At 54.4% G+C, this 60,948-nt stretch overlaps 4 protein-coding genes across 7 annotated transcripts; 2 read left to right on the plus strand and 2 right to left on the minus strand.

Annotated features, from left to right (window-relative positions):
* Positions 1 to 5,314: 5,314 nt before the first annotated feature.
* On the plus strand, positions 5,315 to 16,959 carry LMAN1L (lectin, mannose binding 1 like). Of its 2 annotated transcripts, XM_071214295.1 has the most exons (14): positions 5,315 to 5,331; positions 5,452 to 5,699; positions 7,919 to 8,073; positions 8,172 to 8,279; positions 8,363 to 8,421; positions 9,879 to 9,978; positions 10,730 to 10,850; positions 11,673 to 11,728; positions 12,425 to 12,554; positions 12,825 to 12,961; positions 13,862 to 13,929; positions 14,804 to 14,927; positions 15,549 to 15,676; positions 16,632 to 16,959. In XM_071214295.1, the coding sequence occupies exons 2-14, from the start codon at positions 5,522 to 5,524 to the stop codon at positions 16,762 to 16,764; spliced, it is 1,497 nt and encodes a 498-aa protein (XP_071070396.1). In that variant the 5' UTR covers positions 5,315 to 5,331; positions 5,452 to 5,521; the 3' UTR covers positions 16,765 to 16,959. The 2 variants fall into 2 exon arrangements, with proteins under 2 accessions (XP_071070396.1, XP_012386443.1); XM_012530989.4 differs by lacking the exon at positions 5,315 to 5,331 and having other exon boundaries at positions 5,423 to 5,699; positions 16,635 to 16,959.
* Positions 16,960 to 17,019: 60 nt separating this feature from the next.
* CPLX3 (complexin 3) lies at positions 17,020 to 22,898 on the plus strand. The gene is made up of 3 exons (XM_004473458.5): positions 17,020 to 18,023; positions 19,190 to 19,277; positions 21,768 to 22,898. Exons 1-3 carry the CDS (start codon positions 17,860 to 17,862, stop codon positions 21,990 to 21,992), a joined length of 477 nt encoding a protein of 158 aa, XP_004473515.1. The 5' UTR covers positions 17,020 to 17,859; the 3' UTR covers positions 21,993 to 22,898.
* A 4,562-nt stretch (positions 22,899 to 27,460) lies between these two features.
* Positions 27,461 to 34,373, minus strand: ULK3 (unc-51 like kinase 3). 3 transcript variants are annotated; one of them, XM_004473500.5, is made up of 16 exons: positions 34,168 to 34,373; positions 33,392 to 33,532; positions 33,188 to 33,308; positions 32,588 to 32,692; positions 31,774 to 31,917; positions 31,502 to 31,584; positions 30,837 to 30,992; positions 30,533 to 30,638; positions 30,302 to 30,342; positions 29,938 to 30,040; positions 29,752 to 29,816; positions 29,588 to 29,666; positions 29,477 to 29,517; positions 29,060 to 29,107; positions 28,784 to 28,850; positions 27,461 to 28,677 (listed from the first exon to the last, which is right to left on the minus strand). In XM_004473500.5, exons 1-16 carry the CDS (start codon positions 34,267 to 34,269, stop codon positions 28,661 to 28,663), a joined length of 1,419 nt encoding a protein of 472 aa, XP_004473557.1. In that variant the 5' UTR covers positions 34,270 to 34,373; the 3' UTR covers positions 27,461 to 28,660. The 3 variants fall into 3 exon arrangements, with proteins under 3 accessions (XP_004473557.1, XP_012386456.1, XP_058150491.1); XM_012531002.4 differs by having other exon boundaries at positions 33,392 to 33,529; positions 34,168 to 34,342; XM_058294508.2 differs by having other exon boundaries at positions 33,188 to 33,333; positions 34,168 to 34,332.
* A 961-nt stretch (positions 34,374 to 35,334) lies between these two features.
* On the minus strand, positions 35,335 to 60,700 carry SCAMP2 (secretory carrier membrane protein 2). The gene is made up of 9 exons (XM_004473459.5): positions 60,527 to 60,700; positions 46,948 to 47,016; positions 46,416 to 46,514; positions 44,416 to 44,533; positions 43,417 to 43,545; positions 42,722 to 42,881; positions 41,734 to 41,835; positions 37,143 to 37,263; positions 35,335 to 36,891 (listed from the first exon to the last, which is right to left on the minus strand). Exons 1-9 carry the CDS (start codon positions 60,581 to 60,583, stop codon positions 36,757 to 36,759), a joined length of 990 nt encoding a protein of 329 aa, XP_004473516.2. The 5' UTR covers positions 60,584 to 60,700; the 3' UTR covers positions 35,335 to 36,756.
* Positions 60,701 to 60,948: the final 248 nt, after the last annotated feature.

The following is a 60,948-nucleotide window of genomic DNA, read 5'->3' on the forward strand; positions in this document are numbered from 1 at the left end:
TGCCCAGCTGTTCAAGCCTTCAGTACGAGAAGGGCTGCAGCCAAGGATGGGGGTCCCAGGCTTGACTGGATGGGGGGGTCCTGGTTGCCCCTTTGTTCAAGAGTGAGAAAGAACAGCGGTGAGCCTGGGTCCTGCGTGGGGCCCTCTGGCCGGAGATGAGATAAACATCTCGGGCCTCCGAGGATTTGCTAACCCTAGAGAGAATGGGAGAGGAGAGGCTCTGAGCATCTAGCATTTTTTGCCCACCTACGGTGTAACAGCCTTGCCCTGTCCCCACCTGCCGCATGCCAAGCCCTGTGCCCTGCTGGACTTCGCAGGATCTGTGGATGCAGGAGGGAAGGAGGATCCATGCCCTGCCCGGGCTTCTTGCAGTGGGAGAAAGCAGTGGTCCACCCTGTAAGTGGAGCTGAGGAACTCCACAGTTGGGATGGGGGGACTTGATTTGTTCACTAAGACAGGCTGGGGGGATCCCTTGGCCAATGAGGACTCTGATCCTTCCTCTCTGTCACTTGGCTTGCTCATCGCCCTCACTGCCAGTTCCAGCCACCAGTATCTCTCTCCTAGCCCAGTGCACCAGCTCCTTTCCTCTTCCAGTCATCCTTTTTGCACACTGTCAGATGAATTGTCTAAAACCAGACCATTCATTTGACAAATACTGCTGTATGCTAGCACAAGGGTACAGCAGTGTGCAAAAGAGACCCTTGTGGATTTCACAGTTGGGAAGACAATCAGATAACCATATATAACATACAGATACTGCAAGCTGAAAAGGGCTATGAAAAAAGCATCCCTTAGGGACCTGGTCTTGTCTGTCGACTAGGGAGGGCTGCCTGGGGGAAGCAGCATTTAAGCTGAGGTCAGAAGGATGAACAGGAGGTAACAGGATAGCAGCATTCCAAGAAGAGATGGTGAGACTAGAGGGAGGGTGTGTATTCCAGAATCTCAGAGAAACCCAGTGGGAATGTTGAGTGGAGTACAGAGCAGGGGGGCAGGTTAGGGCTGGAGTGGTGAGGCTGTGGCAAGGCTTTTCTCAAATCAAGAGCCGGGGGAAGCCAGTGACATGTTTTAAACAGGAGGTACGTACTTTTGAAATAATGAGCCTGGCTGTTGATGCAGAAGGTCTGGGAACTCCATGGATGCAGAGTGACCAGTGAGAATTTGCTTAGGTGAGAGATGACAGTGGGAAGGAGCCAGACTCCATAGAGATGTGAGAGGTAAAACCAACCGGGAAAGGTGAAGGGGTGGGAGGAGCCACAGCCCAGCTTGACCTCAGCGGGACGGATGGGGAGGACAAGGCCAGAGAACCAGGCGTGCAGGTTCCCAGTCCCTGAAGAAACATGGGTTCTGCTAAGGGCATGTTGGGTTCTATGCCTGACTTTGAAACTGCCAAGAGATGCTGCTTAAGTGGTGGAACCGGGACACGAGAGAAATTTGAGTTAGGGTTTGGACTGAACCTGAGGCCAAGGGCAAGGCTGAGGTCAGTTTGGGCGCTCTTATTATTTAAAGTTCGAGAGGAGGTTGATGAGGCCAGGCAGCCCAAGACTAAGGAGGAAACCGCAGAGTGAGGTGTCCCCAGAAGGATGAGTTTCAGGGGAGGAGTCACCAGGGTCTCGGGCCCCTGAAAGGCACAGGAGATGGAGACCCGCATCTACTCGGACTTAGAGCTACCAGGAAGCCGCGGACTTGGCTGAGGCCTGTTTGGCAGGGTCTCACTAAATCCAGATCACAAGGGCTAGAGGAGGCTGGCTGTGAGCGGAGGAGGGTCAGCAATCCTTCAGAAATTTAGCTGTGGATGAAAGAGGACGAGACATTAGAGGAGATGTGGGAGGGTTTTTGAAGGTGGCAGAGACTTGAGCAAATGTGGCTGCTGAGGAATCTTGTCTGAGTCCTGAGAGAGACAGAAGACAGGGGGGGCGTGGTCCTGTGGATGGTGGAGCCTTCCAGAAGAACGGGGCTGGAATCCAGAGCAGCACGGGGGACAGGGGCCTGAGAGGGGAGAGGGACTGCCCTTCCAGCGGGACTGCAGGAGGGAGAGCTACACGGCGTGCTGGCAAATGCTTGACAGCCCAGTCCAGGGGGTGGGGGGCGCTCTAGGGTGTCGCTGGTATCCACGGTGTAAATACCCTCACCACGGTGGTCTCAGCCTGTCCCGGCTAAGTGGAGAGGGGGCGGGATGGCAACACTCGCCAGCCGGTCCCAGGTGCCTCTAGGTTCAGAACCTGCAATGGTGCCCGAGCCCATGGGGTCACAAAAGGGGCCGGCACGCTCTCAAGAGAATCAGCCCGGCGTTAGGACCAGTGGAGCGGAGGCTGACGGGGCCTGCAGCGAGGCAGGCGTGGGGCGCAGCCTGTTCCGCTTCTTTCCACCTGGAGGTGTGTGAGTCCTTCTGCCCCCACCCCCACCCTTTCATTTCTCCCTCTCTGGGCTTCCCCCACCCCACCCCTGTCTCTTTTCTCTCACCCTTCCCTTTCCTCTCCTGCTCTGAGCTGGCCGCTCACCACGCAAAGATGAGCAAGGCACAGTTCCCACCCTCAGGAGCTCACAGACAAATGGGAGAACCCGTGTAAGACTCAGCTTGGGGCCCAGAAGTGGGGTGGGGTGCTGCCCTCTGGCCAGCACCTGGTGAGGCAGAGGAGGCAGCAGGGGCGGGGCAGCGTCTCAGACACCTAGGGCACGCAGGGGCAGAGAGCAAGGGCATTCCTGGCACAGGAAGCCACTGCCCGGGTGCAGGCAGTGAGGTGTGGCAGCCGTTGAGGGCGGTCAACTGTGAGCGCTCAAGTGTGACTGAGCTAAGGTGCCGAAAGGTGAGGAAGGCTGAAGAGAAAGCAGGGCCAGCCCCCACCTGGCTTTGTCCACCCTGCTCAAGACTTGTAACTTAGTGGGAAATGACTAGGAGCAAAGGAAGGATTTGGGACAGGGAGTGTCACGATCAGGTCTGCATTTTAAAAAGTGTCCTGCGACGTTCTGGCCTGGGGTGGAGGGCTCAGAATGGAGGAAGGAGGCAGTGGGGAGGCTGTAGCCGTCCAGGGGAGAGGTGACTGGTGGTGTCCTGGGCTGGGGAAGCCGGTGGAGAGGAAGACGAACACAGCCGACGTTTCCCCAAGCACTCAACTGTCTGCCAAGCCGTTCTAAACGCTTCTCAAGCATTATCTCATGTAAACCCCCCACTCTTGGAGGTAGATACTATTATCTGCCTTTTACAGATTGGAAACAGGCTTGGAGAGATGAAGGAACCAGGTTACACAGTGAAAATGGCAAGGGCAAATTTCAGAGCTTGCTGCTTGCAGGGTGTAGGACAAGGCAGAGGAAGGGACCTGGGGGGACTCCGTTCTCTGGCATGATGGGTGGGAGGGGTACTGTGAGAGGGCAGCCCCAGGGAGGACAGGTGGGGGGCTGGAGAAGGGTTTGGTTTGGACATGCTGCGGCTGGGGCCTTTGTGGCATCTCAGCAGAGATGCCCCTGGAGAGGCAGACATTCGGGCCTGTGACTCCGGGGACAGGCTGGACATGACACTGGTGCTTGAAGCTGAGGGCATGGACAACCTTGGCCAGAAGCTCATGGACAGTGAAGAGAGATGCGAGCCCTGAGGAGAGCCGACATAGGAGGCACAGGAGGGGGTGCAGCCAGGGGTGGGAGGAAAGCAGGTGGGCACTGGGGAAGAGATGGGGGGCCTGTCTCAGTGCAGGGAAGGGGGAGCTTCAGGGTGCAGAGTCTAGGGAGGTTGAGTCTGAGAAGTGTCAAGTGGGTGCAGAGAACAGGGGTCTTCAATGGCCTGGACATAGGGGGGTAGGGGAGACGGGAGCCAGAAGGCAGCACCTCCAGGACCAGAGGAGGTGAGGAAGCAGGGGCAGGGTAGGGCCTCCTAAGGCTTGGCTGAGGGAAGCAGACTTGGCCCAGTGGTTAGGGCGTCCGTCTACCACATGGGAGGTCCAAGGTTCAAACCCCGGGCCGCCTGACCCGTGTGGAGCTGGCCCATGCGCAGTGCTGATGCGCGCAAGGAGTGCTGTGCCACGCAGGGGTGTCCCCCACGTGGAGGAGCCCACGCGCAAGGAGTGCACCCCGTAAGGAGAGCTGCCCAGCGTGAAAGAAAGTGCAGCCTGCCCAGGAATGGCCCTGAACACCCTGAGAGCTGATGCAGCCAGATGACACAACAAAAAGAGACACAGATTCCCAGGCTGCTGATAAAAATACAGGCAGACACAGAAGAACACACAGCGAATAGACACAGAGAGGAGACAACTGGGGGGGGTGGTATGAAGAGGAGATGAATGAAAGAAAGAATGAATGAATGAATAAGTAAAGGGGAGCAGGGAAAGTAGTGGAGGTTTGTTGGCCTGGTATGGAGAAATGGATTTTTTCTTTTAGCATGTCCTAAAAACTTTCATTTACAACCTAAACTTTAATCAGTTCAGTAATGAGCCTACTGGGAACTAACAAAGTACAGCAAAGTGTGAGCTATCTGGAATTCTTGGCAAATTAGTCACTCTGGAAAACCAACCTTTATTTGGATGAAAATATTTGAAATACAGAATTTCTAACCCTTTAAAGACTTTTATTATGGAAATTATCAAATATAACAGTAGAGAGAGTAGGATAGTAGGATAGTGAACATGTGTGCTCACCACGAAGCTTCCACCACTGTCAACTCAAGGCTGAACCCAGGTTGATTACGTCACACCTGGTCCCCCTAACCACCCGCATGTTTTGAAGCAAATCACAGACATTGTATCAATTCACCCATAAATCCTTAATACACTTCTCCAAAAGACAAAAGGGCTTTTTTTTTTACCTAACAACCATACCATTATTACTCTAAAAAATTTTAACAATAAATCTTTAATATCATCAAACAACCAGTGTTCAAATTTCCTCAGTTGTCTCCCTCCCGCTTTTTTTTTTTTTTTTTTTTTGCAGTTGGTTGGTTAAAATTAGGCTCCAAACAAGGTCCAAACATTCCATTTATTTGTTCTGTCTCTTAAGACGCCCTTTCCTTTCTCATGCAATTTATTGTTAAAGAAAGCGGCTTGCATGGAAGGATGAACGTTTGGGAATATGGGAGAGAAGCAGCATCACAGCTGGAGAGAAGGTGGGGGGAGGGTGGCGTGGGCATACGGCCAATCAGGATCCCCCTGTGCAGGGAGGAGGCAGGAGGTGAAGGCCAGCCTCCCCAGAAGGGAGGAGAGGCCGGCTGCTGCAGGCTGGGGCCTGTGCCTCCCTGCCGCCCCCACAGCTGCTGGGGCTGAGGGCAGGGGGGACGAAGGCCGAGCCAAGGAGCAGGGCAGAGCTCAGGCTGGTGAGGGGGACGACGGGGCAGCCCAGGTCTAGCTAGAGGTGAGAGAGGGACTGGCCTAGGTCAGGCCTGGAAGGAACAGGATGTGTTGGGGTGGGGAGAGAGGGGACGTGCCAAAAACCAGCTCCAGGCCCAGCCTGGCTCCTCCCGGCCTGGCGCAGCCCCGGGAGCCTCTCCCTGGCCTCCCAGCTCCGGATCCACCCTGAGGCCAGCAGATCAGAGCCCTTCACAATGCCGGGGGTCGGTGGCCCAGACGCCTCACTCTGCCTTCTCCTCCTCCTGCTTCTGGCCCCCCACAGCCCTGCGGGGGGCCGTGGACCTCAGCGCAGGTTTGAATACAAGCTCAGCTTCAAAGGACCAAGGCTGGCATTGCCGGGGGCTGGAATCCCCTTCTGGAGCCATCACGGAGGTGAGGGGTGGACAGTGACAGGCTGTGCCTGGAGTCCCTCAGCATGCTGGAGGGGCTGATCAGCTCTCGGCGGCTGTGACTGGGTGGGAGTGGGCCTAAGGTGCCAGCCTGTGCTGGGGGGGTGCAGCACCCTGATGGACCAGGACCCCTCCCAGGCTTGCCTCCGGCTCTACCCACCACAACTCAACCTACCCCCTGGCCTCAGTTTTCCTCCCCCACCTCTCTCCTCTGTCCTGCAGCCTCTCTCTTCTTTTGCCTCACATTGGGCCCCCTCCCCTTCCCCTGTCTCAGTCCTATGCGTGCGCACACACACACACACTCAGGCTCAGGTCCAGGCACACGAAACAAGGCAACTTGACCGGCACAGATGCCCCCTCTCCTGGCTCCTTCTGTCGGGCCTGCAGCTGTCCGTGAGAGTGGGGGTGCTAGCTGGAGGGAGGTAATCTCACGCCCGGCTGTTTTGCCAGAAAGAGTAGCAGTCCTCTCCAGTATGTGTTGGTGGCGAAGCAGGCGTCTTGACCCACAGGTCTGTGTTCAAGGCCTTACTTACAAATCTAGACCTACAGAGTCTGTCTTCTATCTGGTCTTGTTCCAGAAAGGATTTATGATGACTTCAAGGACCTAGAAAATAGAGAGAGGCTTACATTAGGAAAGAGAGGAATGAGGCTCAGGGTTAGGGTTGGGGCATGAAATGAATCCAGGGTTGGCTGATCGCCAATTTGCTGTGATGTCCAACCACCAGTCAGCGTTGGGCCATGGATTTTATTCAGACCCTCCTAACAGGCAAGGTGAAGAAAGCAAGCAGATTTATTGTGTATTTATCTACGAGATGTAAGAGGAGACACACGGCATGATTCCATGATTCCTAAGACCAGAACAAAATACTCCAAGGGGCCCCTTACAGATGACAGGCCTGGTCAGCAGGTCTTTCAGGCTGTCCTCCACAAGAGGCATAGGAGGTAAGGAAGGCACCAGAACAACGCTTTTCTCACAGCGCCAAGCCAGGCCCTGCCTCTGGTCCATGCCAAGTCTGGGTCATCGAAGTCCACGTGGGGTAGCAGAGGCACATTCTCCAAGATCACCCAAGGATACGCTCACTGTCCATTCATTCATTCATCTCCTATCTGACTCCCACCCCGTTATGCCCCTCTGTACCCAGCTCTGTCCTGGGCTCCAGGGACCCAGGGCTGAGTCAGTCTCAAGAGCCCACGGTGGGGGTATAAATCCCACTAACAAGCCACACCTAGGCAGGATGTGGAAATACAGTAGGTGGTAGGCGTCAGACACCCCATGCCTTCTGCGAGTCACTTCAGAGGCAGTGGCAGCTTCTAAGGACCCAGGGCTTCTTGTCTTGCAGCCTCTGAGCCTCCCTGCCCCCACCCTGGCCTTTGCAGAGCAAACAGGCTGGATTAGCAGCTTCCGGAAGTCCTGGCAGGGACTGGGCCCTAGGCCAGGTTCCAGGCTGGCAGGCCGGAGGGTGCGGCCCACCTCCATTTCTCTCCTCTTGTCCCCTTCTACCACGGAGGGCTCCGTCCTCCCGCTCCCACCAGTGCCAGTTCCCACACACACTCCACCCATCGCCTGCTTCTCCCGTCCTGAGGGCCCGGTCCTAGCACCTTTGCTCCCACGCTTCCCCCACCTTGGAAATGCCCCCAAGGTCTTCTCCAGCAGGAACACCCCCGCCTCCTCTGGCCACACAGGAACTTCCCTCCACGCTGCCCCACGCCTGAATCCTGAGCCAGGCGGTTCATCTCTATAAATCGCCCTGCTGGTCGTGTGGGCTCAGGCACACGAGGACGCTTCCTCCTCGTCTGAGAAATGGAGAGGATTAGACAGAAAACTCTCTTGGGTGGAAAAAGCTTGCACTTTCGAGCCAGATGTACATGAATTCAATCCACTTAGTTCTTTAATTTCCCTAGGTCTCATCCCTGAAACGGGGTTTAATAAAAACAAACCACACAGACCTGTGGCAAGGGTAAACTGAGTCTGCAGGTAAAGCGCCCAGACTGAGCCTGGCGCATCCTTGCCTTCGCCTGGCAAAGGCCTCTCTGGCCGGGCCAGACCACGGTCCCCATTTCTCCCATTGAGCCCTGCGTCTGGTCAACCGGGTCAGCCTCGCTGCCCCTCCTCCCTCCCCAGAGCCTAGCCCAGGCCCGTGAGAGAGAGTGCTGGGGGGCCGGGGCTAGGGTGGGCCCAGGCTGAGCCGCGGTGGCCCGCAGACGCCATCCCGGGCCTGGAGGAAGTGCGGCTGGCCCCATCCTTGCGGAACCGGAGCGGCGCGGTGTGGAGCCGCGCCTCTGTCCCCTTCTCCGCGTGGGAGGTGGAGATGCAGATGAGGGTGACCGGACCGGGGCGCCGCGGAGCCCAGGGCATGGTGAGCGGCCCCTGCCAAGGTCCCGCTGAGGGCGCCGGTCGGGGAGGCTGGGGGTGCGGGCGGTGGGACCTCTGAGCTGAGGGGCTGGAGACCCGCAGGCCGTGTGGTACACCCGGGACAGGGGCGCAGCAGGCTCCGCCCTGGGGGGGCTGGCCCCACGCGACGGCATCGGGATCCTCTTCGACTCCTCGGCCGAGGGTACCCAGGTGAGTGGAGCCTCGCGCCTGCCGCCCCGGCCCCGCCCCCCTCCCCGCGCCCGTGGCTCAGGCTGCGTGTCGCCCCCACGCAGAGCAGCCCTGCCATCCGCGTGCTGGCCAGCGACGGGCTCCACCCCCGCGAGCTGCTGCGGTAAGGATCGTTGGCACCCACTCTCCACTCCCAGGCCGGGCGTCTGTGTCCCGGGCCCTGACGGAGCTCAGCCCTCCTCGCCCGTGCCAGCCCGCTGGCCTCTCCCCTGAGCCGATGGCTGCCTCTTGGGACCCCGTCCCATGCAGCCTCAGCTGTGCCTCTGTGGCCTCGGGCCCGAGTTTCCTCACCTCACTGAGTCCTCAATTCATTTAACCCAAGAGCCCCAGGTCAGCAGAGGGAATAAAGCGACTGAGGCTGGGGCCCCATGCCGAGTGTTTTCACTCACAGGTTTCAACTAACCACCAACACCCTTGATAAATGGGGATTATGAGTCTTCATTTACAGGTGAGGACACTGAGGCCCAGAGAAGGAAATGACTTGCCTAAGGACACACAGCACTGTGCAGAGCTGAGATTTGAGCCCGGGCATAAGTGCCCGGCGTCCCTACCCTTCCCCTGCGCCAGCTGCCTGCCTTCTTCCCAGATGACGTGGCTTCCCACCCCTCCCGGCCCCGCTGCCTCTCAGTGGCTAGGCCAGTTTGTCCGTGTCTCTAGGCAAACAGCCCTTGGCTCCTAGCAATTACGGTAATTGCTAACGTTTAGGAGCGGTGGCGCGCTTACTGTACGCCAGGCTCAGCGCCAAGCCCTTTACCCTCATTGTCTTGGTGGACCCTCACAACGCTGTTATGAGGTAGTTTCCATTATTAACCTCATTTTACTCATGGGGAAATGGGTTTGAAAAGATGAAGTGGCCCGCCCAGGGTCACTCAGTGCAAACCCAGGGGTCTGCTCTGGAGCTGGCCGCTCCCCGGCCCGGCGCGGCCTCTGTCTTGGCCAAAGGCATCAGGGACAGATGCTCTCGGATGAGCTGCCGGCAGTGTCCTGGGTGCCCAGCAAATCTCCGGGCCTCGCGAGCTCAACATCATTCTCCCAAGTCCCCAGGGCCTGCCGCACCACCCTGTGGGGCGGGGGGCCCGGCCTCCCTGTCCTTGGCTGCTGGGATGCGTCTGCTGCAGGTTGCGCCCTTGACAGAAGGGAGAGGAGGAGCCCTACCCAGGGGCAGAGGGGAACGGGGAGCCTAGGGGCTGGGGTGGGAGCGCAGGAGGGCAGTGGGGTGAGGCCATCGGCCTGGGCTGAGGTGAGAGTAGAAACCCCACCTTTGGTCCAGGCCTCCACCCCCCATGGCGAAGGGCCCCGGGAGGCCCCTCCCTGCTTCTTCTGTAAACTCCAAGTCCCACCCTCCGCCAGGTAGGGCTTGCTTTTCTGTTCTTTCCCTTCTCTTCTGCTGAAGAAGCAGACTACAGCAGGGGAGACTCGAGCTAGGAGGCATGTCCCGTACTGTGTAGCCCTGTGGGGAGGGGATGGCACTGCAGGTCTGGGCCGAGCGGCCTCTGGCACCACCCCCACTGGCTGGGCCTTGGGTCCTGTGTGGCCCAACTGGATTCTGAGTGTCCACAGGGACAGAGCTGACCGGGTACTGGGCTCCTGCCACCGAGACTTCCGGAATCGGCCATACCCCTTCAGAGTCCGGATCACCTACTGGGGGCAGAGGCTGCGCGTGAGTCGGTCCTCCTTTTTTTTTTTAAGAATTATTTTATTATTAATTTCTCCCCACCCCCTCGTTGTTTGCACTCGCCATGTCTGTTTGTTGTGTGCTCATCTTCCTCTTTAGGAGGTGCTGGGAACTGAACCTGGGATCTCCCATGTGGGAGGGAGGTACCCAATCGCTTGAGCCACTTCTGCTCCCAGCTTTGTTGTATCTCACATTTTCCTCCTTGTGCCTCTTGTTGAGTCATCTTGTTGTACCAGCTCAACCATGCCAGCCTGTCACATCAGCTCATTGTCTTGCTTGTCTTCTTCAGGAGGTACTGGGAAACGAACCCGGGACCTCCCATGTGGTAGGCAGGAGCTCAGTAACTTGAGCCACATCTGCCCCCCCATCCCTCCTGCTTTTGTGGATCTTCCAGGTGGGGGGGTGCAGATTATGGGGGTTCTGAGTTACAGGGTCACTGTATGTGAGCGCCCAGGACCCCAACAGACTTGGGCCTGTGACATGGCATCCTTGGCACACACAGGCGAGTCCTCACACTCCTCCCCCTAGCACTGGTGCCTAGCACATCCTGGTGCGAGCTGACGGGAGCACATATGCGTGAGCCCTCTCCAGGCCGTGCTGATGCCACACCCTGTGGCTGCCCGCCCTCCTTCAGGGCCCGGGGAGGCAGTGAGTTGGGGTGGAGGCAGTGCCCCTGCAAGGGACAGGGAGAGGAGGGGCTCTAGCTCCCAAGGTCTCAGGCCCTCGGTCCCCTCAGGTATCCTTGAACAGCGGCCTCACTCCCAGTGACCCAGATGAAGTCTGCGTTGACGTGGGACCCTTGCTTTTGGCCCCTGGAGGTTTCTTTGGGATCTCAGCAGCCACCGGCACCCTGGCAGGTGGGGGTTCTGCTGGGTTGGGAAGAGGTAGTGCCAGACGCACCATCCTGAGCACAGCTTCTAAGCAGCACTGGGTGTGGGGTCACTCATTTCCTCGCTGTGTGACCTGGGCAAGTCACCATGCTCTCTAGGTCTCCGTTACCATGGGGAAGGTCATGTCTGCCTGGAAAGGCTGTTCAAAGTCTCAAATGAGATAAAACACTGTAAGTTTTTATTCTAGTGTTGGCCCCATAAACTGTCCCTAGCTGGGAGCAGTGGGGCAAGTGGAAGAGGGACCGTGCAAGGATTGTTTACGGAAATGGAGCAAGGGATGCCATGCAGTGGAGAGCCCGTGGAGGGGCCCGCAGCTGGACAGCAGGCTGCAACAAGACAGTGGGAGTCCTCAGACACCAGGACTTGATCTTAGACTCTGAGTCACAGACCATTTCTGAGGAGGAGAGTGACCTGGTCAGAGCCATGCCGGGAAGGGTGGCCACTTCCCGGTTGCTTCTACCAGTCCCAGCATGCTCTGGAGGCCTTCGGGTGTCACTAAGTCGGCTGCCACAGCTCTAGCCCGGAACATTTTGTGATGGTCCAGTTTCCCACTCGCTAGGGGCCCTCCTCTGGCCGTGTGTGGGAGTCAGTCCTCACAGCCTCACATTTGCTCGTGTGACCTTCACACCCTTCCTGGGAAGTGAGCAAGACCAGGCTTAGAGATGCTGCCCAACGTCACCCAGCTCTCTCGCCTCCCTGGAATACGATAAGGCTTGGGGCTGAGGGCTGAATGGATATAACATGGGGTGGAGGGGTCTGACTGCCCCTTCTCCACTCTGCCCCTCCCAGATGACCACGACGTCCTGTCCTTCCTGACCTTCAGCCTGAGTGAGCCAGGTCCAGAGGTGATGCCAGTCCCGGGCCCACTCTAGGGGGCAGGACTGGGGCACAGGCAGCCCAGGGACCCTTTGCATCCCCGATGTTTCCCCTCACCCCAGCCCACTCAGGCCACGGTGCCCTCAGACCTGTCATTCAAGCCCTCATCCCACCTGTTCTCTGAGCTCTGCTCAGGCCAGGCCTTGTCTTGGGCACTGCTGGAGGCCACAGGTGGCCTAGAGCCAGGTCCTGATCTCAAGCACCCACCAGGCTGGCTGGGGCCAGGCTGTTATATTACAGCCCAGAGTGAGCAACGCTGGGTGTTGAAAGGTACAGGGGGGCTGTGGGAGCACAGAGGAGGGGTTCTAACCCAGCCAGGGGGAGCAGGGAAGACTGCCTGGGGGAGGTGAGTTTGCAGGTGCAGAAGGAGTTAGCTGGGCAGAGGCACCGCATACACAGAGGCCTGAGGCCCTCGCGGGCAGGCTGGGCCTGGGTCACTGTGGGGAGGGAAGGGTGTGGGGATCAGCAGTGGAGGCCAGCTGGAGGACTGGAAGGCACAGGACCTGGGGACTGAGCTGAAGAAGAGATCGGGCTCGTCCCTGCCTGGGGTGAGCCTTTGGGTTTGGTCAAGGAGGAGAGTGGGCATGTGGGAAGCCCTATGAGCAGGTTCCTCTCACCCCCAGATCTCCCCTGTGTTTCAGGCTTAAGGTTTTGTCTTCCCCCAGGATCCCTCCCAGCCCTTCCTGGAGATGGAACAGTTCCTAGCAAGGCAGCTGGAAGGGCTGAGGGCAAGGCTGGCCCTCGGCACCAGGAGAGACGCAATTCCGAAGTCAGATTCTGAAACCCAGAAAAGGGGTACCAAGAGCTGGGGAGTGGGCAGGTGGGGCAGGGCCTTTAACCAATGGGGCAATGGGGCAGTTGTGGCCTGTGGGGGCCACAACTAAGTGGGACCCAGGTGTTCAATCCTGTCCCCACCCCACCACCCAGACACATCTTTCCAGGTGAGGGGCTTGGAGGCAAAAGCCACCCATGCCTTTCTGCCCCCCTCTGCAAGAAGCCCCCCAAAGTTGGAATCCGTTGCCCCAGCCCAACTGGCTGCCCACCCAGCTCTGCCCCACTCTGCAGGTGGTGGGCTCCTGGGCCTGGAGGAGACGCTGAGCAGACACAGCCAGATCCTGCAGGCTCTCCAGGGACTCTCCGAGCAGTTGGCCCGGGCTGGGAGGAAATGGAAGGAGCAGCTGGGGTCCCCAGGCTGGGCCAGGGTGAGTGGACCTTCTGGCATCCAAGACTCCTCCTGCAGGCTCCCTCCTTCCAAAAAGAGCAGGTCCTACACTTAGGACCTTGTCTCCCCCAGGGCCTGGAGGGCAGACCTGCAATGCTGCCCCGTGTAGGGAGGGGTGGGCCTGCTGGGCGGGGGAGCGTGGAGGAGCATCTCTGTGCCAGCAAATGTCCACAGAGCCACGCGGCTGAGCCTGGGGAGAGGAGATGCCAGGTATTTGGACTCCGGTCTGGAGGCGAATGACAGAAATAGACTGGGTGCTAATTTGCTTAGCTTCACATGCGATTTGCATACGGCTTGCTTAAGGCTCAGATGTGCCAGAAGCCTCATTTCGGCTCCACTGCCTTCCTGGCCCCTTCCCCAGGGAGTCACGCCCCACGGTGCAGGGCGCGGGAAGCCAAAGGCTCCTGTGGGCTTTGCTGGGCTGTGACAGATCCAGGTTTAATCTTGTGGCCTAAGTCCAGAGCAGCTTAGGATGGGCTGCTGGAGGGGGGACGAGGGGTGGGGGCCCAAGGCTTGGGAGTGGATTGGCCGTGGCACCCACGTTGGGTCTGGAAGCAGGAAGAGAGAGCGGACTCGGTGGGACCTCTGCCTCCTGCAGTGGTGGGGGTGAGGGTGGGGGTGGGAGGAGGGTGTACTTTTAAGAAAGCCCAGAAATAGGGGGAAACGACCTCCTTTGGGGAGAAGGGGTTGCGAGGAGGGGGATCTAGAAGACCAGATGGACAGGGGTCAGGCAAACTCCATGTGTCCCAAATGAAGAAAGCCCAGGCCATCTGGTGGGGCCTCAGGAATGAAGAGGGCTGCAGTGTCCCTGGGGCAGGTGGACCTGAGGAGAAAGGGGCTGAGTCCTGGGCCCTGAGAGAAGTGGCTGGCACTCTTGCAGGACTCGGGCAAGGTCGGCACCCTGCTCCGTGGGCAGCAGACACTACTCCAGGATCTGCAAGCAATGAGGTGAGGACACAGGGCACAGAGGAAGTCCTGGGGGAGAGGGAAGAGGTATCCCCCTCCACCAACTTGCCTCTCTGCCTGAAGTTCTTCCATTAGTCCGCTCTTCCTTTAATTATTTCTTGAGCACGCAGCACAAAGCCTGCCACATAGAGAGGGGCTGGAGGTTGCTTAGGTTGGTTGAATCATCCTGAATTTAACTGAATCAAGTTTAAAGTTCTTCAAGTCCTATTTCAAAAGCAAGTCTCCCTGGGAGGGGCCTCTCATGAAGGCATTGGCACCCCAGGGAGGATTAGTAAAGTTGAGCATTGCTTTAGTGACAGCTCCTGAAGAAGGGGACATTTTGTTGGGGGGGTGGCATTCTTGTAGGAAGGACAACCAAGATCACGTCCACTTGGAGGAGGCAGTTCCTGACTTTCTTTGGCTGTCTTCCAGCTTCCCAGCATCCTACTCTAGCCCAGGTCTCTGGAGCTACCCAGAGAGCCCTGGGAGTAGGGGAATCCCCTGATGCCATGGAGAAGGGGGGCTTCGGGCTAAATGCTATGGCTGGAGTCTAATCCACCCCCACCCCCACACACATGCATCTAGGTGCTGGGGATGGCAGAAAGGAAGATTGGAAGGGGCTAGATTCCCTGGGGGCTGGGGGTGGAAGGCAGAGCCCAGGGAAGCCTGGAGTCCAGGCAGGCAGCTTTAGGGAGACCCTTCTCTGAGAAGAAGCCATCTCAGGATCCAGTGAGAAGACTTAGAAAGAAGGGGACCTCTGGATGGGGCCTGCTCCCCACCCATGTGCTGCCCCTGGGATGGTGGGAAATGAGTAGGCAATTTGGGTGCAGCCAGAAGAGGCAATGGGTCATTTTCCTGGACTTCCCACCACCACCAGGGCAGCAGCTGCACACATGGCCTCAGGAGCCCAGGTCTTCTACCTGCCTGTGGGCACCCAGCATCATTTCTTGGAGCTGGACCAGATCCTGAGTCTCCTGCAGAAGGACCTTCGGAGCTCGGGGGTGAGAGAGGCCCATCCCTGAGGTTTGGCCTCAGCCACTCTTCTTCCAGCACTTCTTTAACCCCAAGTACCTCCTGCCTTTTACCTTCCTTTCCTGGGACCCCTGGCAGGCACACCTGTGTCTGGGTTTGTGTGTGCATAGAGACACAAACTTGAACTTCTCTCTGCCTTCTCTGCTCTCTGGAGCGTCCCAGGCTCCGCAACTCAGAGAGCCAGCAGGGTCCTGCGAAACCATTTGTTCCCACCCTCTCAGTGACCATAAGGGAAATGGAGGTGGGCTGTGTCAAATCAGAGCTCAGTGGTAAAGTCACGTCTGGCCCTGTCCCTCACCTTCACCCTGTCTTTTGCTCGCTATCTACCCCTTCCTTCTCATCCCTTGAGCCTCAGTCCCTTGACGATCTCAAGCCCCAGGCCTTCCCAGCTGTTCCACAGATGGCACCACGGGAGCTGGGGTGGCAGAGGCAGCTTTGTACTCTGCCCCCTCTCCAAGTTCCCTGGATGAGAGCCAGGGTGCCCCAAGCCTGGGCAAGGAAACTGAGCTCACACATGGCCCAGCTTCCAGGACTTCCTCCCTGCCAGCTGGGTAAGAAGCTGAGCCAGGACCTTAGATTCTCCCTTTCAGAAAGGGGCAGCCAAAGCTCCCCGCCAACCTGGTCGGTCCCCAGGAGCCTCCTCGTGCCTGCGGCCCGGCATCTTCCTGTTCTTCCTCCTCATCCAGACTGTAGGCTTCTTGTGCTACGTGCACTTCAGGTGGGCCTTCCCATGGGCAGGATTCCCCACACCTACCCAACAGCTTTGGTTCTGGGCAGGGCCATAGCCATTCCCATTGGAGAGAGGGACACTAAGGTCCAGAGAGGTCTACTAGCTTTCTTTTTGTCAGATACTACTGACCAACTGCTCACCTCAGCCCCATCTAAGTCCTGCTCTACAAAGCTCACTCTAGTTTGAGAAGCAGACAAGTCACTGAGAGTCACACCTTACGTAGACAGTGCTGTGATGACAGGAAGTTCAGGGCCTACTGGAGAGCAGGAAAAAGCACCCGACCCAGCTTGGGGAGATTCAGGGAATTTACCTGGGAGGGAGGTTTGATATGTGCCATCAAGTGGGGTTAAGAGCTCTCCAGAATAAGTAAAAGATAAATAAAAGTCTTTGATGACAAGTGAACACAGCATGAGAAAGAGGTGAAAAGCATAAAAAAGCACAGGGTTTTGGAGAAAAAGTGGTAAGTTCAGTGCTATTGGAGCCAAGGTAGAAGCAGGTTGCAAAATTGGGCAGACAATTAAAAAGCTAGGTGGGTGTTTGTTGAGTGAATGAAACATTTAGTAATGTGGGGTGTGCTAAGAACCTCAGAAATGGAACTGACAGTCCTTGTTGGTGGGATTTCAAGAAAAGAAAAATCAGGGTGCGCTAGGGGGTTCTGCAGGAGGAAGTGTGCTGAGCTTTAAAGACTGAGAAGGACAGCCTTCCAGCTAAGGAGAACAGCCAAGGCATGGAAGCAGGAATGCTTAAGAATGCAGTGGACAGGAAGGCTGGATCAACCTCAGCAGAACTTGAGAGCCAGGGAGAGGAAGTGTGGATCTGATATGGCAGTCCAAGGTGGCCAGAGAAGGTCCTAGAGCAGGGCCGTGGGGTGGTGAGTGTGGGCGGCCTGGTTTCAAGGGTCCAGAAGGGAGAGGCCTGAGTAACCTTCTCCTCTCCCTGGCAGCAGACAGGAGCTGGACAAGACCTTTCAGGACTGTTTGTTCACTGGCAGCCTTCCTCTGAGTCCTGCATCGCAAGTCCCCAGGGCTCTGGGTGCCCTGAGGAGGCAGCCACACACCTCCAGCATGCATGCATGACTCACCTCAAAGCCCAGGAGAAATGTCCACTTCTCATGTCTGGAAAGCAGGAGGCATCTGGAGGATGGAGGGCTTGCTCATTTGTGCCTTCTAAGTGCCTTCTACTCCTCTCCCTCTGGGCGCCTAACTCCTACCCACAGCTTAGCTTTTGGGTAACAAGCTCCATCTTATTAAAGGTAGATTTCCTTCTCCCCATATTTTGATATGATCATTTACCTTCCAGCTTTGCCTGAATCTCACTGAAGGCCTCCACCTCCTTTGGGTAGGTAGCCAGCAATGGGCTCCAAGTTGGCAAGGAGGCCAAGGGCTCACTTGATCTCCACAAGACCGAATTTTCCACGGGCCTTAAATTATGCTCAGGACTAGAGAAGGGGAGAGCTGAGTATAATTCCGTCCTCAAAGTCACCCAGAATAGGGAGTGATATCTCCTCATGCCTCTCCTGCCTCACCGGCATCACCGGGAACAATCTTTTCCCATTCCCTGCTGCTCCAGGGGTCAGCAGAGCAGACAGAGGAACCTGAGGATATGAGCCCTGGGATCTGTAACTGGGAATCACCCTCGGGGATCTCCCTCTCCCTTCCCAATGTCAAGTTCTTTGGTCAGCTTTGGAGGTCTTAGAAATTTGGGGGGAAGAGTGGGATGGGGCCTGGGGTTCCTGAGCTCCTTGCCCTACTGCTGCCGAGATCTCCCAGCTGAAATCCTGGCTATCAGCGACTTCCAAGAGAAGGAAGTGGCGGGAGGGCAGGAGGCAGAGTTCGAGCGCATATTGCATTAGAGCAGCCCCTTCCCTAGAGGAGACCCCACCCCCGCAGGCCCTAATCTGCGGTCGGCCGAGCCCGGCTGAGCTTGGCGTGGAAGGAAGCACGTGGGGAGCGGGCACGTGGTCCAGCCTCCTCAGCCCCGTGCATGCCCCCCGCCCCCCGCGAGGAGGGGTTGGGGGAGGTGGGGGCGGGCCCGGGCGGATGGAGGGCGGCGCTGAGCTTCGGGCGCCGGCAGGCAGCGGGAGCTGTCCGCGAGTTCGGGTGCTGAAGTAGGCGCGGACGTGCCGGTGCCCAGCGCGTGGTCCTCGGCGCTCAGTGCCCAGGCTGAAGACCATGGCGTTCATGGTGAAAACCATGGTGGGCGGACAGCTGAAGAACCTCACCGGGAGCCTGGGGGGCGGCGAGGACAAAGGCGACGGGGAAAAGTCGGCGGCAGAAGCACAGGGCATGAGCCGAGAGGAGTACGAGGAGTATCAGAAGCAACTGGTGGAAGAGAAGTGAGTAGGGTCCCTTCCTAGCCCCAAAGACCCACCTCCACCCGCCCACCCCGCCCCCAGGCTAGCCTCAGGCCCAAGCCCTCCTCCTCTCCTCTAGACGCAGTAGGAGGCTGGGAAGTGCCCTCTAAGCTGCCCGCAGCGCCATCCCATCTCAAACCTGGTTCCCGGCCCCAGCTTCTTAGTAGGATCCAGAGGGGGTAGGGGCGGGAAAGACAGGGGCTCGGGAGGAGTGGGGCATGCACATTTATGATGAAACAAGTAATCCCTTAATCTGCTCTGGTATACCAGCTACCTGGATCTTTCAATTTGTTTTCCTCCAAGCCTAGGGCTCTGAGAAAAGAGGTGCAGCCAAGGGGTGTTCCCAGTTATGGAGACAGATCCTGATATGGGACACTAATAGTGAGCCTTTTGTGTGCCAGCAGTGCTGAGGCAGAGAAGTAGCCAGAGTGGAGTTAGAGACTACACTCGGGCTAGACTACTTGGGTTCAAATCCTGGCTTTGCTTCTTATTAGCTGGGTGACTAGACAAGTTAGTTAACGTCTCTGTGCCTCAGTTTCCTCTTCTGTAAAACAGGGATGGTAACCATAATACATGCCTTTTATATTTGTTATGAAGATTAAATGGGTCAGTGTATGTAAAGAACTTAACACAGCACCTGGCCATTACAACACAGCACCATTATTATTTCACTTAATCCTCATAACAGTCTTGGGAATTGGGAAATCTTCCTCCATTTTTCAGAAGAGCGAGCTAAGTGACTTACCCAAGGACATACTGAAAGTGGTGGTGAAGCAAAACCAAGTGTGTCCCTATTACTTTCCCACACACTGCTCTCCCTGTGAGGGATGGGAAAAGACAGGCCGAATTGGAGGCCGGGAGGGACACATTAGGGTTGGGAGATAGAGCCAGGCAGATTGACAGCCGTCCCCTCCAGCTCCATCCAGCAGCAGGTGCGAGGACCATACAGGGTGTTGTGATGGGGAAGAGGCAGCAACGACTAATCACAGACCACCAGGGAAGAGAGGGCGCCCTCCTTACACACAGGCCCTGTGATGGAGGGATTGGGCCAGCAGTCAGATCACAGAGATGCCTCCCGCCACTTCCGCACAGGCCCTGCCCCTTCTCCCTGCCCTGCCGATGACTTCGCCCCCCCGGTGCCCCTGCAGGATGGAGCGGGATGCACAGTACACTCAGAGAAAGGCAGAGCGAGCCACACTGAGGAGCCACTTCCGAGACAAATACAGGCTACCGAAGGTAAGCAGGGCCTGGACTGGGGGGTGAGTCTTGGGCTTGGAGCTCTGGATTTGGGACTTCTTCCTCCTGCTCTGGGTGCTGCAGCTTTAAGCCAATAAGGCTCACAGGGTTCTTGGGTGGCTTATCATTCACTCACTCACTCATGGTTAACCAGTACCTGCCAGGGGCTCCGAGGAGAAGCCAGTTCTCCAGGAACTGACCTGTTTGTGTGTCTAGAGCCAGACCAAGTCCCTTCTCTCTTAAACCCTCCTGAGTCACGCCCAGGCAGGTGACACCTTAGAAGGTAGAGGACCTGAAGAGGTGGTGGAAGGCAGCCAAGTTTACCACAGAGGACAGTGAGTGCTCTTAGGGCTGTGAACACATGGGAGGGGGGCCAGAGAATGCAGCACACTTTGAGTGCCAGGCATTTGATCTTCCCTCCCTCACCTAATGCCCCAATAACACTGCTACATAGATATCACCAACACCTACCAATGAGGCTCAGAGAGATTAAGGGACTTGGCCTGTGAATCTTTTTTTTTTCCGATTTATTTATTTATTTATTCACTCCCCTTCCCCCGCCCCCACCCCGGTTGTCTGTTCTCTGTGTCTGTTTGCTGCATGCTCTTTATCCGCTTCTGTTGTTGTCAGTGGCACGGGAATTTGTGTTTCTTTTTGTTGCGTCATCTTGTGTGTCAGCTCTCCGTGTGTGCGGCGCCATTCTTGGGCAGGCTGCACTTTCTTTCCCACTGGGCGGCTCTCCTTACAGGGCGCACTCCTTGCACGTGGGGCTTCCCTATGCGGGGACACCCCTGCGTGGCAGGGCACTCCTTGCGCGCATCAGCACTGCACGTGGGCCAGCTCCACACAGGTCAAGGGGCCCGGAGTTTGAACCGCGCACCTCCCATGTGGTAGACGGACGCCCTAACCACTGGGCCAAGTCCGCCGCCTGACCTGTGAATCTTGAGCCCGTGCTTGCTCCAGACCCCCAGACTCTGCCTGTAGAGAGCAAGGTACTCCCTTTGTTAGCCAAGCAGCCAGGGACAATGTCACAGAAGAACCCTGCCCCCATACTGTAAGGCACCAGGAAAATGAGGCACAAGTAACTCCCAGAGTAGTGCCTATGTGCTCAAATCTCTGAGGGAGACAGAGGTACAGAGACACAGCACTCCTAACCTCAATCTTCTACTTGAAATTGGGAGATCAGATACACGGACATCACATTCATTCATTTAACAGATGTTTACAGAGCCCCTGGCTGCCTCTGTCTACCCCCAGGTCACTAGTTCTTGGAAGTTTTTCAAAGGGAAAACTGGTCCTAAAACGTTACTGAATTGTGCCCAGGTAGGAGTGGAGTTATTCCTCAAATGCCTGCATTAAGCATGTAGGAGACACAACTCCCACCACGGGGGCACTCTTAGTCCAGTAAAAGAAAGACTTGGGATGCAACTGCGTAAGACACAATGTAGAAAGAACCAGAGTCCTTCAGAGAAGGGGTAGGGAAGTACAACAGCCTTAAGGAGGTGTTGTGCAAAGAGAGCACAGATTTTAGAATCAGTGACATGGGTTCAAATTCAGCTTCCCCATTTCCTAGGTTTGTGGTCTTGGGCAAGTTACTTATTTAATGATCTGAGCTTATTTGTAAAACGGAGCTAGGAATATCTACCTCACAGTGTTTCTGTAAGAATTCAAAGCACCCAGCTCAATGTCAGGCATACAAAAGACATTTGATAAATGGTACCCACCACTATTTTTTAAAAAAGATTTATTTGTTTGTTTATTTCTCCCCCCTCCCACCACTGTGTGCTCTCTGCATCCATTCTCTGTATCTTCTTCTGTGTCTGCCTGTATTCTCATTAGACAGTTCCAGGAACCAATCCTGGGACCTTCTGGAGTGGGAGAGAGGCAATCATTCTCTTGTACCACCTCAGTTCCTTGGTCTGCTGTGTCTCTTATTGTCTCTGCTCTGTGTCTCTTTTTGTTGCGTCATTTTGCTGCACTATCTCTCGGCATCGGCCAGCACTCCTGTGCAGGGCAGCACTCTACACAGGCCAGTACTCTGTGTGGGCCAGTTTGCCACACAGGGCCAGATTGCCTTCACCAGGATGCCCTGGGTATCGAACCCTGGACCTCCTATATGGTAGACGGGAGTCCAATTGCTTGAGCCACATCCACTTCCCAGCACCCACCACTATTATTGGTTACATTCTAGACTGTAGCTGAAGGTAAATGACTATATAAATAATCAATATATGGCATAGCTGTTGAATAGGGTGACTTCTAGGTATTTTTATTTTGTCTTTACTTACTATGCTAGTCCTTCAGAATCTCAGAGGTGAAGGAAGGAGGTATAAAAGTGCAAAGTATAGAAGTGTAAGATCTCTAAGTCCAAGTGTCAAGTGCTTGATCCTGAGACGGGAGGGTGAGCTCCCTGAAATATGGAGCTTAAGAATCCAGGAGCCTGGAATCCAACCCCCTCAAAGCCACCTCATGCCCTGCTATTCCCTTCAGAACCAGACAGACGAGAGCCAGATCCAGATGGCAGGTGGAGACGTGGAGCTGCCCCGAGAGCTGGCCAAGATGATTGAGGAGGACACCGAGGAGGAGGAGGAGAGGGCCTCTGTCCTCGGGCAGCTGACCAACCTCCCTGGCTTGGACCTTGGTTCACTCAAGGACAAGGCCCAGGCCACACTGGGGGATCTCAAGCAGTCGGCTGAGAAGTGCCACATCATGTGACCACTTCTTGTGGGGTTTTCCACTGGGGTGACTGCAGGGATGGGTCCCCGTGAGGGCTAAGAGCACACGTCAACTTCCAGGGACCTACACCCCATCTTGGGCTTTGTGTCCCCGGCCCTACCTACACCCCAGAACCCTTCTCACTCATGTCTCACTCCTGTCTCTGGTTTCTCCCTCACTGCTGGGAACAAAGTCCCTATTCCTCACCCCACCCTCTGGGAGCCACACCTCTACTCAGCCTGGGGAGGCCTCCCAAGGTTGTAGAAAAAGGCCTAATCTTCTCTTGCCACAGTTCCAACTTCCTGCACATAGGAGCACCACAGAGAGACAGAGAGAGAAAGAAAGAAAAGCTCTGGCATTATATGCAGTGAGTTAAACCACAGACAATTCCTAGCACGTGCAGACATACACACCAGCCAGCTCCCCTGGGTGCCCAGCCTCTCTGGACACCAACACTCAGATATCCTCGGAGGTGGCTTTGGGTGGACACAGGCCAACAGCAAACAGGAGGCCTGAGTTCAAGTCTCCACCTTTATCATCCTTGAAAGCCACTGCTCTTTTGGACTTCATTTCATCATCTGTAAAATGGGGGAGAACAAGGTAACTTCTAAGACTCCTCTAGCTTGGCCTCTAGGAGCCAACCCAACCCCTCCTTCTCAGGCAGGGGCAGCAGCTGTCGCCACAGCCTCAAGCAGCCCGTGCCTCGACTGTGGGCTCCGGCTCTTGGGAGCTGAGCCATGCTGTGTGAGGGGCCGAGTGCCAAGGATGAAGCTGGCACTGGACAGCAGCCCAGGCAGTTCCAGGCCTTGTTTGGGCCTGGGGCCCAGCCCATTTCTGTTCTGTTCCCATAGAAGTCTCTGGATTCCATAGTCAAAATCTCTTATCTTAAATTGGTAAAAAATAAAACCTCCAAATGACATGCCTATCCTCCCACTTCTTGCTGGGGTCTTGTGAACGTCAGTCCCCCAACCCTGCTCTTGGAGGGGTATTCTCTTCCTCCTCACCCACAGCTTCATAGGAGTGAGGAGAAATCCAGCGCTGGGAGTGCCAAGCGTGAGCGCCAGAGCCCGTAAGATGTTCAAGCTCTGACCTCCCGGGGCGCTGGGGGAGGGGGCGGGGTCACCACGCTAATGGAGCGTCAGGTCCAGGTGGTCCAGCCAGGACCTGGATGAAATAGATATGGGCTTTGAGATGGACGTAGCAGTCAGCTGGTTGCAGACGTGCCCAGGGGAGGTGGGGCTCTGTGGCGTTACCGCAGGAGGGGCTGCAGCTCAACCACGGCTGTCTCTGGCACATGTGCCTATACCCCCTCCTCACCTTGGAGATGGAAGGTATAACAAAAAGAAGGCAGGGCAAATGAATCCGGCCCGGGTACTATGTGATCCTGAACAGGGAGATCCCTTTCCCTCTCTGGGCCTGTGTTTTTTCCCCTGTAAAACCAAGGTCCCAAGTCCCATCCTGCTCACCTGTTGGAGAACCCAGGAAACCCAGCAGGAGGCTCTCAGGCGGGCCACCCAGGGGCGCCCAGACAGGGAGAAGGTGCAGCGGGTCAAGCCCAGGAGTCTTCCCTCCAGCTCTGGGGCAGCTGCTGCAGAGGCACTGGTCTGTGGGGAAGCCAGCCAGGAACGCCAGGCGGAACGGCCATGTGAAGGGTCTGATTTCAAGGGCAAACTTTCCACCAGGCCTCCTTTGTAAAATAAGAACAAGGAATATAAAACCTGTCCAGTAGGTAATGTGGGGAGGGACAGGTGAAGAGGGGACAGAAAGAGAAGGTGAGGAAGCAGGAGGCTGAGGGCAGGGGGGACGCAGTCCCAGGATCTGGGCCTCATTCTCCTGAGCGTCCCCGGGAAGGGGCCTGGGCCTCTGGGCTGCTCTTAGGCTGCCCCCAGCCACTAGACAAAAATCCCTCCTGACCTTTCTGGAGCTGCAGGAGGCCCCAGGGTGAGCATGGCCTCCTCAGCTGTCAGCAGCAAGGCCCACTCCACCCTCCAGGGGCCTTCTGCCTAATGGGACTGGACAGACCCCTTCCCCTTCAGTGGTTTGCAGGGCAGAGAGGGAAAGAGGCAGGCGCGGTGGGTGATGGGGAGACCGGGGGCGTTCAGCACTGAACAAACCCTCACAGAACCTTGCTGGCTGGGGTCTGGGGTCAGGGAGTAGGAGGGGACTGTCCCACCTCTCCCCCCACCTCACAGCCTGGACACCTCAAGAAGCCCCTGGCCTGTCGGCATGGTCCCTGGAATGGGGTGGGGCCAGCTTTGGGGCCCGAGTAGAGATGGGCCAAAAGGGCAGGCTGCGGGGTCCCCAGGCTCGCCCTCCCCTCTCCCCCTCCCTCCATCAGCCCTGCTTTCTGGGTTTCTCTGTCAGTCTGTGTCCCTCTCCTCTGTTCCACCCGTCTCCCCCAGCCTCTGCCTCATCCTGGGCTGGGAAGCTATCCTGCCCCCTTGCCCCGGGTGGGAGGCAGACCTCCCCCCACCAGCCCCACTCCGCGCCCTCCGTGCCTGTCTACATCGACCACTGCTCTCTTCCCAGCCCGTTCCTACTCCTGCTTATTTGGACAAACACTTGCTCTGAGACGGGCACCCTCACCTGGTGTGATGTGAGGGCCACCCAGACTGCCCTTCTCCCAGGACCTAGTACCCTCTGTCAGGGCATCAACTCAAGGCCCTCTCCCTCCTCTTTCCTCTCCTCCTTTCACAGGAAATGGGTGAAAGGCCTGACAGATCCCCTCCCACCCTACCCCCCACTCGTTCTGGAGCAGGGAGGCGGCTGGCTGCCCCACACCCACCCCCAAGGGCTGGGCTCAGTGACACCAGGGATTTCAGGGAGGCAGGTGGCCAGCGCGGCCCCACCCGAGGAGCCTCCAGGGCCCTTCTCCTGCCTTCCGCCCACCCACAGACTGCTCAGGCCCAAATCCCCTGGCGAGGAGGGGGTGCAGAGGGAGCACAGGATTTTCCTGAGGCCAGCTGGCCCCAGGGAGGAGTTGGGGAGGGCAAGCGGGGAGTTGGGGTTGGAGTGGGGAGGATCTCCCCTCCCCCAGCAACCAGATGGTCCTCCTCAGACATGAGGCCCGGGCAGGCCCGGGGGCCATCTGGGGGGCATTCATGTGCTGAGTCCAGGCTGCTGACGTGCAGTCCTGGTGAGCCCTGGAGATTCTGCCCTCTGTTGCCACAGACCAGAGGCCAGGCTGGGGGCAGGGAGCCTCAGAGCCCCTGCCCCGTCTCTAACTCAGCGTCAGCCGGCCCGGCTGTGCTCAGAATCTGTTTGAGGCCTGGGGTAAGCAAGGGAGCCTTAAGGCTGCCTCAGGCTTATTAGGAGCTGTGCCTGTGTGTGAGCAGGTGTGTGTGAGACCGTGGGCGGCGGTGTGTCTCTGTGAGGATCTGCAGGGGGATCGCGAGCTTGCACAGGACTTGGTTTTCGTGTATGTGTCTGCACCTGTGGCCGGTGAGTGTCTGACTGTCTGTGGATTGAGTGTACAGGTATGGGTGAGTTACTCTGGGGAAAGTAGTCATTTGATGTGTTCTCTTTCCCCCTGCCCCAGTCTCAGTGTGGGTTCATCTTGCTTTCAGGGAGGGCTGGGATGGCAGACTGGCCTCTGGGGACTGGACCCCTTTTTGATGGCCTCCTGCAGGAGCCAAGTTTCTGTGTCCTTTCCCATCCCCCAGCTAGCAAAAGAAGGGGCAGGCTGAACCCAGGGACATCTGTGTCCCTCCATCTGCTCCAGAGACCCACCCACCTCTCTCAAGCTTCCAGGGCTGCCCCTTTGGGAGACAGAGAAGGCCCAGAAGGCCCAGGCTTCCCCCAGTGAAGCCCAGAACTGGCTCTGGGCTTGGGAAACTGAGTGAAGGTAGGAGGACAGGGCAGGGTGGGGCACCCCACACAGTGCAGAGAGGCCAGGGGCATCTGCTCCCCTTTGGGCACTATCAAAGTGTTGCTGGTGAGACAGGCAGGGGCTCTGAGGCTCCCTACCTGCCCCACCCACTGGCCCCTGGAGAGCCCTGGAGTGGGAGCACTCAGCTCCTCCCCCTCCAGGGCCCTCCAGCCAGCTAAGGCCCTTCTTGGCAGATGGCTTAGAGATGGACTCAGGAACGGTCTGGAGGCCAACTAAAGGCTTTGCCCGTGAAGGGTCTCTCCCCAGGACCTCCTCCACCGGCCTCAGCCTCTTGGGCCTTTCCTGCAACCTCTCCCACCCATGGGTCCCACCCACTCCACACCTAGTTGCGTAAGAATTACAGGCCCCTGTTCTCAGACAGCCAATGCAGATATTACAAGTTAAAAACTGGGTTGCGGTCTGTGGGCCAGCCCTCTATTCCATCATCCTCCATTCACTTAGTCTCCCACCCTCCATCCTGCTTCATTCCCATTCTCCCTCCCACCCAGGCTTCTCCATTCACCCACCAATTGGGTCCATTCTTTCCTTTCCTTTCATTTCACTTGTCAAGGCTTTTTGTCCAGCCAATTTCCAGAAATAATCTGAAGCACAGAGTACATTTTTTTGCCTAAATCTGAAAATAACATTTTATTCAATTCTTACTACGTGCCAGGCTTATGTGCAATACCTCATTTACTCCTTACAAAGCCCCACAAGGCATTTATTACCTCATTCTCATTTTAAGGAAGAAGCACCTGGGGTTAATCAGTGGGTCCCAAGCTTCAAGACCAGAGTGGCAGAGCCGGGATTTTAGCCGTGGCCACGGCGTCCAGCACCTGCCTCTGGGCCACTGCTCCACACTGCCTCCCCATGGCCTGGCTAAAGGCTTCAGGGAAACTGAGCTCTCTTCTAGGGTGTTTTCCTCCCTGTATCAGAAGCCCTTTAGGGGTCTGTAAGGAAGACTGAGCATCTTGGTGATGCCTGAGAAGCCTAAGGAACTGCTCCCTTGGGCAAACGGTGGCTGCCCAGGCATGCGCTCCCCTTCCAGTCCCCAGGACTGCTCCCAACAAGCACCGCTCAGGCCCAGACCATCATGCTGGCGGCAATGGGACAACTCCAGCTCGGACAGCCTAGGGAACTGGGTCTGAACACAACACATCCCAAGAGATGCCATTTCCCCCAGTCCAGCTGGGGGAAGGAGTGGGAGCCTGGGGAGCCCTCCTGGTGTGAGGGAGTGTGTAGAACGGAGCGCATGACATTTTAAAGGGCTGCAGTCCTCCACCGGTGCCTCCCCTTCTCAAGGTGCAGATAGCCAGTCTGAGATGCAGAGTGGGGAAGGGTCTTGCCTCGACTGCCAGGCCAACCCTGGTCCCCCAGATGGTGACAGAAATGACAGCTGGCCAACCTGACTCTCCCAGGTTACCTAGTGGATACCTAGGGGCCTAGCGTAAACTGACAGACGTGACTGTCTCCCTCGCTACCCCATGACCTTCCCCAGCCCTAACCTCACCGTACCCAGCTCTTCCTGGGATCCCTCCAGCCCCGGCCTGTGAACAGGGGCTCTCTCCTGTTTTCCTTAGGGCAGGAAGAGATGCACAAGTACAGAAAATAATTTAATAGAGAAACAATGAATTACATTATTCTTCACACCCAGCCTCCGGCAAGAACAGAGAACTCTTGCTCCCGGGAGGAATTTAAGGGCAGAAGGGTTAGAAGCCACCAGAACCTCTCTGCTTTTTAAAGAGAAACCCCAAAATAACTCCAAGTGTGCATATTCTTCTCCAGCTTGAAGTCACCTTGCCCTCATGCTGGAGGTTGGAGGTATTTGTAGCCCCACTGGGGAGACAGGGAAACCCGAGCCCAGAAAGGGGAAGGAGCGTGCCCAGGGTCACCTGTGGTAGTGGCAGTCTTGAATCCCCTGGACGGCAATGCCCCCAAGGCCCTCTCTGAGGCCCTCAAACCCCAGTACACATCCAGCTCTTTGGCAAGCTGGGGGGCAGGCCCTGGCAAGAAGGAAGTGGGAGGGAGGGGGCCAAAGATCCCCTCCCCTGTGCCCCCTGTACTAGGGCAGGACCAAGGCATGGGTTTCTGAAATCTGCACCTCCCCTACCAAGTATATTATTTTCATGCTTGAAGTACTATCTTAAAATTCTGAGATGGTAGGCAGGGGTCAGCTTCCAGGAAGACTGGAAGAGCTCGGCGGGGCTGAAGGGTCCCTGAGGGGTCTTGGATTGCTCCATTCCAGTGCAATGAGGGAGGTGAGTTGGAAGAAGGGCTCCTAGGAAGGACAGGGGTGGGCACAGGGTGCTGGCTGTCTACTGGCAGGGAGGAGGCAAAGCAGACTTGTCCTGCAGAGGATCCTGTGCTGCCTCCTCAGAGCAAAAATGTTAGCAGCCTTGATGCTCCTTTCCCGCAAGGTTGTGGGCTCAGATCCAGAAATTTGACAGGCTCGGGGCCCAGGAACCATCCAACAGCAATGTTTAAACTTCCGAGGTAAAGGTCACCTGAAAGAAAGGCTCTCCTCCCAGGTCCTGCCTCCCACCTCCTGGGGCCCAGGCCCAGGGCTCGCAGCACACATGGAGCAGCCTCTGCGGGGAGGAGAGCACCCGAGGGAGGCCGGGGACCCTGGGATGTGGAGGTCTCAGAGTTGCCCACCCAGGAAGCCCGCTCCCAAGGATGCTCCCCAGGGCTGCAGAGGGCCACTGAATTCCAGGGGTTGATCCACGGGCCGGCCTAGGATGAGCGTGCCTTCAACTCCAGGGTTCGGGTGGCCCACGGTCTGTCCAGTCATCCTCTGGGGTCACTGCAGGGTGCAAGCTGTGAAGGGGCAAGGAGGGAGGGTCAGTCTTGGGTCTCTGGCAAGGCTGCCCCCAGCCCTCACTCTTCCTTGGGTGGAGGGCCAGACCCCCAAAGCAGGACTTACAGCTACGGACCGACTCCGACAGGCCCTCTTTGTCCAGGCTCTCTGCTTCCCAGCGAGAGTCCCTCATCTGCGGGACACAGGCAGCACAAGGGTGGGCGGCAGCCAGAGGCAGAGCCACACCCAACAGCCACTGAGTGACCGTGGGCAGGGAGGAGAGGCCTTCAGACCAACGGGGAGAGGGAGACAGACACACACACAAGATGGACAGGGCACAGCCACAGGCAGAGAGGAGCCGAACACCCAAACCCTCATTCCACTGTGGTCCCCAAGCCTCACCTTGACCTGCTCCTTCAGGTATTCAGCTCGAGCCATGAGGTTCTGAACCTACCAAGGGAAGACACGTCTGTAGGTGTGGGAAGGGCAAGGGCCTCCCTCCAGATGCTCTCCAGAACCCTCGGCCTCATTAGAACAGCTTTTCCCAAGTCCTCGGCCTGCTCCCGCCTCCAGGAAGCCTTCCCGAGTGCACTAGCTCAGCACTTTCCTGCTGCTACATTCCCAGATGCTAACTATCCCACTGCCCTGATCTGAGCACCTCATCCCCAAAGGGGCCAAATCGGGGAGGTTTGACTCCCAGACTTGGAACACTCTGAGGGGAGAGCACTCCAGAGGGAAATCTGAGGAACTCCCCAGAAAGCAGCAGAGGAAAAGGGGAAGAGGAGGCCCATTCCCAACCCTCCCGACCCTAGTGGGCACCTCGGAGTGAAGCAGCTCCCGCCTCCGGCCTGGCGGCTCCGCTGCAAAGAGAAGGTGCATGGTGAGGGCAGGGCAGCCAGGGCCCGCGGGGGTGTGAAGGTGGGGCCTCACCTGCCAGCAGCAGCAGCAGCTCCCCCAGGCTGTGCTGGTACAGGTCCAGGGCGTCCTGCTCCCCGCCAACTTCCTCCTCCTGCAGCCACATGACACCAGGTCTTCCAGGGCTGTGACCCGGCTTCCCCCCAGCCCCTCCTGCATCTCCCCCACCAGGCACGCACCTTGGCCGTGGCAGCCGAAGCCACGTCCAGGGCAGCCAGGAGGCGCGGCTTGTCCCGGGCCATCTCTGGGATGAGAGTGCGAAGGCTCAGGGTGAGGAGAGCAGCCTGTCTTCCCATCTCGGGGAGCCTACTCCACCCTGCCTCCCCCTCAGGCTGGAGGGAGGTTGGCCAGGGGCCTGGGCCTACCTCTGAGCAGGTCTCGGGCAGAGGGCCCCTGCCTCAGCAGGGCCTGATTGGAGGAGGAGACGATGGCTTTGAGCTCCTCAGCCCGGGACACGTACTGCCCCACCTGTAGGAGGGTGAGGGGCTGAGCAGGGACTATCCCAACCTCACCTCCTAGCACCCACCTCCCCGTCCTCCCCTGGGTCTGCAGTGACTGCCCCCAGCTGCAACAACGCCAGTTGACTGAGGCTGGCCTGACCCCTTTCCAGCACTCTGTTCCAGGAGAGAAAGCTCAAGTTCTGAGGGAGCACTTTCCCAGCAGTGTCAGGAGCCCTGAGCCCCTGTCTACCCCTCCCCTACTTCCTCACAGGGTCTTTCATTCGCCCACCTTTGCTTTAATTGCCTCCTTCCGCTGGGCATCCACTTCATCTGCAAGAGTGGGGTTTATATGAGGAGTCTAGAGGGACTCCTGACCCCCTCCAAACCCTCTGGGATCCCCAAAAGCACCAAGTTCCACTTTTTCTCTCTGCTTTATCTCCACAAAACCCAGTGGAGATCTTTTGGAATGTATCCACTGCAGCTACGGCCGGCCCCAGCCCAGGCCCGGGCTGGGACTCACAGTGCAGAGCAGGCACGAAGAAGTCCAGCGCCTTGCAGTAGAGAGACAGGGCAGCCGCGGCATCCCCCTCCTGGTCCTTCTTCACAGCCTGCACCACCAGGGCGGTCTGGGGGACGGGCAGAGCACAAGTCATGCCCACCTCCCCCAACGCCGGGCCCTCCAATGCTCAACACGAGTGGGGAGGAGCAGGTCCCCCAAGTCCACCCTCTTCCCGTGTCCTCAAGTCACCTGCTCACCATGGAAGGGAGCAGATGAGACCCCCTAACCTGCCCCCACCCCACCCCATTCCCGTTGGCCTGCTCACTGCCCGCGCCAGGCTCTCCCCACTGGGCATGTGCTCCAGGTCCACCCAGGGATGGGTGAAGAAGTCCTGGAAGGCGATGCGACGGCTGGGGTCCCGCTCCAGGAGCCGCTGCAGCAGGTCCCGGCAATCCCGGGAGAGTGGGGGCCGCAGGGGGAGCTGCGGGAGGCAGGGGGACACATCACACTGGGCTCCCGCACCTCTGCCCCTGCCGAGGGCTTGGCAGGATCACCCTGAACTGGGATGCCCTGGAGGCACATGTTTGACGGGTGGAGAATCAGAGACCAGCAGGAACAGCTGTGATGGGTCACGGTGGTGGAGCCAACTGCAAGCCCGGCCTTCTTGCCCTGGGCTCCTGTCCACACCTCAGTGGGGCCATTTGCTGCCGCATAACCGTGTTTATGGGGGCTTCTCCCCCTCCCTGCAGTACGTGCCTGGGCAGGCTGGCCCTGTCTGCTTTGGCCTTCACTCAGAGCCTGTTTGGTTTTCTGTGGGGCAAGCCCTTTGCTGCCTATTGTGCCTCAATTTCCAGTCTAGAGCACGTCCCATCACCATGAAGGTGGCCTGGAGTCCACACTCTAGGCTGTGGCAGATGGGAGTGAGGTCTCCAAACTCAGGGCCTTGTCCCTCCATGCCCCCAATGGTTGCCATGGCCCTGCCAGACCCACCTCGATAACCCGGTTGCTACGGATCTTCTCTTCCAGCTCCGAGAACGACCTGGAGGCAAAGGGAGGCTGCCCGAAGAGGGCTTCTGCGGAGGGAGGCAGAGGGGTGGCTGGGAGGGTTGGGGTCAAGCTGGCCTGGCCCAATCCTGCGGAGGAGGCTGGTGCCTGTTAAAGCAGGGGCCCTGGGGAGGCAGACCTCTTCAGGAGGAGCCCAGAGGCCTTGCCTAGGGACCCAGTGCAGTCCCTGGGGTGGGGACAGGGGGCTGAGCTCTCACCGTAAAGGATGACCCCCACGGACCAGAGGTCCACGCGGGCGTCGTACTGTCGCTGACACACCATCTCAGGGGCCATGTAGAGTGGAGAGCCGCGGAGCACATGCTTCTCATCCCAGGGGGACATGTGCTGTGCAAAGCCGAAGTCTGCAGGAAAGAGGATGGGCACAGGGCTCAAACTCTAGCTGCTTCCTGGCCTTTAAAGCCTCCTCGGTGCTCCAGCTGCAGGGTTCCTCCCCACCCTCCAGACCCGCCAGGACCAAGCCTTCTTCCCAGTCTGCTCGGGCCATTTCTTTTGTGCTTAGCTTGGAATGCTCTCCTGCATCTTCCTCTGGGGATGTACATCTTGCCTTGCACATTGCCCTCAGGGAGCAACATGGATAAGCCCCGGGGGGATAGAGCCCTCCCTCACTGCTCCACCAAGCTTAGCCTATACCACATTCTCTGGCCTCTAGGCTCAAGTCAAATCGTGTCCAAGTGTTGTCAGGAGCCACAGGAGTCACAAGCACCGCCTCCCTCCCCATCCCATACCCTCCTACACTGCTAGAGATCAAACCACAGTCTGAGCCCCAATCCTGGTGAGAGCCTTAGCCCTGATCCTGGTCATAGACTGAGCCCTGACTCCCCTCAGTACACTACTGGTGTCGGGTGTGGATGGCCTGAGAAAGGTCCGATCTGGTGATAGGGCCATCCCTGGATTCCCTAGCCTATCACTGTTTGATGACTCAATAGAGGGCTCCATGAGAACCAAGTGTGCTGAGGGAGGCCTCTGCACACCCACCCTCCAAACCCCATCCCTGCTAGTCCAGACCCAGACCTGCCAATTTGAGGTGGGGCTTCTCCAAGGAGCTCAGCAGAATATTCTGGGGCTTCAGATCCAGGTGAGAGATGTTCCGTTCATGCAGGAACTGCAGGGCACTAGCTGAGGAGTGGGACCCATGCAGACAGGTCAGCGGAGCCCGGCCCACGCCTGCCTCTTGCCTCCCAGGTTGCCAGCCACCTTTCAAACCCGTACAACTCTCGTTCAGGCCCCGCTGGTTTCCTGAAGGCCTCACGTGCAAGCGCCAGGCTCCTGCCACTTCTAAGAGTTTGCCCCCTGCCCAGACTGCCCTTCCTCCTCCCCTTCACAAATCTCTCCTCCTCCCAGAGGCCTGGATGCCCCAGCGCTTTAAAAGCTTGCTCTTTTCCTTGGCAAAGCACCTGGGTGCTACCCACCCAGCCCTGGAATGTCTGACAAGGTTCTTAAATGATGTTTCGCACGTGGAAACCTGGACTCCCCACAGGTGTGGGGCTCCTTCCCCTCTGTCTCCCTCACAGCATCCTTGAGCAGGGCTGGGCACATGGGAAACACAGGGCCTAACAATCCCAGCCGGGCAGCGGGGAGGGGGGAGGGCAAACACAGGTCAGAGGCTTTTACCCAACTGCTGCATGAAGACACGAGCCACCTTCTCGGGCAGAATCCTGCGGGCATGGATGAAGCGTGACAGGTCGCCCCCGGCACAGAACTCCATGATGAGGTAGATGTTGTCGCTGTCCCACTGTGGTCGGAGGGAGAGAGACAGCCTGAAGAGGGTGTCCCTCCTCCAGGCCCTCCGGAAATGGCCCCGCCCCAGGCCCGCACCTGGAAGTCTTTGAGCTGCACGATGTGGGGGTGTCGGATGCCCTTGAGGATCTCGATTTCTGTCAGGAGGTTCTCCACGGATGCCTTGTTCAGACTTTTCTTGGCCACGCACTTTATGGCTACCACTTCGCGGGTGTCCTTCTAGGGGGACAGGAGATTTGGGGGCTCTGCCTGGAAGGGGCCTGCTTCCCTCCGTCCACTCACACAACCCCTGAATGGGCTCATGCCCTGCAGGCCAAGGAAATCCGCATTCTGGAATCCCGGCCTCCCAAGCCAACCTGTTCCCAAACTCTCTTCACCGCATTCTAGAATGCCCCCGCGAAGGCATGCCGCGCAGTCTAGAACTGCCCACTCTTCCTCCTAACTGGGTTCAGCCTTCTAGAACCCAGACCCAGCCTCCTTCCAGCCCACACAGAATCCTTCCTGTTGGAGCCTGTTTCTCATTGACACCCACTCTCCAACGCTGCAAGTGTCTCCACCGACCTCTCCAGACAAAACATGCCTGTGTAGGGACGTTTGTTGTTCCGACCTATGGGTGGCAGTCGGCTCCAACGTCTCCACTGCACAGTCAGTTTGGGGCGAGCCAAGCGGCCGGCCCCACTGCCCTCACCCTGTCTCTAACCTCTCCCAGTTTCCCCACCGAGCACTCGGATGGTTTGCTCAGGGCTTGGAGGGCCCAGGGGCCAGGTCCTGAGGGAATTCTCCTCGTGCCACCCAATCCCTGCCTTGCGCGGGGCGCCCCTGGCCAGCACGCCCGCCGCGCCCCGCACACCCACCTTGGCGTAGGCCTTGTATACCGTGGCGTACGTGCCGCTGCCCAGCCGCTCGGTCAGGATGAAGCCGTCCAGTCGCGGGGGGCACCAGCTGGGCCCCGCCATCCCGGCCGCCCCGCGCCCGCCGCCAGGTGCTTCCTGGTTCCCGGCGCTGGGTTCCGGCCCGGAGCGGGGCGCGAGGCCGGTAGGCTCCACGCTGCCCCCAGCGCCGCCCGCCGGAAGTGCAGCGCGGCGAGCCGGAGGCGGGGCGCCCCCTCCCGCAGCCGCCCGGCCGGCGTTCCCGCCTCGGGCCCCAGGATCCGCCAGCTCCCTCAGGGCCGCTTGGGGATACTGAGGCGCCCCGCGGAACACCCACTCAGGAATCTCACTTAGAGATGGCCCACGTGACGGGTAGGGAGAGGAGCGGTGGTGGGAAGGGGTGAAGAGCCCAGCTGAGGAGGTGAGGGGTGGAGAGGAGATTCAGGGAGGTCCCGCAGGTCTCCCCTACCTCAAAGACCTGCAGCTCTGAAAGGATTAATACTGGGACAAAAAGGAGCCTTTGGAAGAGGCCAAGTTGCTCTCCCTGGAGTTCTGTCATCTATTCTGCGGAGAGGCTTCCTGACCTCCTGTTGCAGACTGGTCTGGAGCCAGGTGGCAGATACAGTTTTTGTGTGGTTTTTTTTTTAAGATTTATTTATTTTTATCTCTCCCCTTCCCCCTCCCTCTCCTCCCCCCAGTTGTCTGCTCTTTGTGTCCATTCGCTGTGTGTTCTTCTGTGTCTGCTTGCATTCTTGTCAGCGGCACTGGGCATGTGTTTCTTTTTGTTGCATCATCTTGTTGTATCAGCTCTCCGTGTGTGCACCATTCTTGGGCAGGCTGCACTTTCTTTCACACTGGGCAGCTCTCCATACGGGGCGCACTCCTTGTGCATGGGGCTCCCCTATGCGGGGGACACCCCTGCACACTCCTTGTGCGCATCAGTACTGTGCCTGGGCCAGCTCCACACAGGTCAAGGAGGCCCGGGGTTTGAACTCTGGACTTCCCATGTGGTAGGCGGACGCTCTATCCCTTGAGCCAAGTCCACTTCCCTACTACAGCATCTTGACTGCCCCCTCACTTGGCACAGGAACACCTCATCTACCCCATGGGCCACCCCATCCCTCCCAAATCCACCAGACATTAGGACCAGAGTTGTCTGAAAATGTCATTTTTATTTAAGCACAAAAATTGTGACAACATATACATTTGTACATGGGGGGTGAGGGGGAGATAGCAGAAAGTTTACAAGGGCCTGGCCTCTGCCATCATTCAGTGGCTCTGGGGCTGAGTGGGCTGGAAGCCTGTGGGCAGCCTTACGGTGGGCCCCAGGTCCCACAGGCAGGCTGCCATTTTGGGGAAGTCCTCTCAGTCTACACACCACTCTGACAGGGTGCAGGCTCTAACTATGGACTCCTGGATGCCCATCACAGTGACACACCTCCTGGGGAATCCCCAGGACAAGCGTAAGGCGACCTAGACTCTACCAGGGGGACGGGGAGAACCCTGGGGATTAGCCTCAGGGTTCAAAGGAGGCTCATCAGTCCAGCCTGAAGAATGCAGTTCTGGACTGCTTGCCCTTGCCCCCCACCCCAAGGGTCACAGAAACTGGTTACTGATGGTGGGAGGTACAGGTGGGGGCCTAGAATCTGAGGCTAAGGCAAATGGTGGCTGTCCCTCATGAAGAGAGGAAATAAAAGCAAACAGAGTCAAACCAACCATACCAGGACAGTCAGATCCCACCCTCCTAGAAAACTAGCAAAGGCTTGGGCAAGACAACTTGGGGTCAGTGTGTCCTGTATTCTTCCCCTTTCCACCCCCCAAATCTCAACCAATCTCACTGCACATTCAGGAAATCAGTAAGCGGGAAGGGCCCCAGAAGGCTCCATAGGGCACAAGGTGCTGCCTATACCAGGAGGTACAGCGGGCCTGAGGGCTATGAATCTGTTTGCGAGAAGAACCGGGGATGGCCAGGCCAGAGGCTCTGGCAGCCCAGAGACCAGCCCAGAAAAGCCTGGGGAGCAGAGCTGCCCACCCACCCAGACTGCAGCTCCTCTAAAGTGGAGCCCTTGGGAGGCTGCCCCAGCCTGGGCAGGAAGGGCAGGAAGGGCAGGACTGCGGAGGCCACAGGCTGGGTCTGTGAAGTCAGATTCAGGTCAGACCTATTTGGGGAGGAGTGGAGTCCCAGGACCCTGGTGGAACTAAAGCTCCAGGTGGGGTTGGCCCAGCTGGCCAGCGGACCCAAGTGTGTGTGTTGGGGGTGGGGTGGGGAGAATATCAATCAGTCCTAGTGCTTCCAGAGAGAGAAAAGTATCCTACCAAACCATCACCAGAGAAAGAAAAACAGTTTTGAGTTTTTTTCTCTTCTCATGTGTAAAAAAAAAGTCCCTGGCCCTCCCTCCCCTCCCTTGGGTGGAAGGGGAAGCTGGCTGCCGGGGAAGGAGGAAGAGCCACAGCAAGACTCTCCTCAGGTCTGCGCTGGGCAAAACCACCATATAAGGCACCCGTGGAAAGTGCAGCCCAGAAGGCAGGTGAGAGAAGATGTGGGGGCAGAGGGAAGAGAGAATGTGGGGAGGGCTAATTCCCCTGGAAGGCTCCTCGGGCAGCGGATGAGGCAGTGCTGCGGAAGGTCCTGTTGCTGAAGATGCCCTGGGAAAACTCCTCCTGGGCCTGCTGGAAGCTGGCCCCTGTCCGGCGGTACAGGGAGTGCACCTGGGAAGAGAAGCTGGAGTGAGAGGAGCCCGGCTTCTGGGCCCACCAGAACCTAGCCATCAGGGTTGTACTCCCAAAGGGGCAGCCAGGAACCAAGCCCGCCTGGCCCCCACCCAGAACCTTGAGAAAGTCGCTGAGCCTTTGAGGGACCAGGAGGCCCAACCGCAGTGGTGAAGAACGTCCTCCAGGTGAAGGCAGGAGACAGGTTCCAGCTTCCTCTGGTTTGCTGTTGGCCCAGCCCCACCACTCACCCGCTTGAGAAGGAAGAGTGAGAGCACGGCACAGAGGGTGAAGAAGCCAGCCACCACCATCATGATGATTGACACAGCCAAGAAGTCCTTCTTCAGTGCAGACAGGGCTGCAATCCAACCACTACAAAGAGATGGAAGAGGCCAGGAGCGCACAAGTGGGAGTGGGCCCTAGAGGTCCCCAGGACAGGCTCTTCTCTGAGCCAGGGACGCTCCTTGCAGCGCAGAGCTCTGTGGGCCAGAAACCCTTGGCCCACAAGACACCAGGCTCCTGGGAAGGCTGACAGGCCCCGCCCCACCCCAGCCCATCCCCTGCTGGGGTGTCAGAGATGGATTCACATGGGAATCTTGGGGCCAAGGGGCCTGGAAGGGAGGATGTAGCTGCTGCCATCAGCAGCGTGTGGCTGCACCTAGGCCTGCTGCTTGCGGGGTGGGGCGGGGAGCATGGAAAGCCTGGCTGCTCTCTCCTGAGGGCCCGCCCTCTGAGAAGGGCACCACTGGCCAACCTGCTGCATTTATGCTGTCACTTTGGTCCCTCCCAGGGACAGCCCCTCTGCCTTCCTCCCCCAGCTCTGCCTTCAGTCAGTCATGTCACCTTCCTAAACTCCAGTGTCCTTATCTGTAAAAGGGGATAATATCTTCACTTCCTGATTTCAAAACTTAGTACAAAGCTGCAATAATCAAGACTGTGGTACTACAAGTGCTAATAATAGAATGGTATATGGAACTATATATATATATATAAAGTGTGGTATTAGCATAAGAACATAAAGACCAGTGGGATAGAACTGAGAACTCCAAAATAAACCCACACATCTATGGCCAACTGATTTTGACAGGGGTGCCAAGATCATTCAATGGGGAAAGAACAGTCTTCAATAAATGGTGCTCAGACAACTGGATATGCAAGAGAATGAAGTTGAAGTGCTACCTCACATCATATACAAAAATTAACTCAAAATGGATTAAACACCTTTAAAGAGCTAAAACTATAAAACACTTAGAAGAAAACATAGGGGGAAACCTTCATGACCTTGGATTTGGCCATGGTTTCTTAGACAGGACACAAAAAGTACAGTGACAACAAAAAGTAGATGAATTAAAAACTTTTGTACATCAAAAGACACCATTCAAGAGAGTAAAAAGACACTACACAGAATGGGAGGAAATATTTACACGTCATGTATCTAATAAGGGCCTTGTATCTAGAATATGTAAAGAATTCAACAATAAAAAGCAACCTGGGGGAGAGGATGTGGTTCAAGTGGTTGAGTGCCTGCTTCCCACATGGGAGGTCCCGGGTTCAGTCCCCGGTGCCTCCTAAAAACAAAGCAAACAATAAGCAAACAAACAAAAAAAACAACTCGGGGAGCAGATGTGGCTCAGTGGTTGAGTGCCAGCTTCCCACAGGCAAGATCCTAGGTTTAATCCCTGGCCCTGGTACCTCAAAAAAAAAAAAAGAAAAAAAGCAACTAATTAATAAATGGGCAACTCTTAAAATAAATAACTAAATATATTACAAGGTCCTGGGTTCAATCCCTGGTTCCTCCTAAAATAAATAGGCAAAAAATTTGAATAGACATTTCTCCAAAGACACAAAATGAATGGCCAAAAAGCACAGGAAAAGATGCTTAATGTCATTAGTCATTGGGGAAATGTGAATTAAACCAGAATGAGATACTAATTCATATCCACTAGTATGGCTATAAGAAAAATAAATGAGTAAGTGTTGATGACAATGTGGAGAAATGAAAACCCTTGCACATTGCTGGTGGGAATATAAAACGGTGCAGTGGCTGAGAAAAACAATCTGGTGGTCCCTTAGTAAGTTAAACACAGAATTACCATATAACTTGGCAATTCCACTCGAGGTATAAATCCTAAGGAATTAAAAACAGGTGTTAAAAAAAAAGCAAAAAATTATGCAAATGTTCATAGCAGCAGTGATCACAATAGCCAGAAAGTGGAAACAAACCAAATATCCAACAGATGAATGGACAAAACAGTGTAGAATATCCATACAAAAGAATATTATTTAGCCCTAAAAAGAAATGACATTCCAATATATGTGACAACATGGGGGAACATTGAAAACATTACACTAAGTGAAAGAAGGCAGGGCGGCGGACTTGGCCCAGTGGTTAGGGCGTCTGTCTACCACATGGGAGGTCCGTGGTTTAAACCCCGGGCCTCCTTGACCCATGTGGAGCTGGCTCATGTGCAGTGCTGATGCGCGCAAGGAGTGCTGTGCCACGTGGGGGTGTCCCCCGCGTGGTGGAGCCCCACGCGCAGGGAGTGCGCCCCATAGGGAGAGCTGCCCAGCGCGAAGGAGGGTTTGCAGCCTGCCCAGGAATGGTGCCCCACTCACGGAAAGCTGACACCACAAGATGACGCAACCATAAGAAACAGATTCCCGTGCCTCTGCCAACAACAGAGGCGGACAGAGAGGACCCAGCGGGTGGACACAGGGAGCGGACAACTGGGGTGAGGGGGGGAAGGGAGAGAAATAAATAAATATTTAAAAAAAAAAGGCAGACATAAAAAGCTACATATTGTATGAATCCATTTATATGAAATACTGAGAATAAGCAAATTCATAGAGACAGAAAGTAGTTCGGTGGGTACCAGGAACTGGGGGAAGAGAGTCAAATGGGGAGTGACTGCATAATGTTCTAGAACTAGATAGTGGTGATTGCTACATAACATTGGGAATATACTAAATGCCACTGGCTTGTATACTTTAAAATGGTTAAAATGGTAAATTTTATGTTATGTGTATTTATTACAATTAATTAATAAATAGAACTGATAACCAAAAAAGGGGGGGAGAAGGAATAATGTGAGGTGAGTTACGAAAATGGTCACAGAAGGGCTCTGAAAAGGCATCAGGAAGCTGGAGTCTGCAGAGCTCACTGAGTCCAGCCCCCACCAGTCAGGGCAGTGAGGGGCAGAGTCAGGACCAGAACCCAGGCCTTCTGATTTCTGGCCAAGGGTACACACACATCAGCAGTTATTGACCACAGTCTTTCTACCAGGATCTTGCTGAGGGTAATAAGTAATGAAACTGGGACACTGATCAAGCAGAAGAGGGCCCACATTAGAGACAGCAAGGCAAGGAGGAAAAAAGTTGGTGGAAGGTGCGTGCACTTTCTCCAAGGGCAAGGTGAGTCAGTCCTCTGCCCTCTTCTCTGGACCTGCTGGCTCTGCCAGGGGAGGAGACCAAAATAGTACAGTCCTTGCAGGCTCAGGCTTTCAGCCAAGGGCCAGCCTGACCTTTCTGCAATGCTCCCTGTGTATTGGGGCAGAAAGGAAAACATCAGCCATCAGCTTTTCTTTTTGAGACTAATTTTGAGCTAAGGACTGCAGTTTCCAGAAAACTCAAGCCGGCTTGTCTGGGGAAGGTTTGAGCCTCATCTCCTGAAGTTACAGGGTCCCTGGAAAAAGTCACAGCTCAGGGTGTGAAAGAGCCAGGGCAGTTGATTAAAAAACAAAAATAATAAAATACTCAATAGTGTTTAGTTTTTTAGTAAATCAATGAAGTCAAAATGACAACTAGTCATCTAATATATTTAATATAATAGGCACTACATACTCTACCAATTTTATCTTCAACATCTGTGCCTTATTTTGACTATAACAAATTTCAGTAAGTCAGAAAGGGGGCACTGCCTTCATCAAGGTCTAGCTCTGAGGACCCTCCCAGGGAAAATTTGAAAGTCACCTCAATGAAATCTTCATGACCACCTGAGAAAATGAGCCAGGAATAGCTGCTTTTTTTTCTCACTATAAATTTCTCTGTAACCAACTTAGAAACAGAAAGACCAGAGCAACCATCAGCAGCTGCCAAACCCAAAGTTGTCCAAGGCCTGTGGAAGTAGCGCCAGCCTCTAGGAGGGCATGGCAGGAGAGGAGGGGGCTGCAATCCAGTAAAGGACACAGGCCTGGCAGGCTAAGGATGCAGGCCAAGTTCACCCATGAGATCCCAGAAAGTGGAGAGCAAGGCAAGACAGTTAAGTGACTACTGGTGAGGACAGGAAGAGGGAGATCCTTCCTTGGCTTATAGCCAAGTTGGGCCACCCACCCCTCCCTGTGGAAGACGGGTCACCTGAGAGACCCCCTAGGAGCTAGGAAACAGGGCAAGAGAGGCTGAGCCCCACATCCAAAGTATCATTCCCTGGGAAACGGACTTGGCCCAGTGGTTAGGGCGTCCGTCTACCACATGGGAGGTCTGCGGTTCAAACCCCGGGCCTCCTTGACCCGTGTGGAGCTGGCCCATGCGCAGTGCTGATGCGCACAAGGAGTGCCCTGCCACCCAGGGGTGTCCTCCGCGTAGGGGAGCCCCACACGCAAGGAGTGCGCCCCATAAGGAGAGCCGCCCAGCGCGAAAGAAAGTGCAGCCTGCCCAGGAATGGCGCCGCCCACACTTCCCGTGCTGCTGACGACAACAGAAGCGGACCAAGAAACAAGACGCAGCAAATAGATACAGAGAACAGACAACTGGGGGAGGGTGGGAATTAAATAAATAAATAAATCCTAAAAAAAAAAAAAACCCAAAAACAAAGTATCATTCCCTCTGTGCTGCCCCAGGCCTCACCTGTCCCCAAGGCCAGGGATGCCGACCATTTGGATGATGTAGATTCCTATTTGACAAAAAAATACAAAGAAGAACACGAAGAAGCTGAAAGAGTTGTCAGACCTGTGGAAAGAGTGGGAAAGAAGTCACGACAGGGCTCGGGTCCCATTTTGCAGCTGTCCTCACTTGGTATGGGAGCTGCAGGACCAAGCTGGGAGAGGAGGTACCCTCCAGAGGACCAGCTGCAGGGTCCTCACGCATTCTGATAGGCTCAAAAGTCTAAGCCAAAGGGATAAATCTAGTAACAGAACTATAGACCTGGTGGAGGAGAAAGGTACATGGGGAGTAGGGAACACCAGTCAAAACTCTAAAGGGTTGAGCCCCTCCAGCTCTGCCCTCGAGGCCTAGAATTCCATGGGGGTTTGGATCCTGCCTACTCAATACATGGGATGGTTTGGCCGCTGCCCCACTCCTTCTCCCAGTGGCTTGCTGGGCTCCCAGCCCTGAAGGAATCAGCTCTGAGGTACAATTCCAGAACCCTGAGGGGTCTGTAAGGTGGATCCGTTAATGTGAGGAGCTGGGGAGGTGGTGGGGCAGTGTAAGTAATTGTGGAGAGTGAAGCCACTGACAGCACTTGTCAAACTCTGTGGGTGCACACTCTAGACCCTCAGAAGGGAGGACCCTAAGAAGGGTCTCCTCCCTCCTCCCAGGGACTAAAATCCACCCCCACCCCACCCACACACAGACTGGGAGCTGTGAGAGGGCAGGTAAGGCTCCTGATCCCTACGAGGACAGGGCCCCGGGTGGACCTCAGATACTATGCCAGGGCCCCAAGCAAAATGGCTCCTGATCCCTGTCTGCTCTGGCTATTGGTGGGAATGGGAAAGTGAATTTCCCCTCATTCTATTCTGCTCCGAGACTGGGATGGGGCCCCAGGATTATGAGCCTAGACCTGCTACCTGAGATACCAGCCATATACACACTCATTCCTTACCCCAGCCCCACTCACCTGAAGGCCTTATAGGTAGGTCGGTACCAACAAATGAAAGCACACGGGGTGAAGATCAGAAACCACAGGATAGAGAGGCCAAAGTCCACTCCCCTGGTGCTGTCGGTTGAGAACCAGGCCAGGCAGGCAAGCAGGTTCAGAAACAGAGTCACTGAATGCACTGAGGAGGAGAGAGATAGGGGCTTGCACTGGGGTAGCTGAAGGGCTCCCCAACATGGCAAACCACCCCCTGGCAGAGGAAAAGAGGTCCTTGCTAGGAGGGCAGCTGCAGAAATAGTAGAGGACGCTGGTTTGGATGACCTTAGGCAGGGTCACTTTCCATAGTCTGTCTGGTTTTGTGGGATCTCAAATGCGGGGGACCAAACCAGGCTCCCAAAAGGCCAGGAACTAGGAGGCAGGAGGAAAAAGGTTTGAAGTCCTCTCAGTAACTCTTTTCCCCAGCCCTGGATGCCTGGATGGCCCACGATGGAGCTGTGGAAAAGTCATCCCTGCTTACCCCTAGCTGAGGGGGGCCTGTGGGGAACGCAGGCCTACACCTGAGGGCACCTGATCCATGGTCTGGACTGTCCACCTCAGACACGGAGGATGCGGGAGTGTGCAGAAGGCGGGGACCTAGAAGCAGCAGCCAGAGGACCGACAGTGCTCTCGAGTCCCACCCCTTTCCCCCCAGAGCTCGGGGCAGGAGCAGGACTCACACATCCACAGGTAGTAGAGCATCTTGCATGTCCGCTGGTAGTCAGCAGGGATCTCGGTGGAGAAATCCTGGTAGAAACAGGGTTTGATGGGGCACCACGAGGGCAAGGGTGGCCAGTTGTTCTCTCTCACTGTGTGGAAAGAGGACAGTGACGAGTGAGAGCCCAGCTTCAGAGGCAGCGCTGAGGGGTGGGCACACTGGCCCAGTTTATGGGCCAGACCAGGCTGCCAGAGGGGCTCCAGCACCAGGGCTTGGGGGTTTCAGGGAGCATGGAGTGGGATGGGAGCAGCTCACTCCAAGATAATGGGCCCCCAAAGCACTGGGAAATACCCCAAAGCACTGGGAAACACAGAGAGCTAAATGTGTAAGTTTTTGTTTTTATTGTCTTTTTTAAAAATGATAAATAGATCACATAAAATGTTACATTAAAAAACATAAGAGGTTCCCATATCCGCCACTCCCCACCCCACCCCACTCCTCCCACATCAACATCCCCTTTCATCAGTGTGGCACATTCACTGCATTTGGTGAGTGCACCCTGGAGCAGTGCCACACCGCATGCACCACAGTTTACATTGTAGTTCACACTCTCCCCCAGTCCATCCAGTGGGTTACGGCAGGATATACAATGTCCTGGCATATGTCCATGCAATATCATTCAGGACAACTCCAAGTCCTGAAAATGCCCCATATCACTGATGATTTTTATTAACAACCAGCTGATAAGCATGACAGCAGGGATTATCGTCATGACCAAGGAATTGTGGGACCAGTCACCCCAAAGCATCAAAGGATCAAAGAATCTTAGAGGTGGGAAGGAGCTCAGAAACAAGTTACATCCACCGGGACTAAACTGCAGGTCTCCTGACTTCCAACTCGCTGCTCTTCCCCAAGACCGGCACCATTCTAAGGTGAACAAGAGCTCAGCAAGACCTCCCAGCTCCCCCGGCAACAAGCAGGCTCAGGGAAGGCACTGGGAGCCCCGCGCAGCCTTCCTCACCGTGCAAGTTGGCCACAGTGTTCTGCAACTCCCGCTCCTTGCGTTCCAGCTCGGCAGCCTTCCTGTCCAGTTCTTCCTGCTGCCGGAGCAGACCGGCCTGGGCAGCAGAGGCCACGGCCTGGAGGGAAAAGGGTGGGGGCGGGGTAGCCGGACACAAGAGACAGAGGGAAGGATCAGCCCGGGCAGGAGAGCCAGCAGCGAAGTCCCAGAGGCAGGCCCAGTCCCCAGGAGTGCCTTGGGTACCAGGGTCCACCACAGGGAGGCCAAGGAGAGCTAGCTCCCGTGGCCCTCATACCACCTCTGGCCCTCAGCCGTCACCAGGGCCCTTCTCACCCCTTCATCACTGAGCGTGGGACAGGAAAACTATCCCAAGTGGCTTTCTCCTTCCTCCCCCATACCAGAGTCCAGGCAAGGTTAGTTAGTGACCTCTCGGGGTAACAGCAAAGTGAAAAGACGTCCCAAGAGACTACCCCGAGCCTCATGTGAAGGGTCAGCAGGGGTCTATGTGTGAAGGTGAAACAGAGCAAACCTGCTGGCAGTGAGCTGGGAAGGAAGGTTCTCGCGGGCAGTCTGTACCTGGGCCTTGGGGATTTGTGTTTAAGCACGCCCCTTTACACCCTTGCCCCAACCCCAGTAGTTCCACCTGGACTGAGATGATCACCTGAGCAATGACTGGTTACACCCCAGACAGCCCCTTGGGCATGGCCCTGCCCTGCCCGGCTTTCGCCACTTGCAGAGTCCAAGCTTTATCCCCACTTCAGGCTGAGTGGGGCCCCTGGGCGAGGTAGCCAGGGCACTGGAAGTGAAGCTGAGCAGAACTAGTCCCAGGGCCGGGTGCTCGAGGCCAGGGCCCGCTCCTGTTGGGTGCTGCAGCTGTTTGGGCCAGGTTCCTCCTAAAGAATGAGTCTATGGCTCTTTTTTAGGGAGTAGACAGCAAACAGGTCATCTCATAGGATTCCAGGCCCGGCAGGTGCACACGCACATGTATACACACACACCTTCCCCCTCCCTCCAAAAGCACTTCTCCAGAGAGCTAAAGTTGCCTTCAGAGGTAAACTTCAGGCCCTGGAGACAGAAGCACGACTAGTACTGACCACACTACACTACACTGAAGGTCCCAGCCCCCTCTCCCCAGGTCTGTGGTTCAGCTGAACAGGACCCAGGTCCCTGTAGCACCCCCACCCAGATGAACCAGCAAATCTGGCACCCCTGCATCCAAGCCTCACCAACAGAGGGTTCTAGGATCACGGGAAGGGTCCAGGCACCAAGGCCCGGCCAGACCTCGGGAGCAGCCTGGGCCCCGCAAGGGGCCAAAGCCCAGCTCGGGCAGGCCCCAGGCACCTTGCCCTCACTCGTGCTCGTCTGCACTCTGCCTACCTTGGGAAGCTTTCGCATGCAGCTGTCTCTGAGAACACTATCTCCTCCTAGCAGCATCTGCCTCTCTGAGAGCTCGCTCACTGCCAGGAACCTGGTAGGCAGGAACTTGCTGGCCTGTCTAAGCAGGAGCTGCAACACACAACTCCACTGTGGGCCTCGCTCACGGGGACAGCGAGGAGCATGGGGACAGGGCAGTGAGGCAGAGCCGAGTGCCAGGCACATGGCAGACAAGAGTCACAGTATTTGGAAGGGACAAAGGAGAACAGGCAGGAATAAACGAGGTCAGGAAGGAAGAGATGCTGGGCCCAAGGAGGTTCTGGAGCGGCACGGCAAGAGCAAAGGCTCTCGAACGATACCAGGGATGCCAGCCTGCTCAGGAGAGCTTTTTTTTTTGGTGGTGGTGGTGACAGGTGGTATGGGGAAGGGAATGTCAGTTGGCAAGGCGGTCCCTCCACCTGTGAGGATTAAAGTGGCCAGCTCCAAAGAAGTCAGCAAGAGCTCTCCTCGAAGGGGAACGAGGGCCTAAGGCCTTCTGCCCATCTCCCAACCTCAGGACTCAACTACCGGCCTTGGTGCATCCCTCTCTGTAGAGGAGACGCCACAGTGTTCTCTGTTCACAGTACCTGCGGGGTTGGCTGGACTGGTTCCACTGAGGGCTGGAGAACCGCTGGCTGTGAGGGCCCGGGGAACTGCGGGACGGGAACTGTGGTCGCTGCATTTGTCTGTGTGGGACAGAGCAAAGGAGACAAGTGAGTGCCACGAGTTTGGGAGGTGGGACAAATCCACTGCAGGGTCAGATGCCCAGGAGCACCTGGTAGCTTGGGATCCGGTCTGTGAGGGGCCCTCGCTTGGGTCTGCCCTGGGCCTGCCTCTGCCGCTTTCCACCCGACAGGCCCCTGGCCCGGGCCTCCCTCCTGCACTGCCCTGCCCTCCTCAGGGCAGGCTGCCCTGCTCAGCTGGGGCCCAGATCTCAGGTCCCAGGGGGAGGATTTCAGAGAGCCTCTGGTGCCTGTCCCCGCTGCCCCCCAGCCCCGAGTTCACTCTAGGATGTTTCTTTGAGGACTGTAGCTCCTCAGAGCTGTCTCCATCTCTGCCAAGAATCGCTGCTCCCAATACCCCACCCAAAGGGCCAGAGGATGAAGAATGCTCACCCACCTCTGAGAAGGGGTTGAATTCAGCCAGGCCACCCTGAGGTGCACTGGTCAGCTGGGTCACTGAGGGGTCCTGAGAAGGCAAACAAGGGCCATTTAGACACTGGGGAGGGGAGAGAACCTTGGGAGTTGAGGGGTAGCAACACTTCTCGGCCCTTCCCCAGGCCAGCAGGTCAGCCCAGCAACACTGGCTGAAGCGAGGCTGGGGACTGTCCCTCCTAGGGCCCTGACAAGCCTCTCCTGAGGGCCCCTGAGCTCAGCTCCAGCCGCACCACAGCTGCAATCTCTTCTCCCGTTCTGAAACAGGAGAGGGTTCAGCCAAGCTGACTTCCTCGGAGAGACCCAGCGCAAGCGTGACTCTAAGTCCTGGAATGGCCCTTCGTGTTCTTGTCAGTGTCCTTCACAGCTCTAATTCATAGTCTTTTCCTCCAGGGAGTGGGGTTTGGGGAGGCAAGGAAAGAGGGGTAGTTGGATAGAGACTTATTTTACACTTAATAACTTTTCTACAGTCTTTTATTATTTTATAGAAAGCATTTATTAATTTTATTTTTAAAGGACAGTTCAAGATACTGGAACAAAATCGTGCTGTTGTCAGAGCTTTCCTCATAAAATCAGGCACACTTGCTATGAGTACAGATATATATATATGAAGGGCTCAGATAGAGAGCCAGGCAAATGTTTTTGTTTGTTTCGTTTTTGTTTTTTCTAGATTATTTCCAAAAAATGTAAAAATGCCTCAGAACACAGCCTTTCCCCGAGTTTTCAGTCCTCCTTTCCCCATCTGATCTTAGCTGGAGGCCAGCCCTTCTGCCCAGGGCCTGCATGGGCCCGCTGTCCTCTCCGAAGGCCTAGTGGCCTCCCTCTTGGCCTGTCTGCCCCTTTCCCCTCTCCTTCCCTGCCCTGGGAATGGTGCTCGGGTCCAGCTTGGCAGCAGGGCCTTGGTTCTGGAGGAACAGCCCTGAATGGCAGACGCCTGCCCCTGGCCTCTGCCAGGGCCCCAACTGTCCTTGGGGCCTGGAAGAGTGTCTGCCTATCCTCAGCACCTCACCTTCCACCCCCCTCCACTCATCCAGAGGCTCACTGTCCTCCAGGGCCAGCCTCACCTCCACCAGGAAGCCTCCTCAGACTGAACTCTTAAAATACAACATTAGCTAGACCCTCAGGGATCAACCCCTTCAATTTACAGATGAAAAACCTGACACTGGCCATGGTGAAGTAAACTGTTGGAGGTCTCAACAGGGGGGTGCCCTCTCTACTCTGAACATTTATAGAGCTGAGGATCAACACTGAATGTGTTCTCTGACTTTCTCCCATATACTGACTCTCTTCCCATCCAGACCACTAGTTCCTAGGGGGTGAAAGTATGCTCAACCCTCCCCTGGGTTGAACCCAGAGCAGGGCAGAAGCTGGAACTCACTAATCTCCTCTGCAAAAGAGACTGTGACCATGTCCTTTCTGCTGGACACCACCCCTACTCTGGAGGCTCCTGCAATTTGCACAAAGTGACAAGGGAGGCCAGTTGGGCAAAGAGAATGGCAGGGAGCCCTGAGATGATCTGTTGGCTGAACAACAGACAGTTATATTCCAGAATTACTGGGCTGGCCTCCAGCAAGGAAGATTTGGGGCTCAGTATATATTCCCCTTTCAGACTCAGCAGACACAGATCACAGCTGGGAGAGTGAGATGAAGCCAGTGAAATCAGATCACCATCCACAGAACTGGTTACTCGAGTCTGAGCCACTACAGGAGGGGACAGCAGAGGGGTGGCCCTGGTAGCAGTTTCAGGTGCTGGCAAACATACACCTGGCCAAGGAATACACGTTGAATAGGCATCTTCCTGGCCCAGAAAGAGATGTCATTTCCTTTACCAATGTCAGCCAGAAGTGAGTCTGGGATGGAGTAGGGGTGGGAGGCTGAACGCCCTGGTCCACACTGATCCCTCCTCCTTCTTCTAAAGTCTCAGGCTCAGCCCCTGGACCCCTCACTGGGCACACCATGAACAAATCCTGCCTCCACTAAAAGGCTGTAAACTCTGTAGCCAGGTGTATCTGTGCCAAATTCATATTTCTAGCTCCCTGGTGCTTGGTGAACTGCCTGATGGAGAGCACAAGCTCAGCAAATGCTTGAGAATCCAAATGATTGCATGCTGCAGGCTATCTCTACCTTCCTTTAGAGGTACTGCCCAAACGCCAGGGCACCAAGAAAGGGAGGGCATCTGTATCACACTGGCAAACCAGGAGCACACTGTCTGGAAAAGGAGCCTAGAACTCTGTGAAACATGTGAAACATTTCTCATCTGAGGAAACTTGGGCTCTTCCTCAAAGATGTGAGTAGCTTCAAAAGAAGCTGAGCGGGAAGCAGACATGGCTCAAGCATTGAGTGCCCACATCCCACATGGGAAGTCCCAGGTTTGGTTATTGGTACCTCCTGAAAAAACAAAAACAACAAACATTAAGCAAAACAAATGATAAAACCAACTCGAGGAAGCCAATGTGGCTCAGTGGCTGAGCGCCGGCTATCCACATACAAGGTCCCAGGTTCAGCCCCTGGTACCTCAAAAAAAAAAAATTAAAGAGAAGCTGAGTCCTGGTGAGAGAGGGGGGAGAAGGGGAGACTGAGGGAAGAAGCTGGCACTTACTGAGTTTCTACTATGTGCCAAGCTCACCACACACTTACAACAGTGAAGTGTTAGACACCCCCGAGTTGGCGACTACTGTCAAGCTGTCAGAAAAGACGGCTCTAAAGAGTGACATGGAAGGCTTTGGTAACAGATGATGGAGATGGTGGCACAAGTGTTTTCTATACATGCTACCACAATAAATTTAGATAAATTAAAAAGAAAAGAAAGAAAAGTAGGCTCTGCCCACCTCTCTCAACTGCTCATTGAGAGAACAAAGCCCCACTGCCTTAAAGCATCTACTGCCTGCCATGAACGAACTTCTCTTCAGTCCAGTCAGCTTCTGTGCTCCGCGGCTAAGATGAGGAGCCCTGAGCGAGCAAGGCTCCAACACACCTCCTCGTTTAATTACAACAACCCTGAGAGGGAGGTATATTTATAGTTTGCAGGTAGAAAAAAAGGCCAGTATGAGCTGGTTCTTGGGGCACACCCTTGCAAATAAGGACTACACCGACTGGCCTTGGCAGGGACACTCTGAGTCACAAAAAGGCAGTCAACAGCATCAGTCTTCTTTCCCCCTCACCAAGCACAACTGGCTCTTAAGTGGGTCAAGTACCTATTTAAAAGGATGACCAGGGCTAAATTTCACCTACAGAGAAGAAGTAACCTAAAACCTCTCTCAGTGCCTCTACTGAGTTTATACCAAAGCAGCAGCTCCTAAACTCAGTTCTTTTCATTCAGCAACAGTTACAAAATCGTGTGGGCCATGCCAAGATGAAGAGGGCCCCAGCGCTTGCCCTTCTGAATCCACGCTCTGGTAGGTCAGACAAGTGCACACACGAAGGTGAGCTGGGCACTGTGGTGAGGTGCGTGCACACTGCTGTGGAGCCGGGACCGAGTGGTGACAGCACGAGGGAAGAGACACTGAGGAGCGCCTCGAGGAAGGCAGGATTCCAAGAGGAAGAAGGTGAGCAAGGGCCCAGGGCAGTAAGGCTCATGGCAGCTCCGGGCAGGGAAACACTCCTGTCTAGCTGGGCTGTGAGGTAAGGGAGAGGAAAGTGGCAGGCAGGGTCAGGCTGGAGCTCTGCCCTCAAGGGCCATGAAAAGCACACTTGTTTCTGCGGCTGGAAATGTCTTTCCATGGGTTTCACTGGTCCTAGTTATGCTTGAGCTCACTGTTGATTTTTCCTTACTTTCCCATCCTATGCTCCACGCATGCTCCCAGTGTGGGGAGTTTATTTCAAGCCCCAAATAAATACTTACTGACTATCCTATAGCTAGAAAAAAAACAAAACAGGGTCTCTGAGGGCAAAATTCTCTCCAAGAATTAACACCAAATCTGCTCAAATTCTTCCAAACAACTAAAGAGGAGGGAACACTCCCTAACTCATTCTATGAGGCCAACAGCACCCTCAGACCAAAGCCAGAAAAAGACACCATAAGAAAAGAGAGACGAATATCCCTTATGAATATAGATGCAAAATTCCTCAACAAAATACTAGCTAACTAAATCCAACAGCACATTAAAAGAATTATACACCAAGATCAAGTAGAATTTATCCCAAGTATGCAAGGTGGTTCAACACAAGAAAATCAATTTCTATAATACATCACATTAAAAGAACAAAGGGGAAAAAACCCATGATCATCTCAATTGATGCAGAAAGGCATTTGACAAAATCCACCATCCCGTCTTGCAAAAACACTCAGAAAACTAGGAATAGAAAAAACTTCCTGAACATGATAAAGGGCATATATGAAAAACAGCTACCATCATACCTAACAGAGAAAGACAGATAGTTTCCCTCCTATGATCAGGAACAAGACAAGGATGCCCACTGTTCTCACTGTTATTCAATACTGTTCTGGAAATTCTGGCCAGAGCAATTAGGCAACAAAAAGAAATAGAAGTCATCTAAACTGGCAAGGAAGTAAAACTTTCCTGGGTTGCAGATGACATGATCCTATATATAGAAAATCCTGAAAAATCCACAACAAAGCTACTAGAACTAATAGATGAATTCAAGAAAGTGACATGGTACAAGATCGACACAAAAATAAGTAGTGTTTCTATACACTAGTAATGAGCAATCTGAAGAGAAAATCAAGAAAAAAATCCCATTTACAACAGCAACTTAATCAAATGTCTGGGAATAAATTTAAGCAAAAAAGTAAAGGACTTGTACGTGAAAAACTACAAAACATCACTAAAAGAAATCAAAGAAGACCTAAATAATTGGAAAGACATTCTGCGTTTATGGAGTGGAAGACTAAATATTGTTTTGCCATCAATTCTACCCAAAGCAATTTACAGATTCAACCCAATCCCAATAAAAATTCCAACAGCCTTCTTTGTAGAAATGGAAAAGCTGATCATTCGATTTACAATGAAGAATAAGGGGACACAAATAGCTGAAATGATCTTGAAAAAGAATGAAGCTGGACAACTCATGCCCCTGATTTTAAAACTAATTCTCATTAGGCAGCTCCAGGAACTGATCCTGGGACCTGGGACCTTCTGGAGTGAGAGAGAGGTGATTACTCTCTCGCACCACCTCAACTCCCTGTTCTGCTACATCTTCTTATTTTCTCTCCTCTGTGTCTCTTGTTGCACCATCTTGCTGCGCCAGCTCTCCCCATCAGCTAGCACTCCTGAACGGGGCGGCTTTCCCACACTGGGTGGCATTCCCATACAGGGTGGCACTCCCACGTGGGGCGACATTACTACACGGGCAGGCACTCCACATGGGCCAGCTTGCCCTTGCCAGGAGGCCCTGGGCATTGAACACTGGACCTCCTGTCTGGTAGACGGGAGCCCAACTGGTTGAGCCACATTAGTTTCCCTGGGAAGCATCTTAAAGACCTTGTATTAGGCAATGATTTCTTAGACCTTAAACAAAAGCATAGGCAACAAAATAAAAAATCGATTAATTGGGACCTCATCAAAATTAAAATCTTTTGTGCATCAAAGGAGTTCACCATGAAAGGAAAAAATAACCTGTACAATGAGAGAAAATACTTGGGAACTACGTATCTGATAAGGGTTTAGTACTCAGAATATATAAATAAATCCTACAACTCAAAACAGAAAGACAAACAACCCAATTAAAAAATGAGCAAAAGACTTGAACAGACATTTCTCCAAAGAAGATATCCAAATGGCCAAAAAGTACATGAAAAGATGCTACACAACATTACCCATTTGAGAAGTGCAAATCAAAACCACAATGAGATACTATTTCATACCCACTAGAATTGCTACTTTAAAAAAAAGGAAGTAACTAAGAGAATGTGGAGAAATAGAGACACTCATTCTTTGTTAGAGGAAATGTAAAATAGTGCAGCCACTGTGGAAGACAGGTTGGCCATTTCTCAGAAATTTAAGTATAGAATTATCATATATCCCGGCAGCCCAACTTCTAAGTATGGACCCCAAAGAATCAAAAGTAGGAACTGGAACAGATATTTTCATACGGATGTTCATAGCAGCATTCACAATTGCCAAAAGTTGTAAGCACACCAAGGGTCCATCAACAGATGAAGGGATAAACAAATTGTGGAACATACAAATAATGGAATATCATTCAGTTGTAAAAAGGAATAAAGTTCTGATACATGCAATAACATGGATGAACCTTGAAGACAACATGCTAAGTGAAATATGCCAGACACAAAAAGACAAATAACGTATGAGCTCACTGACATGAAATAATTAAAATAAGCAAATTCATAGAGTGAGAAACTAGAATACAGGTTACCAGAGACCACGGTGGGGGTAAAGAACGGGGAGTTAATGCTTAATTGGTATAGAATTTCTGTTTGGGGTGATGGAAAAGTTTTGGTAACGGATGATGGTGATAGTTACAGAACACTGTGAACATAATTAACTCTGAATTGCATATTTGAATGTAGTTGAAGGGGGAAATTTTAGGCTGCATATATGTTACTAGAATAAAAATTACAGGAAAAAAAACAGGACTGTACAACATAGTGAAACCTAATGTAAACTATGAACTCTAGTTAACAGCACATTTATAATAACACTCTTTCATCAATTATAACAAATGTACCACACTAAAGCAAAGTGTTCATAATAAGGGGGCGTGGTGGTTTAAAGCTGTTATGTACCCAGAAAAACATGATCTTAAGTCTAATCCATTCCTGTGAGTGAACTCATTGTAAGTAGGACCTTTAATGAGGTCCCTTCAGTTAAGGTTTGGCCCCCCACAATCAGGATGGGTCTTAATCTTATTTATAAGCAGAATGAAATTCAGGCAGAGGGACAGAAAGCCTGAAGGAGCAGCTAGAAGCTGGATATCTTCAGCCGGAAATTAAGAGAAGGGAGAGACCGGGATATGCAGCCATGTGCTTCGCCATCTGACAAACTAAGGACAAGTGATCGCCGGCAGCCAACCCCAGAATGCCTGAGTCTGGGGAGAAAGCATCGCTTTGATGATGCCTTGATTTGGACATTTCCCCCGTCTCAAAACTGTGAACCACACCCACTCCCCCTCCTCTCCCACTCCCATTTTTTGAAAAGAGTTTGAGAACCCACCAAAAGAGCAAGGTCAAGGGCAGGATGTGCAGAACTGTTCAGGAAATTAATTCCAAAGTACTCAGTCTCACATTTGAGGCTCTCTTGACCTGGCACTAGGACTCTCTTAAGCAGGGTCTCACCTCAGACTGAGCCTCTTGCCATCTCCCATTATCTGCTGACTTCTAAAGAAACCATTCCACACTAAGCTCTGGGTTAGGGGCACCAAGAAAAAGCCTTGCTTCCTGTTCTCAAGAGAATAGTGAGAATAAAATCGAAGCCAGGACAAGAAGCAGTAGTGCTCAATGCCATAACAGGCTAAGGGCAAATGTGACAGGACCCCAAGCTGTCTGCAGATTCAGGGAAGGCATATCTGAGGAGAGAGCTGGGTTGGATGCTGAGAGATGAGATTTAATTTTTAAAAAATTTTTTAAAGATTTATGTTATTTATTTCTCTTCCCTTCCCCCTACCCCTGGTCTGCTCTGTGTCCATTCGCTGTGTGTTCTTCAGCATCCCCTTGTATTATCAGGCAGCACCAGGAATGTGCGTCTCTTTTTGTTGCGTCATCTTGCTGCGTCAGCTCTCAGTGTGTGTGGTGCCATTCCTGGGCAGGCTGCACTTTTTTTTACACAGGGCGGCTGATAGATGAGATTTAGCAAGCAGTAAAGAGCGACACAAGAACGACCTTTGTCTGGGAAACGGACTTTGGCCCAGTGGTTAGGGCGTCCATCTACCACCTGGGAGGCCCGCGGTTCAAGCCCCGGGCCTCCTTGACCCATGTGGAGCTGGCCCATGTGCAGTGCTGATGCGCGCATGTGGAGCTGGCCCATGTGCAGTGCTGATGCGCGCAAGGAGTGCCCTGCCACGCAGGGGTGTCCCCGTGCAGGGGAGCCCCACACGCAAGGAGTGTGCCCCATAAGGAGAGCCGCCCAGTGCGAAAGAAAGTGCAGCCTGCCCAGGAATGGTGCTGCACACACGGAGATCTGACACAACAAGATGACGCAACAAAAAGAAACACAGATTCCCGTGCCGCTGACAACAGAAGTGGGCAAAGAACACGCAGCAAATAGACACAGAGAACAGACAACTGGGATGGGGGGCAGAGAAATAAATAAATAAATCTTTAAAAAAAAAGGAACGACCTTTGCAAAGACTCAGATTCTTTAAAAAGGCACTTGCATGTGTTTCAGGAATGGGAGGAGGCCATGGAGGCTATGGAGCTGTGTGTGTGCAGAGAGCCAGGAGGGTCAGGGAACCAGCCGGGAGAAGAGGCTGAGGCCTGGCTGTAAGTCTAGACTTTACCCTCTGGGCAGGGCGAAAGAATCAGGGACTTGTAAGCAGGGAGTGTCACGACCATCTCTGTCAACAGGAGGAGACCCCAAGGAGCGGAGGACAGAGGATGGCAGGAAGCCGGGCCAGAGACAAGGGTACATGTAGGTGAAAGTGAGGAGTACAGCTTGGTAGCTGAGGATGGAGAAAAGGGGATGGATGTCAGAGTCTCTTCTCAAGTATCTGCCACAGATGGCAACGCTCTGAGTTGGTCAGGGAATGGAGGGACTGCAGGGCAAGAAAGCGGGGAAAGGCAAAGGAAAGGAAGGGTCTGAAGGACCAGGCTGCTCCCTTGGGGGACTAGACACAGGGCCACCATTAACCAAGATAAGTGATCACAGCAAGAGAAGCAGGTCTTATCAGGGGGTAGGTATGGGGGAGGGGGAAGGAAAGGGTCTGAGAAGACACTAGAGTCAGATAGAGGTGGAGCATATCTGGCTGGATGTTTCCAGCTGAGAGTTGGAAATACTGGTGTGAGGCTCAGGAGAAAAGTCAGGGCTAGAGACTCAGATCTCGGGATCTCTGGGAGGTGGATGTTATACTGAGGCCACAGGAATGGAAGAGATTACTCTGAGGGATCAAGTGAGAAAAGTGCAACAGAGAGACCTCAGGGACACCCTTACATGTAAGAAGGTAAGAGTTATCAGTGTCAACGTAGCCAAGTATGGAGACTATTTCCAGACAGACGTGGTCAAATGAGCATATGCCAGGCTTCTGGCTCCTGAGTTCACTGGATCTGAGAGTGAGGAGGTGCCTGGAGCTGCAGCACAGGCTGTGGTGGTGGTGGGGGGGAGGGGTGGGGACAAAAAGAACACAGGAGCCAGTAATGACAGCAGGCAGAAGCAACTTTTGGTTCTTGGTGCTCCCTCACTTGAAACTCCCTTTTTCCACCTGCCAGGCTCTCAGCTCTCAGCCTGAGCCCTTTCTGCCACAGCTCCCTCACAAGTCTTTTGGGTATTTTCACTGCCTGTATCCTCCCCACAGCGTGATATCATTATCAGCAAGCACTTCTTAGCTCTCCTGCCAGATCAGAAGCCACAAACCTCACCCTATGCCCATTCGCCCTGATCTCCCACCCAGCTCTGCTGTGCAGCAGATGTCAGTGATTTGAACTAACTGCGAACAGCTCAAAAGGATACTAGCTGGACAGGTCACACCCAGCTAATGTAATCTACCCAGCACTCTTCTGTGAATGGGTGGCAAGTAGCCTCTGTTGCACTGGCTAAAGATTACCACTTCTCTGAACACAGGATTATCCTACACCAAGTGGCTCCAAAGAAAACTTAATGGAAGGGTAGAGCCAAAGTCCACCTCTTTCTGGTCAAGTGCTTCCTAACTCCATGCCTGGCTCCAGGTGATGAAAGGAGGTAAGACAGGAAGACCCCTTCTGGGCAGTTGTGCCCTGCCATTTTCAAATTTCTTGAGGTTTGAAATCATTTGGTGGTTTGGAGAATCCTAAAAGCTTCAATCTGGCTGGGAAATGGGAGGCCCTCAGCATCTGTGCAAGGAACTTCAAGCAACTTTGTTCACACCCAAATCACATTTCTGCCACCCCTTTCTCCTCCTACGGGAGAGAAATGTTCTAAATCTTTGGGAAACAGCCATACCACTAAGATTATCTTTGAACCACAAGGAGGCAATGTGTGAAAATGATATTGTGTGATCTGGCAACTCACGAAGGCTGAAAGGCTTTCTCTGTTCAGCAGCGACACCTATCCCACTCCCCTCCTTGAGATCAGTGCTGTCTGCCAGGGATAATCTGGCAGAAAGGCCAAGTAAGAATGCAGCCCAGACATTTGCCTGGGTGGTGTGATTTTTAGTGGACTGCTGAAAAATAAAATACACAGTAGAACCCCTACCCTTATTGTCCGTCCCCCCCCCATCCCTTCAACCACATGACAAATTTATTGAGAAACTTTTGGGGACAGACACCCTGGAACCAGCCCAAAGCAGGGACCCGTGTATCCAGAAGGTACAAAATAGATGTGCCATGATTAACAGAGGGATCAGGGTGTGCCAGAGGAGGTTGTGAAATCAGCAACACTCACTTGGCTTGCTATTTTCTGCTTCCTCATAAGAGTTTGGTAAACCTCTGCTGCACTCTTGTGACTTAGTGCTTCATTCACAACTCTCACTTTGCAGGAAGTTTTCCATAATCCCAATTATGCCTATATCCAAGGAAGAGGTCATAAATGTGCACATCACAGTACAGGGGTGTGCGTGGGGGGAGGGGGTAGAGTAGAGTAGCGAAGGGGTTGGTAAAGAACATGGATAAGGAAGTAGACTTAGAAGCACACTGGAAGTTTTATGGGATGCTATAAAAGTTAGCAGAAAAAGGGTTCTATGGCTGAATAACTCTGAGAAATGCTACATCAAGTACAATTAAATAAATGTGTTTATTGTAGGACTTCTTAGAGCCTTTAACAAACTCACAGGCTTTGTAAATCTTCAAGAAAAATGACCAAAGTCATTTGGCAACAGAACCTTGAGCGCCATTCAGGAGTGGTGTTACTCAGATCATAATCTGGGAGATGTTGTTTTCAAGTACTGTCTTAAAAAACCTAATACAATCTGTATTATTCCAGCCCCCGCAATGGGGAAAAAATTTAGCTAAAACTGATTTGTTACTTTCACCACGGCCAGTACTCCCATTTCAAGCTTGGTGACAATGGAGATAATGTTACATTCTTTCCTTAGTCCACCTATAATCCAAGGTAGTTTAATACCAATGTCCCAGTTTCAAAAACGTATAAAACAGCACACTCCTGGGAATGGGAGACGTAGGTCTGGGCCCCTTCCTGCTGTTAATCAGCTATAGACTTTGGCATGTCCTATCCTCATTGGGCATTTGAATTTCCTCATTTCTAAACCAAAGGGGTTAGAATAGATTTCTGAGGACACCCCCGGCTCTGTCAACCATGGACCCTGAACACAATTTTCGAAACCTGCCATTACATGAAGTGAAGGGAAAACAACTTTACTTTGAAAGGCTGACTCAGTGTGTCAGTTTCGAAGTCTATCACTTCTCCACCTGCCTTCTCCTGAACTCTGTGCCAACACTGAGTACGTGAGGCTGGGTTCACACCCAGTCACCCAAGGGCTGCACCCTCCCAATGCCTCAGCCCTGGTAGTCAGGGAAGCCAAGAGATGGCGGGCAGCTCTGATCAAGAGAGGGAGCTCAGGGGTTTCATGTCCCAAGCTGCTTCTCCTCACATAACTGTGCCAAGAGAGAAAAATTAAAAACAAAAAGCAAAAATACCCAGCCCAGGATGAGGTGGAGCAGAATTGCAGCCAGCCAGTTCTCTTATTCCCACACAGGATTCTACCCAGATGTTGCTATTTTCAATGACTACAGCTGCTTCCTGTACTGCCATATCCTGGGGCTTCCTGAGAGACAGTCTTGCTTCAATGCAGAAATTACTTCTACCATAGTTTGCACAATCATTTCTGGGGCTAGATATGTGGTTTGAGACTTCAAGCAGATGTTAATACTGGACAAAACTCAGTTCCACTCTCTTGCCCAACTGTCAGGGTTGGTGATAAGCTCTCTGAATTTTTGAACAGCTGACAGCTTGTCGGTCAGACAGCAGCAGGCATTTTATTCCTGATTCTGACAGGACCAAAAAAAGGCAAATTGTCAAACACCATACACATCAAAAGGCCACCTAGATCCTTATTAAAACTCAAACTCCAGCATTATACAGCAATTTCATAATTAAAGCAAAAGCAGTTACCAGAAGACACTGGCAAAAAAAAGAATGCAAAGGTTCTTTCTTTACTCAGCTAATAGAGATGATTGTTTGTCTGACTGAGAGACAAGGTCCTGCAAGAGATTAAGCTACAAAAGAAATGCTTGGAATTCCTTGATGTTTCAAGAAACAAGCTTTACCCAAATTTGCCCTGAGGTCTCCTAAGTCACCTTGAGACCAAGAAAGAAGCATAAAACTCACACTCTCTTAATGGCATATAATTACTTAATTTTCAAGTTTCCCTGTCTTTGATCAAGAAGGTTATGCTCTGCCCCTCAGGGATTCAAGGTGGGAAAGTGCATGCTGTGAGTCACAGGAAGGCCCCCTCCAAGGACTTCCTCTACACTTGCAGGAAACTGTGAAGCTGCCAATGTCCAAAATGAAAGACAAACAGGATGAGTTAACGTGCCTGGTGACATCCTGACAAAGCAGAAACATCAGGACTCATAAATCACCAGTCAGCACAAGTGTGTTTTCCTTGAACTAGCTGTGAGGAGACAAAAAATAAGAGGCCCAAGGAGCTTTGGTGGTTAAAAAAGTCCCAATATTTCCTCATGGAAAGAGAACATCCCTGTGCTCTCAGCTCAGAGGCAGAAAGTTTCTTGCTTTAAGAAGATTGTTTCTTTCTTATCAGTTGTTCAAAAGGCCAGGCCAGCTCATAGGCCCGTCCACCTCAACTACCTTGCCTCCACACACAAGCTCTCACCCGTCGTCCTTCCCTAACCTGGGTTATTCCTATCCGGCCAAAACCCACTCCAGACTAAACCCACGGCCAAGGGATAGAATTCCTATCAAGGTCAAATGTGCTATCTTCCTACCCTCTCACAGTCTTCCTGACAAATTTTGGGGGTTCTACACCTTGTACGCTAATTTGGCTGTTCGGAGGCTCTTGGGCCTTTCCTACGTTTCTCCATTCCAGCAGAGGCTTCCACCTCCTCATTGTGTTGCTGCCACCCCCTCTCCTAAGGTGAATCGGGCAGGTGTCTCCCCTAGACTGAGCCACATTTCCCCGCAGCACGGGGACGGCGTCACTTCTCTCCCTGACACTAGGGGATCTCTCCGAAAGTCAGACCATGCCCACTCCTTTCTCCTTTCCCAGCAGTGCCAGTCAGAAGGGCTACCTCGGAGTAGCCAGAAGACCCCACCTCCGACCCGGTTACAGCACCCCGCCCCCTCGCTGTTCCACCTGTTGTTAGTCCCGCCCCCTAGGCGCCACGATAGGCCAGCCCTCAGAGTCCGCTCTCCCATTGGGCAATTAGGCCGTCCCTCCTACGCCACGTCTCTGGGCTCTAGCGAAATAGGCCCGGGCGGCGGCCCTTGGCCCTAAAGAGAGCTGTGAGTTGAAGACTCTACCTGAAAGGGGTTTACGTCCACTGGGTCCGCGAAGGGGTTGGTGTCGAAAGCCGACATGGCGATCGGGGGCCGAAAGGCAAGCTCCGCAAGCGCTGCTGCCTCCCGGCACCCAGAGCCACCGGCGCTCTCCGTGTAGACCCTCCACTTCCGGGAGCGAGGCAGCCGTTCTGGCGCAGGCGCAACGCCCTCCCTGAGGGGCGTGGTCCCGTTGTGTCACAGAGGTCCGTTCCGCTCTCCTGCCTAACTCACCACACGGGCCCGTCAGACTTGAGCGTTCTGCTTCCACTGCTCCTTCCCTCTGCCTGTGCTTCAGGAGCTGAGGGGCCGGGGAGCCAGAGGCGGGGCCGGAGTCTTTCCCAATTCCCTCTCGGTCTGATCGCTTCAAACTTTGTGTTTCTAAAGTAGACTCCCCAAAGTGGAGC

This window comes from Dasypus novemcinctus, chromosome 3 (genome assembly GCF_030445035.2).
Source record: "Dasypus novemcinctus isolate mDasNov1 chromosome 3, mDasNov1.1.hap2, whole genome shotgun sequence".
Lineage (NCBI taxonomy): Eukaryota > Metazoa > Chordata > Mammalia > Cingulata > Dasypodidae > Dasypus > Dasypus novemcinctus.

Coding starts and splice junctions, on each gene's coding strand:
- LMAN1L (XM_071214295.1), top strand. CDS start 5,522: ATGCCGGGGGTCGGTGGCCCAGACGCCTCACTCTGCCTTCTCCTCCTC. Junction 12,962..13,861: donor GGTCCCCAGGCTGGGCCAGG/GTGAGTGGACCT, acceptor GCACTCTTGCAG/GACTCGGGCAAGGTCGGCAC. Junction 13,930..14,803: donor CAGGATCTGCAAGCAATGAG/GTGAGGACACAG, acceptor CACCACCACCAG/GGCAGCAGCTGCACACATGG.
- CPLX3 (XM_004473458.5), top strand. CDS start 17,860: ATGGCGTTCATGGTGAAAACCATGGTGGGCGGACAGCTGAAGAACCTC. Junction 18,024..19,189: donor AAGCAACTGGTGGAAGAGAA/GTGAGTAGGGTC, acceptor GTGCCCCTGCAG/GATGGAGCGGGATGCACAGT. Junction 19,278..21,767: donor ACAAATACAGGCTACCGAAG/GTAAGCAGGGCC, acceptor TATTCCCTTCAG/AACCAGACAGACGAGAGCCA.
- SCAMP2 (XM_004473459.5), bottom strand. CDS start 60,583: ATGTCGGCTTTCGACACCAACCCCTTCGCGGACCCAGTGGACGTAAAC. Junction 46,515..46,947: donor AATTCAACCCCTTCTCAGAG/GTGGGTGAGCAT, acceptor TGTCCCACACAG/ACAAATGCAGCGACCACAGT. Junction 43,546..44,415: donor CACTGTGGCCAACTTGCACG/GTGAGGAAGGCT, acceptor CTTTCCACACAG/TGAGAGAGAACAACTGGCCA.
- ULK3 (XM_004473500.5), bottom strand. CDS start 34,269: ATGGCGGGGCCCAGCTGGTGCCCCCCGCGACTGGACGGCTTCATCCTG. Junction 33,309..33,391: donor TGCAGCTCAAAGACTTCCAG/GTGCGGGCCTGG, acceptor CTCCGACCACAG/TGGGACAGCGACAACATCTA. Junction 28,851..29,059: donor ACCTGAAGGAGCAGGTCAAG/GTGAGGCTTGGG, acceptor TGTGTCCCGCAG/ATGAGGGACTCTCGCTGGGA.